At 39.1% G+C, this 72089-nt stretch overlaps 2 protein-coding genes across 4 annotated transcripts; both read left to right on the top strand.

Annotated features, from left to right (window-relative positions):
- Positions 1-12351: 12351 nt before the first annotated feature.
- On the top strand, positions 12352-16902 carry LOC149169249 (uncharacterized). Of its 3 annotated transcripts, XM_089427050.1 has the most exons (8): positions 12352-12628; positions 12759-12925; positions 13411-13632; positions 13764-13960; positions 14063-14273; positions 15774-15881; positions 16016-16269; positions 16376-16902. In XM_089427050.1, exons 2-8 carry the CDS (start codon positions 12791-12793, stop codon positions 16719-16721), a joined length of 1473 nt encoding a protein of 490 aa, XP_089283176.1. In that variant the 5' UTR covers positions 12352-12628; positions 12759-12790; the 3' UTR covers positions 16722-16902. The 3 variants fall into 3 exon arrangements, with proteins under 3 accessions (XP_089283176.1, XP_089283177.1, XP_089283174.1); XM_089427051.1 differs by lacking the exon at positions 12759-12925; XM_089427048.1 differs by lacking the exon at positions 12352-12628 and having other exon boundaries at positions 12635-12925.
- A 19803-nt stretch (positions 16903-36705) lies between these two features.
- Positions 36706-40777, top strand: LOC149169248 (uncharacterized). The gene is made up of 7 exons (XM_089428615.1): positions 36706-36980; positions 37537-37758; positions 37890-38086; positions 38189-38399; positions 39685-39792; positions 39924-40177; positions 40284-40777. The coding sequence occupies exons 1-7, from the start codon at positions 36846-36848 to the stop codon at positions 40627-40629; spliced, it is 1473 nt and encodes a 490-aa protein (XP_089284741.1). The 5' UTR covers positions 36706-36845; the 3' UTR covers positions 40630-40777.
- Positions 40778-72089: the final 31312 nt, after the last annotated feature.

Here is a 72089-nt window from a genome sequence, read left to right as displayed (position 1 = left end):
ATCGATGACCGTGTTATTTATCTGGTCTTGTATGTGGATGATATGTTGCTAGTTGGAAATGACAAAGAAATTATCTAGGATTTGAAGACCCAATTGTCCTCCAATTTCGACATGAAAGATCTTGGTGCTACAAACTGTATTTTGGGCATGGAAATTAAAAGAGATCGAACAAAGAGGAAGCTCTGGTTAAACCAAAGGAAGTATGTCGAGACAATATTGCAGAGGTTTAATATGCAGGATAGTAAACCGGTGAAGGTTCCTATTCCTGTAGGTGTAAATTTATCTGTTGAACAGTGTCCCAAGACACAAGAAGAGGAAGAGGACATGTCCCGTGTTCCATATGCAAGTGCAGTCGGTAGCTTGATGTATGCGATGATTTGTACTAGACCAAACATTGCACATGCAGTGGGAGTATTGAGCAGGTTTATGTCAAAACCAGGGAAGGAGTACTCGATAGCAGTGAAGCGGGTTTTCAGGTATTTGCGTGGCACTAGTGATTATGGTTTGTGCTACCAAGGAAGACCAGGATTGGATAGAGTGTTGGATATTTTTGGCTTTTTTGATGAAAACTGGGTTGGAGATCTAGATCAGAGAAGATATATAAGTGGTTATGTTTTTAACCTATTTGGAGGTGCAATCAGTTGGATGAGTAAGAAACAATATGTAGTGGCACTATCAACTACAGAGGCAAAATACATGGCAGCCACTCATGCAAGCAAGGAAACAGTTTGGTTGCAGAGATTGTGTTCAAGTATGGGGTTAGTATAGGGAGCTATAAGGATAAACTGTGACAGCCAAAGTGCAATTTTCTTGGCAAAGAACCCTGCATATCATTCAAAGACAAAGCACATTGATGTTCAGTATCACTTTGTGAGGAATATGATAGAAGAAAAAAAGGTGTTGCTGGTAAAGGTGGGCACTTTGAAGAATACTACAGATGCATTGACAAAATATGTGAGCTCTGAGAAGTTCTATTGGTGTAGAGAAACAATGGGAATTGCAAGGTTGGATAAATGACTAAGCTCTCTTGTCGCCCTATGTGGAAAGAAAACAACAAGTGGGAGAATGTTGGGTTGTGTTATATTCTTTTCACAACTAACAGATGTAGTTAACTGGGGGTTTAGAAGGGGGGCAGAGCCCCCCCTTTTTTGCACTGATTACGTAGCAGGGGGGATCATAGGGGGTTTTAGGGGTGTAGGTAACCCCATTCTATGGGGTCTGGGGTAACGCCCTGGAAAATTTTTCTTTTGGACCCTATATTAGGTTGGGCAGACCTACCTATGGTTTTGTGCTTTATTTTTCGCACATGATTTTGGATGCGATGGTTTTTGGTCCATGGTTTTGGATGTGATGGTTTTCGATCCATGGTATTGGATGCTTTGGCATGTATAAATATGTATTGTAACTTTGAAAGGAACATAATGAAAAATCAAGCTAGAAGTCCTAGTTTTGGGATCTAGGGGAAAATCTTTGAATGTATGTGTTTTATGTGTTATGATCTCGCATAGTTTATTTTTTGTGTTTTAGAATTTGTATGTAGGTAATTTCTGTACGGGGTTAAATCCTACATCCGATACCATGTAGAAAATCTTGTAAATTTAAAAGCTAATGCAATTTTATAAAGAAAGAGACAAGAATCTACTTCTACTCTTTACAGCGGAAGCCCATAAACATCAAGTAAACAATAATCAATAGAGGAAGAGAATCAAAGGCACATAACACAATAAATATTTGGGGAAATCAACAACTCAAAACCCCACTATCTGTTTTGTATTAATCCGAAAAATCAAGATGAAATTACAATGCTTGTTCTCTCTAGAACAATCGCAACACTCAGTAAATTCAATATCCAACTCATAAGCAAGCCCAAGGCCAAAGCTTAGCCTCTTCAAAAGCTCTCCAAGTCTCTATTCCAATGTGTAATTCCTATGGAGGACAACTTGTATTTAAAGGGAAATAAAGCCTCTAAAAACTGCGCAATCCCTCAAGGATCAGTTCCTGAATGCATGCACTATCAGTGCAACTCAAAAAAATCTAAAACAAATAGTACACTATCCCTGAATTCTAGTCTCAACTGGGTCTTTCTAAGAATTGACATGCATGAGTTTCTGATAAGTAAATATTCAGTTAACTAGAGTAGCACTAGTGGAGTTCATTAGTGACACCATTGACTGTTAACTCACTATTAGTTCTCTCAATCGGTTTGATAACTAATTTAACTGAACTGACACATGAAACTGAGTTTTCTATTTTACAACTCACAATTAACTCACACTAGACTCCTACAAAGTGGGGAGAACACACACATGACAACATAAAGACTCCCAACTCAAATTTCCTAAGTTAAGTAAGTTTAATAAACTTAATTCAACTATTTTAAGTTTCTATGAGAATAGAATTCAAATTTAATTCACAGTTTAATTCAAGGACAAATTAAACTGGAATTTCTTGTTGCCATTTCTCAACAGGAACCTCGTCTACCTATCTATCCGGTACATGCCCCCTCAGATTTTTTTGCCTGCAGGTTTTTTTATGGAGTGACCCAATAGGGACGTTGTGGATGTGGAGTTTGGCTTCGAATGTGTGAAAACTCACACTATAAGTTACACTTGAATGATGGTTTGGGTACAAATTCCAGGACATAAACAATGGCACTGTGGGGACTTCTCTAATTTTCTAGGGAGAAATCTGTGCAACATATCCATGTCTATGGAGAGTCGAAAACTCTTATAGATGGAATTTTGGGTTCAACGACTTTTAATCCACCAGATCTCTGAGGATGGTGGGAGCGCATCAATGCACTTATTCAAGCTTTCTAGAGTTTTTACATACAACATATTTTCAGGGAATCAAATACGATAGTTGATACTCTATCTAAAGTTGGTTTATCTAATGCTGAAGGCTCCATATTTTATAGTTTCTACAATGATGGCAAAGTTCGGGAAGAAGGTCACATTATAATCCCATAAAGACACCTAAGTCTGGAACTTTTTTATTGTTATTTCTACAAACTTTTTGATTGGTGAAATTATATCTTCCTCTCCTAGTATAGAGTAGATAAACGATCTTTGATGTAATTCTGTCTATTGAGAATTTTTGGTTTTTGTGATATTACTATCAACATATGTAGGCTAGTAAAGTGATCATCCAGAAAAGAGATATGATTAATATGATGATGAAAATCTATATCTTTACATGATTGAATAAAAATGTATTGGTATTTTATCCTCTAATATAACAAGGAACTTTTTTTCATTTGAAAAAAAAAAATTAACAACTAAATTACAATAAATCTTTAACCTGAGTTTTCCTTCCCTTCAATAAATACATAGCAAAACTTGACTCTCTAATAGTTATATAGAAATAATTTGCAATCAATATTGATCAATAGTGTCAACTGACTACCTTTGTCTTTTAGCCATCTTTTATCTCAATTGTTGATAGAAATGACCAATCTTAATCTTAACACCATTGAAAAATGATGTCAAGTGACTTTGTACGTGTATCTTTTAGTCATCCTTACCTCAATTTAAGAAATATTTTGAAATGGAATGTCCACAAGTGATGTAAAACAAATTGACCTTACTCTTGTCATATTCAAGAATCTCCTATCCATCTAATAATCAAATTTTCAGATGTACCTGTCAACAAATCTACAATGCATATGTGGCCAATCTTTAACACTTGAGAAAAGGTAGTCGAAGTGATCCTCTCTTTGGACTGAATTCTTATAACGCAACAACGGAGTCATACGAGTTTGTTTGGGGCATGTTGTGTATTAGGAGTCACAAATAGAACAAAATTTAAAACAACATATTTAGAAATTTAGAAAAATAAAATACAAAATTATTAACATTTGATAAAATATATCTTAAACATTAAATATATATTGAAATTTAACTAAATTTTATTGAAACTTAACTCATTATTTTAAATAGATTTAAATAAACTTAACTCATTATTTTAAATAGAATTAAATAGATGAATGGAACGGGAGCGGAGAAGAGTGATGGAGTCCTAGGGTTAGGGTTTGGGAACAGGCATCCCCAGGTGGACCTGCTCCTGGCCCGGTGTAGAGGATCCCGCGGCCACCTGCGAAACCAAGTAATAGAATAATTCTAAGGAAAAAGGGGCAGAAGTCTTGTGATCAGGCCAGACTGTGAGGAAATGACCGAAACAGGCGGGGGGGGAGAGATCCCCTCCTACAAGGAGATAACAGCAGGGGAATCAAGCCGAACAGGAGCAAACGACGGACCGGGAAATCGGGGCAAGAATGCGCCGGTGATGGGAGAAGTATGGCAGGCAAGGACGGGGAACAAATGCTTACCGAGGGCTTCCAAAAAACCCAGGTTTGTAATCCCGAATAATAAATTAGAAGAGTACAGAGGTTATATGAAGGACCACGCACTTATCTGCAAGTTTGTAGGGACATGGTCATCTGAGAAAGATTTGATGAAATGGATACAACAAAAGTGGAAACCCAAAGGTCATATAGACCTGAAATTAGGAGCAAAGGGTTTTTTCACAGTAATATTCACAAATCTGGAGGATAAGGAGAGGATATTCGAAGAAGGCCCATATTTCTTCAACAACGCAGGACTATTCATGAGACAATGGGAAGAGTGTTACAATCCAAAAAAAGAAAAGATGCTAGCGGCACCGATCTGGGTTCGACTTTTCGGGCTTCCGATAGAGTTTTTGGACCCAGAGATTTTAGAAGGAATTGGGAACTCAATTGGGACTTTTGTGAAGGTAGCAAAAACCACCAAGAGATGCAGATATACATCATATGCCAGGATTTGTGTCTACATGAATACTACAGAGCCATTGCTAGAACACATTGAATTAGAATATCATGATGAAGTCTGGCAACAGCCAATCGACTATGAACACATCCCATTCAGGTGTAGAAGGTGCCATGAGTATGGCCATCTGTTCAAACACTGTCCGATAAATGAAGGAAACAGTCCAATAAATTTGGGGGATGAAAAGAAAAGCACAGAGCAAGAGAGGAGGATGAATGAAGGAAATAGAGGAGGGTTTATGGAAGTACAAAGAAGAAAGAGACCCCAAAAAGGAAAGACCAAACTGAACCCCTCACACCCAGAAAGTAATCAGAAAAGTCAAAACCAGTTCGAGATCCTGCGTGAGCTAGAAATGGAAGTGGAGGGAGAAGAAGAGGAGGAAGAAATAAGTGAAGCCCAGAAAGAAAATAGGAAAGACAATAAGGAAATGAATAACATAGCTTTGGAAAAAGAAAGAGAGAAGGAAGATCGGGAACAAGAACAGACCCTAGAACAAATTCAAATGGAAATAGATCCGCAGCAGGAACAAGAAGGAGAGGAAGAACAGATCATGAGAAAACTTTTACAGGAGTGGAAGCATTTGGATGAACGGTTTATTCCAGAAGACCAGAAACAACTCTATAAGGACATGTTCCAAAGATACAAGGAAAAACGAGGACGATGGACAGCAAAGCAACCTGAGCAACTTGGAGCACAAGGAGATCAGAACATAGAAACAGGAACCACTGGGAAAGGCGGAAGGAAAAGGGGAAGGAGACCTATGAGTGAGACCATTCAAATGGTAGGAGAAACGCTGGTGAATTCAGGGAAAGTTGTACCATTGTCAGAGGTCTTCCAACAACCCCCAAAACTATCGAAATGATTATTACAACCTGGAATATTAGAGGGCTGAACAATAAGGGAAAGCAAAGATACTTGAAAGAGAGACTCAAAAGGGATAAGCCGAATATAATGCTAATCCAAGAAACAAAATTAAGGGAAAGCAAACTAAGAGAGGTGATGAAAAATTTCAAGCCGCATTACGAGATCATGGGTCAAGATGCGACAGGTAGTGCAGGAGGAGTAGCAATCCTGTGGAACCCAAAGGAAGTCCAATTTGAAGATTGGACCAGCATACCACGTATCCTCTCAAGGAGATTTAGAATTTTGGGTTCTCAAGAATGGATTCTTTTATCAAATATATATGGGCCCCATATACAAAGTGAACGTAGGGCTTTCCTTCAGAAATTGGCAATTATACGATCCCTCTATCCTGCTTCGCCGTGGATAGTGGGAGGAGATTTCAATATGATAAAATCCCTAAACGAAAAAAAAAGGAGGGCTCAGAAGAACAGAGACAGATATGGAAGCCTTCGGGGATTGGATAGCAGCTCAAAGGCTTGTAGACATACAAACAACAAATGGAATATATACTTGGAATAATAGGAGGGGAGGCAGACACCAGATCGCCTCCAGACTAGATAGATTCCTACTATCGGAACAAATCATGAATTGGGACATTTTCATTGAAGCAGAGATTCTCCCAGGAATGGGATCGGACCATTGGCCGATTAAAGCTGAACTGGACATAAAAGCCAGCCCCAAAAGAAAGCCCTTCAGATTCGAAGCCTTTTGGCTCAGGGATAAAAATTTTATGAAGAAAGTAGAAGAATGGTGGAAACAAAGTAGTCAGAGAGGAAGAAACAAGATGTAGACATTTCAGATGAAACTAAAAGAACTGAAAGGGAACATCAAGAAATGGAATAAGGAAGAATTCAGGCACATTCTCAAAGATCAACAACTGCTAGAATAGAAGATGAAGCAAATCCAACAAGAAATAATAAATACAAGAAGAAGTGATGACCTGGCCAAGGAGGAAGGGATCCTGATAGGGCAACTAGAAGAGAGGAAAAAACAAGAAGAAATCCTGTGGAGGAAAAAATATAGGGTAAACTGGTTAAGAGAGGGAGAACGAAACACAAGGTTCTTCCACCAAGCAATGATCCAGAGAAGGCAAAGAAATAGAATTTTCTCTATTAAAGATGAAGCAGGGACAAGAGTTACGCAGCATGAGGAAATAGAGCAAGTCTTGGTGAAGCATTTCAAGGATCTTCTCACGGAACCTAATGTTGAACGAGGAGAAGCTATTGAAAGAATCTGCAATGAGATTCCGAGAAGGATTACTAGAGAACGAAACCTAGCCTTGATGAGGGCAGTCACTCTAGAAGAAGTAGAAGAGATAGTGAAGGGAATGAAAAAGAATAAAGCCCCAGGCCCCGATGGTTTTACAGCGGAATTCTATCAAGCAGGTTGGAACTTCTTAGGCCAAGACATTCTGGATGTTGTGGAAGAATCAAGAAGGAACCAAAAGGTAAGTACAAGCCTAAACTCAACCCTCTTATCTTTAATTCCTAAAGATAATAAGACAGAAGCCCCTCAAGGCTTTAGGCCTATTGCCCTCTGTAATGTGATATATAAGATTATAGCAACCTTAATGGCTAAAAGACTTAAGCCCCTCTTACCCAACATTATCTCCCCAGAGAAAACTGGCTTCGTTGAAGGCCGTCAAATCTTGGATGGTTTGGTGGTTTCCCAAGAAGTAGTGCACTCTCTAAAAGTTAAAAAGGAAGCTGGTATGATGATCAAACTTGACCTTTCAAAAGCCTACGACCGCCTGAATTGGAAGTACCTGAAAGAAGTTCTAAGAGCTTATGGTTTCTGCAGTAGATGGATTGAGTGGATCTCTGCCATGATCTCGTCAACTAATTTCTCTATATTGGTGAATGGTACCCCCTCCCAGCCTTTTAAAGCGACCAGAGGCCTCCACCAGGGGGATCCTCTGTCACCCTTCCTGTTCATTATAGCTGTAGAAGGCCTAGGAAGATACATCAAAAAAGAAGTGAGAGAAAAGAACCTCAAAGGAATCCAAATTTGGGGTAACAACCTTCCTATTTCCCATCAACAATTTGTTGATGACATCATGCTGTTTTGTAAGGTGTCCCTCAGAGAAGCCCACAGAATCAAAGCAATTCTAGACCTTTTTATGACAGCTTCTGGTACCCAAATTAACAATGACAAATCCTGCACGTATTTTTTCAACACCGCTGGAAATATCAGAAACTTTTTGACTAGAACTTTGGGATTCCACTCAGGAGAGCTCCCAACTAGATATCTTGGAACACCGCTGGCCCTAAACCTCCTGAGGATGTCCAATTAGCAACAAACCCTTGAGAAAATTGCTAATAAATTAGCAAACTGGTCTTTCAGAACTCTGAATTTTGTGGGCAGAACAGTTTTAGTTAAGACTGTACTCCAATCAATACCAATATATCAACTTTCGGCTATGGCAGCCCCAAAAGGAGCTTGCGCAAAGATGACAGAGATCTTCAAAAAAAATTTATGGGGAGGTCAGAAGGATCAAAAGAAATGGTCCTTGGTTTCCTGGAAAGATGTAGTGAAAAGTAAGATGGAAGGAGGATTAGGACTCAGAGATCCCTATGTTTTGAACCAGGCATTTGGTGCTAAGCTCAAGTGGTGCGGGCTGAATGGAGGAAACGAATTATGGAAAAGAATATGGACAAAAAAATACAATATGCCAACAAAACCTGAGGAAATATTAAGGATAAGGGATACACCGAAAGGGTCGACAATATGGAATCTAGCCAGTCTCAACAAAGAAATGATAGCTAGACATGCTTTCTGGGAAATCAGGGATGGTATCTTAGCAAAATTTTGGGAGGAGGCCTGGCAGCAAAGAGAAAGAATGAATGGATTACAAGCCCTAGAGGATATAGGCCAAAAAGCAGCTGAGAAAGGAATGAAGTTAGTCAGGGACTTCTGGAAGAGGGAAAGCCAAGATGATGTATGGAGAATATGGAAGAGCCCGGAGGAATGGTTGGATCAAATAACAGAGGAACAAAAAGAGTTATATCAAAAGGAAATGCAGACAAGAAGAGTCCCCATAAGATCGGGTCTGGACATTCTGAGATGGGGACACATGATCAAAGGTAACTTCTCAATAAAAGAAGCTTATCATCTTCTAAACACCAGAGAACCAGAGGATATGACAGGTACCTGGAAGCAAATATGGAATAGAAATTGGTGGCCAAAAGTGGCCCATTTCATATGGTTGGTGATTAAAGGCCGTATTCTGACCTGGGACCAGCTCCAAAAGAGAGGCATACATGGCCCTCCCAGATGTCCTCTCTGTAAACAAGAAGTGGAAACGCAAGAGCACCTCCTTAATGCATGTAGAGAAGCTCAGCTACAATGGGAAGAGGTCAGGAAGCTTTTCGGAAAAACTCATAGAGATCAACAGAGCATTAAAAACACTATTAAAATTTGGGGAGGAGGGAAATTTACGAGCCCGGTGGTAAGACGAGCTTGGAGCCTGGCAGTTGGGATGAATATGTGGATGATCTGGAAAGAGAGAAATAGAAGAATCTTCCAAAACCAAGAGATGACAAAAGATCAAATATGGGGAAAAACTTTGAGCCATATTAGAGAAACTATACTTGCAGATACATGGAATGGAGAAGACTGGGAAGTGACGCAGGAAGAAGAGCATATTCTAAAGAAACTAAACCTGAATCAAGGGATGGTGGCCCATCAGATGTGGAAAGAGCCCAGGATGGGATATAATGGCACCCTGCAGTTCTCCCATCCACCGGCCGGTTTTATAAAGCTAAACTTTGACGGTGCCTCTAAAGGCAACCCAGGCCCAGCAGGGATCGGAGGTTTGTTTAGGGACAATCAAGGAAGAACGAAATGGATATATGCAGACAATGGCAGCATTATGAGTAACAATGAGGCGGAACTGATGGCAGTACGCCAAGGCTTAAAGATAGCAGTCAAAAATGGATATAATAACCTGGAAGTGGAAGGTGACTCCCTAATGGTTATACAAGCACTCAAAAAATTAAACAATGGAACCTCATGGGACAAAGTAACGCAGAGCTGGAGGACGGCCAGCTTAATCCATGAAATAGAAACTATTCTAAGCAGATTTGAATATATGATTATCAAGCATGTTAGAAGAGAGGCCAACAGAGCAGCCAATTTCCTTGCGAATTGGGGATGCCAGGAACAAGGAAGGAAAATGGATAGTATATGGACGAGGCATTCTCAAGACTCAGGATTTGAACAACTAAGTACGATTCTCAACCAAGATAATCATGAAGACACGACTCAAAGGCAGTAGAGACAGATGGCTCCCAATCGGGATGAGGGACAAGGTAGTTGAGGATGGCAGGAGCGATCATTACAAGGAGAGGACAGATGGAAGTAAACACAGGAAGGAGGACGCCCTCCCATAAAAAACAATGAGTAATCGGCCAACACACGTTTCAAGAAACCAGAGTGGGGAAGGTGGATTGAGAATGATTAGCATTAGTGGCGGCGGTGAAGGCAGAGCGAGAAGGGAGGTGAGGAGGAATTATATGAAGGTGGCGGAGGGCAAAGGAGAGGGTAGTGCAGTCGGGACGAAGGAGGTGCTGAACGAGGAGCAGCTAGGAGCAGCCATCAGGGAGGTCTGCGTTCTCGGGAGAGGGTAGAAGAAAGGATGATGCAATCGGGACATGGAAGAGGTCGCGGCAGCAGAGGCTATCCAAGACAAGGGAACTCGGGAGGCAGACCAAATGAAACCCTAGGAAATCAGCGCAGAGGGAGAAGGACTACCATGTCAGTGGTTCAGGAGGCAACTCGAGCTTACCAGGAAGGAACAGATGAGGATATCCGTCGTATCATACAAAATATGGAATCCAGTGTGCTGGAAGAACAATCAGAACCAGAGTCAGAAGAATGGGCAGAAATGGTTAGCGACCCAGGAAATATGAGGGGAAGGAAGACTCTGTACAGACAGTCTCTACACATTTACTGGGTCCTAAAACGCCTCCTGGAAAAGGCTTTAGAACAGGTAGCGAAGGAAATGGCGGAATTAGCCAACGGGATGCCAAATTTACAGAAGGAAATGAAGAACTTCCAGGTAATCATGATCAAACAAAACAACAAATTGGAGGAGATGTCTCAGCTTCTGTCCAGGATGGTTGGCATGCACCCAAGCCAGGAGGAACAAATGAATATCCCCATGGACATGGACCCCAATGCTGGTACCAGACAGGAATGATCGTCGTGAGACTTTGCTGTGATTTTTTGATACTCTCTTTCTTATAGTTTTTATGCAAATCAGTAGCTTAATAGGTAGTTTCAGCTGTATAGTGCATATAGCCAGTATGGAAAGACTTGTCAAATTTTGTTTTTGGAATGCTTACAGTAAACTCAGGTGGCCAACAGACCTGGTTTCCCTTCGGGGCAGGGTGAGGCCACCAAAACGTTGTATCAGGTCTCCTTGTTTATCATAAATAGAAAAGAATGGTACTACCTCCACTTACAAAAAAATAGAATTAAATAGATTAAAAGAAGAAATAGTTAATAATATTGGAATATCATTTAAAATTATTTCTACTTTCTAAAATATAAAGATTAACCATCATGAAAGTTTATATTTTATAAATAATTATTTTAACTATTTTAAAAATAATTTGTTTTTAATGGCATAATCTAAATAATAGGCGAAATAGTTTTTTGGAAGGACTCAACAATACAATTTCTAGTGAGATTGTGATTTTTTGTTCTTTAAAATACGCTTTTGAATTCATAAATGAATACAACAATCTGAAAAACCTTTAAAATACTTGATCTTCGCAAATTTAACAACTTAAACCTATGATTTTTAAAAATCTCTACAAAATTTATAAAAAAATACTCCAAAAAAGATCATTTCTTAGATTGATTATACCACTGTATAAATTTAAATAATAATAAATCATATTAAATTTAAATAATAATAAATCATATTACATTGTTAAATATAATCCTTGGCTAATTAACAACTAAGTTGCAATAAATCTTGAGCATAAGTTTATGTTAATTAAAAATTACTAGACTCTTAAATAGAAAGAATATGCAATCACTATGGAAACGGTCAGTCTTGACATTGTTGAATTATGGTGTTGGTTGACTACGCTCTGTGTCTTGTAGCCATATTTATCTCAATTGTTCATAGAAATGATCTTGAAAAATGATATAAAATTGAATTTGTCTCCAAATCTTTTAATCATGTTTATCTTAATTAAAAAAAAATTGAAATAGAATGTACAAAAGTGATGTCAAAACAATAAGGAAAATCTCCTATCCATCTAATTAAGTTCAGTAATACTTTTTTTTGATATACTCCTGAATAAATTTATAATCAATATGTAATCAATTTTAAAAATTATTTATAATCAATATGTCATCAATTTTAACAATTTTTAAGGAAAAAAGTGATAAAATAAATCCAATAAATTATATACACTGCACCAAATAAATCCACTAAATAACATATACAATACGTCAATAAAATTATAACTCCAAAAATATTGGTTGCCTTCTCTTTGTATGTGGCCACTACTGCCACACTAACACTCCAACAAAATCGTGGTCGAAGTGACCTCTTCTTGCACTAAATACGTATAACTTAACAATGATGTGGTAAGCGTTTTTTTCGGTCACGTTGCGAATTAGGTGTGACAAATGGGAAATCTCCATAACGTGCGCTTCGCTAAGTTACAGGCTTCCTGTTACACCCTTGTCTACCATTATTTTCCCGTGAGCTTTCATTTAAGAGAACGCGATTCAAGTTATACACGAAATGAGATGCAGAAGGCACTGGAAGTTCTCCTTAGTGGGGGAGCGGGGCAGAAGATACTTGTCATTTAGAGAACCACCTAGAGCTGTGGAGATGCCATTTGGAAGTTTTCTCGACAGGTCTTCATATTTTTCAAAAACTGTGCTGGATAAACAACGTAATCTCTCTCACTACTTATAAGTCACTCATATCTTGCACAAACATCCACTGTCGTGTTTTTCTAACTTTTCTGGATTGCTGTATGCTTTGATAGAGCTTGAACTTGTGAACGTGTGGGTTTTGTTCAGTTTGAAATTCGAGCTTTATTGAGAGACACAAAATGCCCGTGATTTCTTCACACTGTTTTGCCAACCACAGGGGTGGAGTGGGCAAAACTACTCTCGCATATCAAGTCTCTGCTGCTTATGCAGCTGCTCATCCTGAATGTAAAGTCCTCGTTATAGATACCACAGAGGTGGGTATTGCTTTCTGTTATTTTCATATAATTTTTTGATGAGGGATCTCAGGGAGAGGTAGAACTCCTATAGAGGGAATGTGCTTTAGAATCTAAGCTGGGTCAGTTCTTTTAAACTGCCCATTTCAGAGCTTCAATTTGAGCTTAAGCTTTTAGGGGTCTCAGTTAACACAAATTTTGGGTTTATTGACCTAGTAATTAGTTGTTGTGGTGTGTTGCAGTTCTACTAAACTACCCAGTTCAGAGCTTCAATTTGACCTGAGCTTTATGTCTCATCTCAGTTAACACATATTTTGTGTTTATTGGGTGAACTAGTAATTAGTTGTTGTGTTGTGTTGCAGAGTGGAGATCTAACACACATTTTGTGTTTATTGGGTGACCTAGTAATTAGTCGTTGTGTTGTGTTGCAGAGTGGAGATCTAACACATATTTTGTGTTTATTGGGTGACTAGTAATTAGTAATTAGTCGTTGTGTTGTGTTGCAGGGTGGAGATTTATCAGAGATGTTGATGGGGGGACTGTATGAAAAGAGGGGACGAGAGACATTGAAAAACTTGATACCCGTTGCTAATGTGACCCAAATGTTTCTGAGAGCCCTTGTGGCAGCTACTTGCACTGCTCTAACAGATGTCTTGAAGGCTGACGAGGAGAAGGAAGAAGGCTCCCACAATGTTCTCGTCAATGTTGTGGACAGTATGCCTCTTACGGTAAGAAAGCTATGTTTGTAGTTTCCCCGTGGTTTTACATTTTATGTTCGATGTTTCTTCCTTGGTTGTTTCATGGGTAGAGGGTTTCAGGGTTTAGGGTTTATTTGTTGGATGGTTGGTATGAAAAACAGGAGTCTGCTGAGAATAGTCCACTGGAGAAGGTCAAGGCCATGAAGAGCATAGACATTGAAGAATTCGCTATCCCATTGGAGCAAGTTAATCCTAGAGTGCCAACTAACATGTACCTCTGCCCTAGTGGTATCGACCTTGAGCATTCCATTGCGTTTTCTGATACTCAGCGCCAAGATATCATGGCAGTCCTCCTCGAGTGAGTATAGCTTTACAAACTGACTAGTTGTTAGATTTGGTATTCTTGTTTGAGCTTGATGGCATTTGTTTAACCATTTTTGCACTGGTCTTCTTGTTGTAGTTCGTTCCAGAATGCTGCTGAAATTTGGAAAGTGTTTATAGACACTGATACGGGTTTGCGTGGAGAAACTGGGGCTTATGCAGCTATTGGTTTAGGTATTGCTGACTTCTTATGCATTCCCTTACATCCGGATATGTCTGATTGGTATGGAGCGGAGGTTTTGCTCCATGATGTGCAGATGCTTCATGACTTGGACGAGTCTCATGCACAGGTAATTTCTATTACCATGAATTTATCTATTCACTAACATAAGACCCATATAATATGCACCTCTTTGTCTTAATTTCTGATGACTCTTAGTTTTAAATTCTAATTTTCATCACAGGTAATTTCTGTTACCATGAATTTATCCATTCAATAACATAGACCCATTTAATACGCGCCTCTGAGTTTTTAAATTCCAATTTTCATTTTCCTAACTACAAAACATATTTAAAGATCGATTCAAATATGCAGTTAGTTTTAGCCAACTTTCAATTAACACAATCTTGTTTAAACTCATGAGCAGTAAGTATCACTTTTAGAAATTGAAAGTACGAGTATTGATAGTAGAGGAGGATTAAGGATGTTTAGAACCTCATTCGAGTCAGGTAGAGACGAGACGAATGATATAGCTCAATGAGCAGGTACTTGAGACGAATGATATATAGTACAATAGAACAGGTACTTGATATCAATGATATAGTACATATAAAGCAGGTAGAGACAGCCTTGAGTCTATAAAATCTCTCTCCTGAGGAGAGAAGTAAAGGACATACATGAACATACCAGAGAAGTGAAATCCCCCTGATTTATTACCATATCACAAGATGGTAGGCCTAATACCCTTGGTTTAGTTTACATGGGTTCTTGGTATCCAATGCAGTTTTTCCATTCAATGAATTTTCATTCAACACACAATATTGGGGTGGTTTTGAATTTTCATTCAACACACAACAATGGGCGGGATGGGATCGGATGAGATGGGTTTAGATGAGTTTCCACTCACAAGAATGGGGTGGGCTTTTCACAGGGTCGATATTATATCCATGCACTGCAGTCTTTACCTTAATGCACCTTTATCCATTAGATGGGTTTTTGCAAGACTTTCGGTAAGTATTTTGCTGTTGTCCATCTCCGATGCACCTTTACCCTGGGCTTCGCCTAGGTTTAAATGGGTTTTCATTTTACCCACAAGAATTGGGTAGGCTTGGCTCACGTTTATATGGGTCTAGAATTCATACTAAATGCTCTTTTACCCTTGTCTTGGCACAGGTTTACATGGGTTACTCCACATGAATGGAGTGAGCTGTGAGCTTGGCCCAGGGTTAGATGGATTACATCCACAGTAATCGGACAGGTTTAGATGCTTTTGTTGAAGGGCCATATTCAATACACTCAGTTAACTAGTTTGTATCTAAAATGCACCTTTATCCAACAGAGAAGAATGGGTGGTTTTTGGCCATGTGGTTTATTTTCGGTTTTTGGAAGATTTAGCCAGGTGTTTTGGCTACTGTCCAGATCCGATACACTTAATGCAGTCATTCAATGCACTTTTTAACTAACATGACACTCATTATTCCTCTACCCAAGGCAAGTGAAAAGGAATTTTAAAGATCAGTCCCACTAGAATGTATGTATCTAACTGCTTTTATCTATATAAATCTAAAGAAATTTATATGTAATGGTTGGTTATAGGTAAATAACGTTTGGGAAGATTAATTATTTGTAGGTACATTTGGTTCTGTGGAATGGTCTTAATGTACAATTTAAGCAATCATGTGAGATGAATCTTGATGGAAGTAGCAAGTGTAGCTTCACCCCAACAAGGGCAGAGCAAGTAAGTAAACTATATCACCCATGTTTCTGAATTAAATTCAAAGGAATTTTGAATTCAATTCACATAACGATGGAATTATACTTTATACAGGATATCATACTTCAATTTACAAAGTTGATTGCATGCTTGAACAGGATATAATACAGACACTGGGCAATTTAGTATATGAGCAAGCTCAGAGGTTGCCCGATTTGTTTCTTTACTATAATGGAGCCAAGACTACCCCCGAGGAGTTTAGCACCAACACCTCAGCATGTATGAGGGGTTTTGGAGTTATAGGGGTGGCTTCCAAGGATGTAGGTGTTCCAATTGCCTGCCTCAGACCTGGAGTATTTCATGGGGTTCATATGACTTATAACCTCAATAACGACACTATACAACATAGCAGGTAATACTTCGCATACTCTCTGTGCATCTCTGTTATACAACTAGCATAAATCTATTAAATAGTCTTGATCAATAGGGGTATTGATAAAGTCTTAAGCTTTTACCAGGGAAAATCTGGAGGACGTTGTAAAAGCCATAGATGAGGCTGACACAATGAAGAGCCCAAACAAACGTTGCAAGCAGCATTTGGAAATTTTGAAAGCCAGAAGACTGGAACGAAGGCTAGGAGTGAGGCAGCATTTGAAGCAGAAATCATCCACCACCCCCAAGAAAAAGAAGAAAGTAGCTGGGCCTGGGTCATCTTCTTCCAAAGATATTACCTCTGTTATGTATAAAACATATGCTCTGAGGAATAAGTATTCCCTGAGGAGTAGGGCTGAAAAAATGAGAGCGAAATTGTTCTTGGATTTCATGGATACAAGCAGTACATCTACAGTCAATACAGCTTGTTAATATATAAAACTCCCCTGCATACAAAATGAAGAACCGCAGTATTTCGTTTTACTCTTCTGGATGGGAACTTTGTATCAATATTCTCCCAATTTAGTTTGTATGTTTAGATTCTAGACTTTGCCATCTTGTTATATTTCCGGACATGCCATCTTGTTTGTTTTTGGGACAGATTATTGTATAGTTTAATTGTACTTTGCCATTTCTTGTACTTATAAATATACATACAAATTCACTTCCCTTGAAGTTCACTGTATTATATCTTGTGATTCCATCTTTGCAGTATTAATTCACTGTATTCTGCATTTTGTATTATGCCTTGTGATTCGATCTTGGAAATATGAATTCACTGTATCCTGCATTTTGATTGTAGTATATAATACTTTTCCATTGTGCTTGAAGTTACTTCCATGAAAAATTGGATTTGCAGGTTGGCTTTCATATTGGATTACAATTTATCCCAACCAAGAATTAGACTTGGTTGTATTTTCCCAAAGTACAACCTTTGCATGTATCAACTTTTTCAAGCATACCTTTGGGCCGATCGATAGAGATTTCCTTCAATATTTTGAAAACCCCATGATGCAAGTGGCCCAATCGCCTATGCCACAACTCGTCGATGTCTCGGTTCAACATCTTTTTTGCTTTTGAACTCAAAGTAGCACAATCTTCTACCTTTATCTTATAAAGATTTTGAACTCGAATCCCTATCTTCTTTACTTGACCCATGGCTATGTGTCAAAGGAACGCCTTTCCTTTCGAAAAGATCACATCATAGCCTCTATCCTCAAGCATGGAAACGGATACCAAGTTCTTCGTTAGTTCAGGTACATGCATAACATTCAAGGTGAGTGGAGCTGCATGGTCCCTCTGAAAATTAACATTGCCCACACTAGTAACATTATACTTACCGTCATCACCCATTTCGATATGCATCTTGAAATCTTTCTCCTCTAGTTCATTGAATAACTCTTTGTCGCCAGTCATGTGGAAAGAAGCTCCACTGTCTAAGTACTAGACACTTCCCATCATTGAAGACACCATGCATGCAATGAGGGAAAAGTCCAATTCGAATTGGGAGGCCAAAGCCTCACCCACCGCTCCTCTTGAGGACTTCTTCTTGGACTTTTTTAATTGACAATTTGTAGCAAAGTGTCCCCTCTTGTGACAATGAAAGCATTTAACTTTCGTCATGTCCTTATTCTTACCTCCATGATAAGAATCTGATTTGGAATGGGAAATTTTACCTTTCCCCTTCCTCACCTTAATTGCTAAGGCACAATTCTCTTCATCATCAGTTTTTTATGAAGAGTCATCTCAGGTGTTCCTCCTGATCTCATCCTGCATCAAATTTGACCATAGTCGTTCCCAATCTGGTAGCTTCTACCGACCATTGACAGAGCCCTGATAACTATGCCAACTCTTTGGGAGTCTAAGAAGAACAAGGCTCACAATATCCTCCTCGGCAACCGTGATTCCAACACTTCCAAGTTCATCCCGACGTTGAGTGAACTTGGTCAAGTATTTCAGAATCGTCTTGCCTTTCTCCATCTTGATTTTACGAAGTTTATCCTTCAGTGACAAATTCCTTTGATCGCAGCTATTTTAATACAAGTCCGTCAATGTTTTCCACATAGCATGTGGGGATTTCTTTCCATGGAGACTCGAGACAATATGATATCGAACTCCCTCAAGGATTATCCGCCTTGCCTTCACCACACACTTCTTCCATTTGACCAAGTTCTATGCATCAATAGCTGCTGGCTTAGGAATTGCTTGTTCAACAAATTCCTTGAAGCCATTGTCCTCTAGCACAACCTCCATCCTGTCCCTCCAGGCTATGAAATTCGAGCTACCTTCCAAGGCATACTCAAGCCTCAACCCATGGAACACCATCTGCCGAAACTGAAGTATGTATTGCAAATTCGAACTTTCACCTGTAACCCAGAAACTCAAAACTTCGAAATCTCCTCTAGTATATTGTTCTTAGCTCCGATGTTGGATTGTGTTATATTCTTTCCATGACTAGCCGACGTAGTTAACCGAGGGGTTAAAAGGCGGGCGGAGCCCCCCCTTCGTTGCGTCGATTGCGTAGCGGGGGGGGGGGGGGGGTCACAGGGAGTTTGAGTGCTGCAGGTAACCCCACTCTATGGGATTTGGGGTAGCACCTCAGAAAATTTTGTTTTTGGACCCTATATTAGGTTGGGTAGACCCACCTATGGTTTTGTGCATTATTTTTCGCACATGGTTTTGGACGCGATGGTTTTCGATCCATGGTTTTGGACGTGATGGTTTTCAGTCCATGGTATTGGATGCTTCGGCATGTATAAATATGTATTGTAACATTGAAAGGAACATAATGAAAAATCAAGCTGGTAGTCTCAGTTTTGGAATCCAGGGAAAAATCTCTGTGTGTTTGTGTTTTATGTGTTATGCTCTCGCATTGTTTATTTTCTGTGTTTTAGAATTCGTATGCAAGTAATTTCTGTACGGGGTTAAAACCTACATTTTTTTGGCTTCAAGGGGACGCCTTTGTTGCTGAGGGGTTTCGCTCGAGGCTGTGGTAGACCCTTTTAAGTGGGAGATCTGCGAGATCGTTTCTGGTGGTGAAAGAAGATGGCGAGTGGTGGGCTCCAGTATTGTAGCAATAATGCTACAATTCTTGGGGCTTCCTATCTCTAATTTTATCAACCCGGTAGTTCGTACAAACTTGGAAGCGACGATGCTGTATGCACAAGTACTAGCTCTTGTCGCAGCTGTCACTTGGTCAGCTGGCACAAGTCCACTAGGGCTCAAGCCAACTTCTATATGCTCTCAGAAGAAGCTTTCTAAATGATGGACGAAGGCTATCTCAAGGGAAATTGATCTACTTTGCAAAAATGAACTGAAAGCCAAAGCATGGAAACCCTAGTAAACCCTAATCTGACTAGTTTAACCTCTATGGTGCAATAGTGAGAGTGCAAATGTCTAAAAATGATGCCATTACTTCTAATGATGTGAAATGCATGAACTCAAACTACTTCTATGAAAAAGAACATTGTTTTTGTATTTTTGCTTAAGTGGATGGAGTGATTATGAATTTGTTTTTTTATTAGGGTTTGGCTGTGCAGAGGTGGTGCGAAGGGAGAGAAAGCTTGGGAAAGGTCAGGAGGGCTAGGAGAGGTCCCAGAGGGTCCCTAGCATCAGTCCACAGAAGTCCACAACGTTCAGGTGCTCGACAACCGAGGGTGCAAGCTTCTACAGGATGTCTGCAGGGGTTTCTATAGGATGTTCAAAGATTTCTACAGGATGTTTTGGAAATGGGATGTTTGAGGATGGATGGTTGATGGAAGATGCATGGATGGTTATGGAGGTAGTATGGGGGTCTGAAGTGACCCAGGAACTGATGGATGGAGTGGTGAGATGATGTGGAAGGCTGACTTGCATCAACGAAGGTGTAGGCAATGGAAAAGCAAGAAGGTAGGGTTACATGGCAAAAGAGCAGATGGGAGATGAGGAAACAGACTTGGTGATGGAGGAGCTGATCTGGATGAGGCTCAGATGAACGAGGAGGTGATGAAGGTGCCCTGCATAGTGTTTCCAACTGAACCAACAAAGACATGCAAGAAAACAAAGATCTAGTTATGCTACCCTAATATGATCTAGCTAACAGTAGCAAGAATGGACAACAGCTTTATTTGCAAGGAAACCATGTACAACACGTGAGCAAGAACAGTCCAAAAGATCTGAATGCATGACTAAATCCTACCACTCTATTCCAACCATAAAAAGCTACTTTAACCATCAAAAGAAATCTAAATAAAAAAGAAAGATCTAAATCTAGAAAGCAGATTTTATTTCAAGAACGCAACAAAACACATAAAGATAAACAAGGGAGGTACTGGGCGCTTGAGATGGGCCCAACCCCAAGAGCTACAACCTCCCAAGAGAGATTTAGAGCTGGTGCAAAGTTGGATTCATCTTTATTAAACAAGAATGAAGAGTTACATCAAAGCTGTCCACAAGGAGAGCTTGAGAATGAGCTGAAAGCAAAGCTAATCCATGGCCTACAAATCGAATTACAAAATGACTAACTATTGGCTAACTACTAGCTACAAAATGACTACCAACTAGCTAACCAAAATGAGGCCCTAAGCCTTCTTATTTATACAATTTGAGGACCCAACAGTCCTCCTAAAATTTAGGGACTTGGCTGCCCAAGACTTGTAGTTAACGGCAGTCCTACTTGACTTGCTTGGCTGCCCTTGTGCTCATTGATTTGGTGGCCTTTGAACTCTGAGCTGATGATGGAGAATTCGAGGTAAGGGCCCATAAATGAGGGGGACACCTTCCTACAAATCCTCTAGCTTGTTCTCCCACGAATTTGGCTGCCAAGTGCTCATTAAGACCTTCAATTTTGTCTCCAAGTTGACCAAAAAGGCTACACAAAACACCCATTAGACTTGTTGGCATAATGACTAACCAAATTCACTCTATTAACATAAAAATAATAAAAAACATGCAATAAACAAATGAGAATGGTGGACTAAGCCAAATTAGGAGGTTGAATGAGCCCAAATATTTGTCCATTTTTGGGGCTCATCATCACCCCCCTACTGAAAGTGTTGCTCATCCTCTGAGCAACCAAATCTCTCCCCTCGTCTTTGATGGCCCTGGTGGCTTCCTTGGCTGGCATCTCGGCCGATTTCTCCTTTGGCTTCCCTCTTTTCAAACTTTCATGTAGAAACTGTTCGCTGGCTTCCTGTAGAAATAATCCTCTATTTTCCTGTAGAAACAATTCTCTGTCTTCCTGTAGAACAGTCTGCTAACTTCCTGTAGAACCAATTTCACTGATTTTACTTGCTTGGCTGGGGGTGCCTTCTCCTTGAACTGCGCTGCCTGGAAGCTGACGAATCCAACACAAATGGCAAGTCTAATGTATTATAAAAGCACACACGTACAATGAACTGCCCGAGAATAGATACTGCATGCCAAAGCTGGATGGGGAGAAGTATTTCCAGGCCTTTAACTGAATCGAATGGCATTCTTAATCTTGGATTTGAACTCTGCTAAGAATTGATAACAGAAGCAGAACAGAACATAAGATAGATCAAGGGCAGAGAAAATATGATTTGCTCACATATCACTGCTATGAATCAGCATTTCCCTTCAATCTGAAATTGCTTCCAAACAGGCCAAAAATGAGAATTCCCAAGTTTTGTTTCAAGCTGCTGTATAACCAGTAGTGGAGCAAAACTTCATACCGAATCATACTTTTAAGAATTCTTTCACATGGAATAATGTGGCTTTTTCAAAAGACCTTGTGAACCCCTTGGAAAGTATTGAAATACACAAATCTAACCAGAACAACACCAGAACTTTCCCGTTTGTTTCATGGTAGATTCACTTTCTGCTTCATGCAAAATCATTGTTTTTCCATTGGTTAACCTTGATTCACGTTTCTGTTCCTGACATGACAATACTTTCCGACTGCGGCAGCTTTCTTTTCTTCATTTTGAAGATGTTGAAATAAGTTTTGCTAACTATTTCATATATTTTTCTCCAAGATGTTCTGCTAATTTTCTTTTATCTCCATCTTGAGACAAGACAAACAACAGTTCCACAGCATGAGCTCCCATTTCAGAGTATGTAACTTCACAAAAAGGGAAGCAATACCTGAATTTGAATACACTTCGAGTGAATCATGTTGCAAGTGCAAGTTGACCAACAGCTGAGCGCTCAGATTTCTGCGTGATTTTTGGAGTGAGGTGGCACATACGTGTGCTGGCTTATGCGACTGTTTTGCAATCATGAACTGCAGTGGTCACTATTTGTTCTCTGCTTGAAATCTCATCGATTCAGTTGCACTGGAGTTAGACTGCCCATACTGTCTGTTTTTTGACTTTCACGTGCATGGCTGACCCATGCATGCTGCGTGACTTGCTAGAGAACTGGACATCAAGTGAACCTTCCTAAATTCGTGGCTTAATTCCATCACTCCATTCGTTCATGCAGTTCTTGAATTAGATTCATGCAATAGAGGAATAGGTTTTGTCACGTACCTGAAGCCAAACGACTGCTTGTGAAGCTTCTTGCTGCTGCATGCTCTGATTCTGCTGCTGCATGCTTGGATCCTTTGATTGCATGAGGCTTGGCTAATGATTTTTGATTGCTTTTCCTTGTGCAGGTGTCCTCTGGCCGGATGCAATCGTTTCCACGTTCAACTCTGCCCGTTCAAGCTGTTGCTGCTGCATGGTCACAAAACCAGAACTTCTTTTTGCCATTTCTCCCAAACGGTAGATCAGATTGATCTGAAACTCGGTGAGCATGTTCCTATCATCATTATGCATCTCCCATAGCAAAATCGTGATCAATGGATGCACGGATTTCGAGAAAAATGGGAAATGGCTGAAGATTTTAGAGATCGATTTCTCGGAAACCGTGCATCGGAATCGGCTGAAACTGCTGGGGTAGGCTACTATCACCCATGTGCATCTCCCCATGAAACAGGTTTTAAAACGGATGCACGGATATGGAGAAAATGCAAAAATGGTTGATGGTGATGGAGGCTGGTTTCTTGGAAACCGTGCACTGGAATTGCATGAAACTGCTCAGGCATGTTGTCATCAACCTTGTACAATTCCCCATAAAACGGTTTGTCAAATGGATGCATGGTTTTCAAGTTATGGCAAAAACAAATTTTGTTCTAGGTATTTTTGCTTCAAGGCCTTTTTCAAGTGTTTGCATGGAAGGAAAAACTGAGCTTGGGCTGTGATGCAGGTATGGAGATGATGGAGGAGGAGTTTGAAAAGTGCAGGATGCTTCTGAACCCTTGAGGAAGCTACCACGCTCGCCAAACCACTTTTTGAAATCCATGACTAGTTTCCCACAATTTCTACAGGAAGTTCCTGTAGAAGCACAATGAGAAGCACAAGGAGGTGGAAAAAATGATGGATAAAGGCAAGGGATGGACACACAAGTGCTTGTAGGCCTAATCAACAGATTCCCACCATTAGATTCACTTTTGAAATTGGATTTGGCTCGTCCAAAGGTTCTACAGGATGTTTCCTGTAGAAATACAGAGCTTCCTGTAGAAGGCAAGAAAATTCCTTTGACCTTGATTTGAGTGCTCCTCCTGTCATGAAACGTCCTTCTTGCAACCTGCAATGTCACTGCTGCAACATGAAATTATTCAATGGAGATTAGCTTTATTTTTCTTTTTCTTTTTCTCTTTTTTTTGAAAAACAACTAGGGCGCCTCATGGAGGTTTTCACCCTAATTGCCTGCCCTGGGCGCCTCCAAGGGAGGTTTTCACCCAGAGATCTTATTCTCTTTTTTCCTTTTTTCCAACCCATTGACCGCCTCATGGAGGTTTTCAATCAATGAGCCAATCTAAGGCGCCTTCGAGGAGGTTTTCACCTTAGGTTTTTATTTTTCTCTTATTTTCATTTTTTCTCTCTCTTTTTTTTTTTTTTACTTTTTTTTTTTTGTTTCTTTACCCTACCCTACTTGAAAAACAAAATCATTTTCAAGTATAAGAATACTTCCAATGGAGCCATGTGCACATCGAGATTAGAGAAAAAATGATGTGAAGGCTCGAAATGCATGCTCTGACAGGTATCCAGATCTCAGAGACCAAATGATCTAGCGTTGAAGGGATCAAACAAAACTGAGGAAGAAAGTACCACTGCAACTTAGTGACCTTCTGAAACCATATCTCAATATAGCTTTGATATCCTTGGTTCTTTTGCTGATCTGGATCATTCTTCATGTCACCTTCTATCATGACCTTCAGATCTTCCTCTTTTTGTTGATCTTTCTCTTGAGTACATGGAAGATTTGATGGTAACCATGAGGGATCTCTCTCGGTCTCTGATTTAGATCTCTTTTCTTCATCAAGTGCAGCCCATGGTTCGTTGATCTCCTCTTTTGAATCTTCTTTTGCTGGATGTGATCCTTCAATGCTTTCAAGATGATCTCTTTTTTGCAATGCTTTTCTTGAGCTTTGGTGAACATCATTGAGCTCACGAGGAATCATTTGCACATGTTGTGCCTCAGATTTGCAATGGGGTTGAGCTGCTCCATTGTATGGTTTTGGAAATGGTACGGGTAGTTGAGTGGAGGTGTGAAATTGAGATGGAGATGGATGGCATTGTGATTGGGTAGGCATTTGAGGTTGCCTTGGTGGAGGAGGAGGCGATGGTTGTGGATGAGCAGGTGGTGGAGGAAAATGAGCGGGATGAGAGTTGTACTGGGGCCTCCACTCCTGATAAGGTGCATTCCACTGAGGTTGTGGCTGAGCATAAGAGTGAAACGAATGAGCAGCTGGTTGGGCATAATATGGATCTGTGAAGGAGCAAGGAGGAGGTGTGAACCAGTAAGGATGAGCAGGGGGACCCCAAGGAGGCATGAAAGTGGCTTGGTAGGGGTCATAATAGGTCTCGGATGTCCCTTGCAGTTCCTGCTGGTAAGATCTAGGTCCATGTGGCCTCCTTTGGTTCATATAACAGAGTGATTCAGTGGCTCCTTTGGCTCTCTGGTATGCAGCTTTGATTCTGGGCAAGGAAGGGCACTGATCTGTAGGATGGTATTCTTCACAGATGGAACACACTTCTAGAGAGTGCATTGGACATTCGTTCCTAGGATGCTTTCTAGTGCACCTAGGACAAAAAATGGCCAAAGCCCTCTTGGCTTCTTCTTGCTTCTTTTGGATCCGCAAGGTATCCAGTTGCATGGCAAGAAACTGCCTCATATCACTCTTGAAATCTTCGATCTGATTTGCAAATTCATCTTTGGACAAGGTGCTGCTCCCAACATATCTGCTTGTAGCCATTTGCTCCAGAGGAATGTTTTCTTCTTCTTCTCCCCTAGAGGTTCTTTAAATATGCCTTGATGTCCACCCAGGGGTTCTTTCATCACAACCATCGAAGAAGAACGTTGGCTGTGTGAAGTAGTGGGGGTGTTGTGCAATCATTTCTCTAACTTATCTCTACTCCTACAAAGCATGAAATGAAATCTTTTTGGTTGATTTTTGTTTTTTTTTTCTACTTCTACCTGCAAGAATGAAATAGATTGAACTGCAACTAACTATCTTGCTAAAACGAAAATGCGGAATTGAAATGAAAGCAGGAAAGGACTAATCTATTTTGCTCAAATGAAATTGCAGGAATGAAATGCTAGGCTACGCTTGCGAAATTGAAATGCTAATCTACGCTTGCAGAAATGAAATTGCGGAATTGAAATGCTAATCTACGCTTGCAGAAATGAGATTGCGGAATTGAAATGCTAATCTATGAAAACAAGAAATGCTAATCTACTTTTGCATAAATGAAATTGCATAAGGGAAATAAAATAAACTACTGAGCAGAAAGTTGTAGTAGAAAATAGAAGAATAGCAACAATAACCAATACTCTGCCGCTTCCCCGGCAACGGCGCCAAAAAGATGGTGGGCTCCAGTATTGTAGCAATAATGCTACAACTCCTGGGGCTTCCTATCTCTAATTTTATCAACTCGGTAGTTCGTACAAACTTGGAAGCGACGGTGCTGTATGCACAAGTACTAGCTCTTGTCGCAGCTGTCACTTGGTCAGCTGGCACAAGTCCACTAGGGCTCAAGCCAACTTCTATATGCTCTCAGAAGAAGCTTTCTAAATGATGGACGAAGGCTATCTCAAGGGAAATTGATCTACTTTGCAAAAATGAACTGAAAGCCAAAGCATGGAAACCCTAGTAAACCCTAATCTGACTAGTTTAACCTCTATGGTGCAATAATGAGAGTGCAAATGTCTAAAAATGATGCCATTACTTCTAATGATGTGAAATGCATGAACTCAAACTACTTCTATGAAAAAGAACATTGTTTTTGTATTTTTGCATAAGTGGATGGAGTGATTATGAATTTGTTTTTTTATTAGGGTTTGGCTGTGCAGAGGTGGTGCGAAGGGAGAGAAAGCTTGGGAAAGGTCAGGAGGGCTAGGAGAGGTCCTAGAGGGTCCCTAGCATCAGTCCACAACGTTCAGGTGCTCGACAACCGAGGGTGTAGGCTGCTACAGGATGTCTGCAGGGGTTTCTACAGGATGTTCAGAGATTTCTACAGGATGTTCTGGAAATGGGATGTTTGAGGATGGATGGTTGATGGAAGATGCATGGATGGTTATGGAGGTAGTATGGGGGTCTGAAGTGACCCAGGAACTGATGGATGGAGTGGTGAGATGATGTGGAAGGCTGACTTGCATCAACGAAGGTGTAGGCAATGGAAAAGCAAGAAGGTAGGGTTACATGGCAAAAGAGCAGATGGGAGATGAGGAAATAGACTTGGTGATGGAGGAGCTGATCTGGATGAGGCTCAAATGAACGAGGAGGTGATGAAGGTGCCCTGCATAGTGTTTCCAACTGAACCAACAAAGACATGCAAGAAAACAAAGATCTAGTTATGCTACCCTAATATGATCTAGCTAACAGTAGCAAGAATGGACAACAACTTTATTTGCAAGGAAACCATGTACAACACGTGAGCAAGAACAGTCCAAAAGATCTGAATGCATGACTAAATCCTACCACTCTATTTCAACCATAAAAAGCTACTTTAACCATCAAAAGAAATCTAAATAAAAAAGAAAGATCTAAATCTAGATAGCAGATTTTATTTCAAGAACGCAGCAAAACACATAAAGATAAACAAGGGAGGTACTGGGCGCTTGAGATGGGCCCAACCCCAAGAGCTACAGCCTCCCAAGAGAGATTTAGAGCTGGTGCAAAGCTGGATTCATCTTTATTAAACAAGAATGAAGAGTTACATCAAAGCTGTCCACAAGGAGAGCTTGAGAATGAGCTGAAAGCAAAGCTAATCCATGGCCTACAAATCGAATTACAAAATGACTAACTACTGGCTAACTACTAGCTACAAAATGACTACCAACTAGCTAACCAAAATGAGGCCCTAAGCCTTCTTATTTATACAATTTGAGGACCCAACAGTCCTCCTAAAATTTAGGGACTTGGCTACCCAAGACTTGTAGTTAACGACAGTCCTACTTGACTTGCTTGGCTGCCCTTGTGCTCATTGATTTGGTGGCCTTTGAACTCCGAGCTGATGGTGGAGAATTCGAGGTAAGGGCCCATAAATGAGGGGGACACCTTCCTACAAATCCTCTAGCTTGTTCTCCCACGAATTTGGCTGCCAAGTGCTCATTAAGACCTTCAATTTTGTCTCCAAGTTGACCAAAAAGGCTACACAAAGCACCCATTAGACTTGTTGGCATAATGACTAACCAAATTCACTCTATTAACATAAAAATAATCAAAAACATGCAATAAACAAATGAGAATGGTGGACTAAGCCAAATTAGGAGGTTGAATGAACCCAAATATTTGTCCATTTTTGGGGCTCATCAGCGAGCAGTGGAAAGATAGAGATCGAGAAATTTAATGGTCAAATTTTTGAGTTGTGGAAACTCAAGATGGAGGATCTGTTGGTGGATAAAAATCAATGGATCACGGTAGATCCGGGTACTAAACCAACGGGAGTGTCCGATGAAGAATGGAAGAAGTTGGATCAGAAGGCAAAGAGCACAATACGATTGTGTGTCTCAAATTCATTGTTGTTGAATGTATCAAGGGAAGCTACGACGAAGGTTTTGTGTGACAAGTTAGGGAATTTGTATCAATCTAAGTATCTCGTGAATAAACTGTTCCTACGGAAAAAACTGTATAGCCTGACGATGAAAGATAGAGACTCGGTGATAGAGAATCTGAATGCATTTAAGACTGTGGTAAGTCAGTTATTGTCTATTGATATTAAAATTTCAGATGAAGATAAGTGCATCAATTTGTTGTGTTCTCTACCAGATTCATGGGATAGTCTGGTTACTGCGATAGGTAGCAATGCAACTGCCTTGCAGTTTGATGAAATAGTCTCATCCTTGCTGACAAAGGAGATAAGATGAAAAAATATGGAGAGCCAGAATGGTGATGCTTTGTCTGTACGAGGACGGTCTCAGTACAGAAACAAAAGTAAGTCATCGAGTGGGAGATCTAAATCTCTAGGAAAACCTATAAAGGTGGTGTGCTGGAAATGCGGAAAGGAAGGGCACTACAAAAGGGACTATAAATGTAAAGCTCCCAACAAAGGAAAATGATATGATAATGCTCCTTCTGCAGAGGCGAAAACCACCTCAAATGAAGGTGGGAATGTGTACTTGGCTTCTTCAAATACACATGCAGATCATGAGGCATGGTTGATTGACTCAGATGCATCTTTTCACTTCACTCCCCATAGAGAGTGGTTCTGCGAGTATGAGAAATATGATGGTGGTGATGTCTTTTTAGGAGATGATAGGAAAGCTAGAATAGTTGGTCGCAGAAAAGTAAAGTTGAAGTTGCAAGGTGGAAGGGTTAGAACACTTCCAGGTGTTATGCATATTCTTGCATTGGCTAGAAATCTGATTTCTGTAAGCAAACTGGATGATGCAGGTGTAAAAACAGTGTTCGAGAAGGATACCTGCAAGATGGTTTGGGGAGCATTGGTATTGATGCGGGGAGTTCGGATTGGAACTCTGTACAAGCTGCAAGGTAGTATTGTTGTTGATGGGTGCAACAACTCTGTGGTTTTTGAAAGTGGAGCAGAAAATCTAGTGGTCTCTGGAGAGAAGACCATGCTGTGGCATCAAAGGCTTGGACATATTGGAGAGAAGGGCCTTCAAATACTTCATGGTAAAGGTATGGTAGGAGGTATGAGTAATAGCTCTCTGGATTTTGATTTCTGTGAAAATTGTGTATATGGGAAGTAGAATCGGGTGAGTTTCCCCTCTGGTGGTAAGAGGGCGAAACAGATATTAGAACTTGTGCACAATGATGTATTTGGACCTATGAAGGTTCCATCACTGGGTAAGTTTGTGTACTACGTATCATTTATAGATGACTTTTTAAGGAATACATGGATATATTTCCTTAAGAAAAAATCTGAAGTCTTTGACAGGTTTAAAGAATTTAAGGCTCAGTGGAAAACCTGATAGAGAAGAAGATAAAGGTGTTGAGGACATATAACGGTGGAGAGTTTTGCAGTAAGGAATTTGAAGAATTCTGTAAGAAGTGTGGTATAACACTGCAGAATACTACTCCATACACACCTGAGGAAAATGGAGTTGCAGAAAGAATGAACAAGACGTTGATGGAAAGGGCAAGAAGCATGCTCAGTGGTGCCAGGTTAGGATAGGAATTCTGGGGAGAGGTGGTGGAGACAGCATGTTACTTGGTCAACAGATCACCTTCATCAGCGTTGGAAGATAAGACTCCACAAGAGGTATGGACTGGTAAGAAACCCTGTCTTTCACATCTTAGGGTATTTGGATGTGATGCATATGTACATGTTCCAAAGGAGAAAAGAACCAAGTTGGATAGTAAATCTAAAAAGTGCATCTTTATTGGGTATAAGGATGGTTTAAAGGGTTATAAGCTTTGGAACCCAGTAACAAGGAAGGTTGTGTACAACTGAGATGTGGTGTTCAGAGAGGTAAAAGATGTTATTAAACATGAAGTCCAACCAAAGGAACCTGAGAAGATAGAGTTTGAGCTAAAGGAGGAAGAATCAGACTCTACAACAGAGGAGGAATCAGAAGATGAAGAGCCACAAACTCTGGGTGTGAGAATATCAGTTCGAGAAAGAAGGCAGCCAGAAAGGTATAGTCCATCTGCTTTCTGTTCAAATTTTATTTATCTGTTACTGATGATGATTCCAAAACTGTGAAGGAAGCAGTAGATTCAGAGGATGGAGAACTTTGGAAAGAGGCCATGGTTGATGAAATGACATCTTTGCACAAAAATGAGGCTTGGGATCTGGTGGAGTTGCCAGCTGGAAGGAAACCCATTGGCAACAAATGGGTCTTCAAGAAGAAGACAAATGCAGAAGGAAAGGTGAAGAAATACAAAACTCAGTTAGTAGCAAAAGGTTATTCCTAGGTGCCGGGAATTGATTTTGGTGATATTTTTTCTCCTGTTGCCAAGGTAGATTCTATTAGATTACTTCTATCTGTTGCTGCTGCTTTTGATTTTGAGGTAGAACAGATGTATGTGAAGACACCATTTCTTCATGGGGATTTGGAGATCTACATGAAGCAACCTGAAGGTTTTGTGGTGAAGGGTAAGAAAGAACTGGTATGCAAGTTAAAGAAGTCTCTGTATGGGTTAAAATAGTCACCAAGGATGTGGTATCAGAAATTTGATACATTTATATGGGGACTTGGCTTCACTAGAAGAAAAGAAGATCACTGTGTTTATTTTAAATTAATTGGTGACTGTGTTATTTATTTGGTCTTGTATGTGGATGATGTGTTGCTGGTTGGAAATGACAAAGAAATTATCAAGGATTTGAAGATCCAATTGTTCTCCAAATTCGACATGAAAGATCTTGGTGCTGCAAACTATATTTTGGGCATGGAAATTAAAAGAGATCGGACAAAGAGGAAGCTCTGGTTAAACCAAAGGAAGTATGTCAAGACAATATTGCAGAGGTTTAATATGCGGGATAGTAAACCGATGAAGGTTCCTATTCCTGTAGGTGTAAAGTTATCTGCTGAACAGTGTCCCAAGACACAAGAAGAGGAAGAGGACATGTCCTGTGTTCCATATGCAAGTGCAATTGATAGCATGATGTATGTGATGGTCTGTACTAGACCAGATATTGCACATGCAGTGGGAGTATTGAGCAGGTTTATGTCAAAACCAGGGAAGGAGCACTAGACAGCAGTGAAGCGGGTTTTCAGGTATTTGCATGGCACTAGTGATTATGGTTTATGCTACCAAGGAAGACCAAGATTGGATAGAGTGTTGGATATTCATGGCTTTTTTTATGCAAACTGGGTTGGAGATCTAGATCAGAGAAGATCTACAAGTGGGTATGTTTTTAACCTATTTGGAGGTGCAGTCAATTGGATGAGTAAGAAACAATTTGTAGTGGCACTATCAACTACAGAGGCAGAATACATGGCAGCCACTCATGCAAGTAACGAAGCAATTTGGTTGCAGAGATTGTGTTCAAGTATGGGGTTAGTAGAGGGAGCTATAAGGATAGACTATGACAACCAAAGTGCAATTTTCTTGGCAAAGAACCCTGCATATCATTCAAAGACAAATCACATTGATGTTCAGTATCACTTTGTGAGGGATATGATATAAGACAAAAAGGTGTTGCTGGTAAAGGTGGACACTTTGAAGAATACTGCAGATGCATTGACAAAATCTGTGAGCTCTGAAAATTTCTCTTGGTGTAGAGAAACAATGGGCGTTGCATGGCTGGATAAATGACTAAGCTCTCCTGTGGCCCCCTGTGGAAAGAAAACAACAAGTGGGAGAATGTTGGGTTGTGTTATATTCTTTTCACGACTAGCCAACGTAGTTAACCGAGGGGTTTGAAGGGGGGCGGAGCCCCCCCTTCGTTGTGCCAATTGCGTAGTGGGGGGGATCACAGGGGGTTTGAGGGGTGCAGGTAACCCCACTCTATGGGGTCCGGAGAAGTGCCCCGGAAAATTTTGTTTTTGGACCCTATATTAGGTTGGGTGAACCTACCTATGGTTTTGTGCATTATTTTTCACACAGGGTTTTGGACGCGATGGTTTTTGGTCCATGGTTTTGGACGCAATGGTTTTCGGTCCATGGTATTGGATGTCTTGACATGTATAAATATGTATTGTAACATTGGAAGGAACATAATGAAAAATCAAGCTGGTAGTTTTGGTTTTGGGATCCAGGGGAAAATTTCTGTGTGTATGTGTTTTATGTGTTATGCTCTCGCATTGTTTATTTTATGTGTTTTAGAATTCATATGAAGGTAATTTGTGTATAGGGTTAAAACCTACATTCGATACCATGTAGAAAATCCTGTAGATTCAAAAGCTAATGCAATTTTATAAAGAAAGAGACAATAATCTACTTCTACTCTTTATAGCAGAAGCCCCTAAACATCGAGTAAACAATAATCAATAGAGGAAGAGAATCAAAGGCACATAACACAATAAATATTTGGGGAATCCACAACTCAAAACCCCACTATTTGTTTTGTATTAATCTGAAAAATCAAGATGAAATTACAATGCTTGTTCTCTTTAGAACAATCCCAACACTTAATAAATTCAATCTCCAACTCATAAGCAAGCTCAAAGCCAAAGCTTAGCCTCTTCACAAGCTCTCCAAGTCTCTATTCCAATGTGTAATTCCTATGGAGGATAGCTTGTATTTAAAGGGAAATAAAGCCTCTAAAAACTGCGCAATCCATCAAGGATCAGTTCCTAAATGCATGCACTATCAGTGAAACTCAGAAAAATCTAAAACAAATAGTACATTGTCCCTGGACTCTAGTCTCAACTGGTTCTTTCTCAGAATTGACATGCATGAGTTTCTGATGAGTAAATATTCAGTTAATTAGAGTAGCACTCGTGGAGTTCATTAGTGACACCATTGACTGTTAACTCACTATTAGTTTCAATTAGTTTGATAACTAATTTAACTGAACTAACTCATGAAACTGAGTCTTCTATTTTCCAACTCACAATTAACTCACACTGGACTCCTACAAAGTAGGGAGAACACACACATGATGACAGAAAGACTCCCAACTCAAATTTCCTAAGTTAAGTAATTTTAATAAAACTTAATTTAACTATTTTAAGTTGCTATGAGAATAGAATTCAAATTTAATTCACAGTTTAATTCAAAGACAAATTAAACTGGAATTTCTTTTTTCCATTTCTCAACAGGAACCTCGCCTACCTGTCTATCCGGTACATGCCCCCTCAGATTTTTCTACCTGTAGGTTTTTTTATGGAGTGACCAAATAGGGATGTTGTGGATGTGGAGTTTGGTTTCGAATGTGTGAAAACCCGCACTATAATTTACACTTGAATGATGGTTTGGGTACAAATTCCAGGATGGAAACACTGGCATTGTGGGGACTTTTCTAATTTGCCAGGGAGAAATCTGTGTAACATATCCATGTCTACAGAGACTCGAAAACTCTTATAGATGGAATTTTGGGTTCAACGAATTTTGATCCACCAAATCTCTGAGGATGGTGGGAGCACATCAATGCACTTATTCAAGCTTTCTATAGTTTTGACATACAAGATATTTTCAGGGAATCAAATATGATAATTGATACTCTATCTAAAGTTAGTTTATCTAATGCCGAAGGCTCCATATTTTATAGTTTCTACAATGATGGCGAAGTTCGGGAAGGTCACATTATAATCCCATAAAGACACCTAAGTCTGGAACTTTTTTTATTATTATTTCTACAAACTTTTTGATTGGTGAAATTATATCTTCCTCCCCTGTTATAGAGTAGATAAACGATCTTTGATGTAATTCTATCTAAAGAGAATTTTTGGTTTTTGTGATATTGTTGTCAACACATGTAGGTTAGTAAAGTGATCATCCAAAAAAGAGATATGATTAATATGATGATGAAAATCTATATCTTTACATGATTGAATAAAAATGTATTGGTATTTTATCCTCTAATATAACAAGGCAATTTTTTCATTTGAAAAATAAAATTAACAACTAAATTACAATAAATCTTTAACGTGAGTTTTCTTTCCCTTCAATAAATACATAGCAAAACTTGACTCTCTAATAGTTAGATAGAAATACTCTGCAATCAATATTGATCAATTGTGTCAACTAACTACCCATGTCTTTTAGCCATATTTTATCTCAAATGTTGATAGAAATGACCAATCTTAATCTTAACACCATTGAAAAATGGTGTCAAGTGACTTTGTAGGTGTATATTTTAGTCATCCTTACCGCTATTTAAGAAATATTTTAAAATGGAATGTCCACAAGTGATGTGAAACAAATTTTAAACTTACTCTTCTCATATTCGGAGAATCTCCTATCCATCTCATAATCGAATTTTTAGATGTACTCCTCAACAAATCTACAATGCATATGTGGCCAATCTTTAAAACTTGAGAAAATGGTAGTCGAAGTGATCTTCTCTTTTGACTAAATTCTTCTAACGCAACAATGGAGTTTGTTTGGGGGCATGCTGTGAATCAGGAGTGACAAATAGAACAAAATTTAGAACAACTTAGCACTTTCCCAAAATAAAATAAAAATTATTAATATTTGATAAAATATATTTTAAACATTAAATATATTGAAACTTAATTAAATTTTATTGAAACTTAATTCATTATTTTAAATAAAATTAGATAGATTAAAAGAAAAAATAGTTAATAATTTTGGAATATCATTTAAAACTATTTTTACTTTCTAAAATATAAAGATTAACCATAATGAAAGTTTATCTTTTATAAATAATTACGAATATAAAGATTAACTATAATGAAAGTTTATCTTTTTTTTTTCAGACAGAAAATCAGGATATATTATATTAAGGAAATATAATGAGCAGGTACATATAAAGCCAAAAACATTCGGCCAGCTGATACACAGGCCCTGTAAAATCGATGAGCTGTTACCTGTTCCATATGAGGAATCCAGAGAAAACAAAACATAACCTTGATAAACATCCAAAAAGGATAAAAAGATCCGGAGAAAGAAGTTCCGCATGATGCGCATAAAACTTATATGAGAAGAGAAGATAGACCCTGATAAATAATTACTCGGACTATTTTAAAAATAATTTGTTTTTAATGGCGTAGTCTAAACAATAGGCGCAATAGTTTTTTGGAAAGAGTCAACAATACAATTTCTAGGGAGATTGCGATTTTTTGTTCTTTAAAATACGCTTTTGAATTCATAAATGAATACAACAACCTGAAAAACCCTTAAAATACTTGATCTTCGCAAATTAAACAACTTAAACTTATGATTTTTAAAAATCTCTACAAGATTTTGAATAAAATTTACAAAAAAATACTCCAAAAAAGATCATTTCTTAGATTGACTGGACTACTGTATAGATTTAAATAATAATAAATCATATTACATTTTTAAATATAATCCTCGGCTAATTAACAACTAAGTTGCAATAAATCTTGAGCATAAGTTTATGTTAATTAAAAATTACTTGACTCTTCGATAGAAAAAATCTGCAATCACTATGGAAATGGTCAGTCTTGACATTGTTGAATTATGGTGTTGGTTGACTACCTCTATGTCTTGTAGCCATATTTATCTCAGTTGTTCATAAAAATGATCTTGAAAAATGGTATAAAATTGAGTTTGTCTCCAAATGTTTTAGTCATCTTTATTTCAATTTAAACAAAAGTGATGTCAAAACAATCAGGAGAATCTCCTATCCATCTCAATCAGGGGAATCTCCTATCCATCTAATTAAGTTCAGTAATATTTTTTATTTAGATATACTCATGAATAAATTTATAATCAATATGTGATCAATTTTAACAATTCATGGGAGAAAATGAATGATAAAGTAAATCCAATAAATTATATATACTACTCCAAATAAATCCACTAAATAACATATACAATGTATTAATAAAATTATAACTCCAAACATATTGGTTGCCTTCTCTCTGTATGTGGCCAATACTGCCATACTACCACTCCAACAAAATCGACAAAATCGAAAATATTGGTTGCCTTCTCTCTGTATGTGGCCAATACTGCCACACTAACACTCCAACAAAATCGTGGTCGAAGTGACCTTTTCTTGCACTAAATACGTATAACTTAACAATGAAGTGGTAAGCGTTTGTTTCGGTCACGTTGCGAATTACGTGTGACAAATGGGAAATCTCCATAACGTGCGCTTCGCTAAGTTACAGGCTTCCTGTTACACTCTTGTCTACCATTATTTTCCCGTGAGCTTTCATTTAAGAGAACGCGATTCAAGTTATACACGGAATGAGATGCAGAAGGCACTCGAAGTTCTCCTTAGTGGGGGGAGCGGGGCAGAAGATACTTGTCATTTAGAGAACCACCTAGAGCTGTGGAGATGCCATTTGGAAGTTTTCTTGACAGGTGTTCATATTTTTCAAAAACTGTGCTGGATAAACAACGTAATCTCTCTCACTACTTATAAGTCACTCATATCCTGCACAAACATCCACTGTCGTGTTTTTCTAACTTTTCTGGATTGCTGTATGCTTTGATAGAGCTTGAACTTGTGAACGTGTGGGTTTTGTTCGGTTTGGAATTCGAGCTTTATTCAGAGACACAAAATGCCCGTGATTTCTTCACACTGCTTTGCCAACCACAGGGGTGGGGTGGGCAAAACTACTCTCGCATATCAAGTCTCTGCTGCTTATGCAGCTGCTCATCCTGAATGTAAAGTCCTCGTTATAGATACCACAGAGGTGGGTATTGCTTTCTGTTATTTTCATATAATTTTTTGATGAGGGATCTCAGGGAGAGGTAGAACTCCTATAGAGGGAATGTGCTTTATAATATAAGCCCGGTCAGTTCTGCTAAACTACCCATTTCAGAGCTTCAATTGGAGCTGAAGCTTTTAGGGGTCTCAGTTAACTCAAATTTTGGGTTTATTGACCGAGCAATTAGTTGTATTTCAGAGCTTCAATTTGAGCTGAAGCTTTTAGGGGTCTCAGTTAACACAAAATTTGGGTTTATTGACCTAGTAATTAGTTGTTGTGTTGTGGTGCAGTTCTACTAAACTACCCAGTTCAGAGCTTCAATTTGAGCTTGAGCTTTTATGTCTCAGTTAACACATATTTTGTGTTTATTAAGTGACCTAGTGATTAGTTGTTGTGTTGTGTTGTAGAGTGGAGATCTAACACATATTTTGTGTTTATTGGGTGACCTAGTAATTAGTCGTTGTGTTGTGTTGCAGAGTGGAGATCTAACTATATGTGTTTATTGGGTGACCTAGTAATTAGTCATTGTGTTGTGTTGCAGAGTGGAGATTTATCAGAGATGTTGATGGGGGGACTGTATGAAAAGAGGGGACGAGAGACATTGAGAAACTTGATACCCGTTGCTAATGTGACCCAAATGTTTTTGAGAGCCCTTGTGGCAGCTACTTGCACTGCTCTAACAGATGTCTTGAAGGCTGACGAGGAGAAGGAAGAAGGCTCCCACAATGTTCTCGTCAATGTTGTGGACAATATGCCTCTTACGGTAAGAAAGCTATGTTTGTAGTTTCCCCGTGATTTTACATTTTATGTTCGATGTTTCTTCCTTGGTTGTTTCATGGGTAGAGGGTTTCAGGGTTTAGGGTTTATTTGTTGGATGGTTGGTATGAAAAACAGGAGTCTGCTGAGAATAGTCCACTGGAGAAGGTCAAGGCCATGAAGAGCATAGACATTGAAGAATTCGCTATCCCATTGGAGCAAGTTAATGCTAGAGTGCCAACTAACATGTACCTCTGCCCTAGTGGTATCGACCTTGAGCATTCCATTGCGTTTTCTGATACTCAGCGCCAAGATATCATGGCAGTCCTCCTCGAGTGAGTTCAGCTTTACAAACTGACCTGTTGTTAGATTTGGTATTCTTGTTTGAGCTTGATGGCATTTGTTTAACCATTTTTGCACTGGTCTTCTTGTTGCAGTTCGTTCCAGAATGCTGCTGAAATTTGGAAAGTGTTTATAGACACTGATACGGGTTTGCATGGAGAAACTGGGGCTTATGCAGCTATTGGTTTAGGTATTGCTGACTTCTTATGCATTCCCTTACATCCGGATATGTCTGATTGGTATGGAGCGGAGGTTTTGCTCCATGATGTGCAGATGCTTCATGACTTGGACGAGTCTCATGCACAGGTAATTTCTATTACCATGAATTTATCTATTCACTAACATAGACCCATATAATATGCACCTCTTTATCTTAATTTTCATCACAGTTAATTTCTGTTACCATGAATTTATTCATTCAATAACATAAACCCATTTAATATGGGCCTCTGAGTTTATAAATTCCAATTTTCATTTTCCTAACTGCAAAATATATTTAAAGATCGATTCAAATATGCAGCTAGTTTTAGCCAACTTTCAATTAACACAATCTTGAGTTTAAACCAAGGTTTAAACTCATGAGCAGTAAGTATCACTTTTAGAAATTCAAAGTACGAGTATTGATAGTAGAGGAGGATTAAGGATGTTTAGAACCTCATTCGAGTCAGGTAGAGACGAGACGAATGATATAGTACAATGAGCAGGTACTTGAGACGAATGATATATAGTACAATAGAACAGGTACTTGAGATCAATGATATAGTACATATAAAGCAGGTAGAGACAGCCTTCAGTCAAATCTGTCTCCTGAGGAGAGAAGTAAAGGACATACATGAACATACCAGAGAAGTGAAATCCCCCTGATTTATTACTATATCACAAGATGGTAGGCCTAATACCCTTGGTTTAGTTTACATGGGTTTTTGCTATCCAATGCAGTCTTATCCATTAGATGGGTTTTTGCAAGACTTTAGGTAAGTATTTTGCTGTTGTCCATCTCTGATGCACATTTACCCTGGGCTTGGCCTAGGTTTAAATAGGTTTTCATTTTACACAAGAATTGGGTAGGCTTGGCTCACGTTTATATGGGTCTAGGGTTCATACTAAATGCACCTTTACCCTTGTCTTGGCACAGGTTTACATGGGTTACTCCACATGAATGGAGTGAGCTGTGAGCTTGGCCCAGGGTTAGATGGGTTACACCCACAGTAATCGGACAGGTTTAGATGCTTCTGTTTAAGGGCCATATTCAATAAACTCAGTTAACTAGTTTGTATCTAAAATGCACCTTTATCCAACAGAGAAGAATGGGTGGTTTTTGGCCATGTGGTTTATTTTCGGTTTTTGGAAGATTTAGACAGGTTTTTTGGCTACTGTCCAGATCCGATACACTTAGTGCAGTCATTCAATGCACTTTTAACTAACATGACACTCATTATTCCTCTACCCAAGGCAAGTGAAGAGGGATTTTAAAGATCAGTCCCACTAGAATGTATGTATCTAACTGCTTTTATCTATATAAATCTAAAGAAATTTATATGTAATGGTTGGTTATAGGTAAATAACGTTTGGGAAGATTAATTATTTGTAGGTACATTTGGTTCTGTGGAATGGTCTTAATGTACAGTTTAAGCAATCATGTGAGAAGAATATTGATGGAAGGAGCAAGTGTAGCTTCACCCCAACAAGGGCAGAGCAAGTAAGTAAACTATATCACCCATGTTTCTGAATTAAATTCAAAGTTTTGAATTCAATTCACATAACGATGGAATTATACTTTATACAGGATATCATACTTCAATTTACAAAGTTGATTGCATGCTTGAACAGGATATAATACAGACATTGGGCAATTTAGTATATGAGCAAGCTCAGAGGTTGCCCGATTTGTTTCTTTACTATAATGGAGCCAAGACTACCCCCGAGGAGTTTAGCACCAACACCTCAGCATGTATGAGGGGTTTTGGAGTTATAGGGGTGGCTTCCAAGGATGTAGGTGTTCCAATTGCCTGCCTCAAACCTGGAGTATTTCATGGGGTTCATATGACTTATAACCTCAATAACGACACTATACAACATAGCAGGTAATACTTCGCATACTCTCTGTGCATCTCTGTTATACAACTAGCATAAATCTATTAAATAGTCTTAATCGATAGGGGTATTGATAAAGTCTTAAGCTTTTACCAGGGAAAATCTGGAGGAAGTTGTAAAAGCCATAGATGAGGCTGACACAATGAAGAGCCCAAACAAACGTTGCAAGCAGCATTTGGAAATTTTGAAAGCCAGAAGACTGGAACGAAGGCTAGGAGTGAGGCAGCATTTGAAGCAGAAATCATCCAACACCCCCAAGAAAAAGAAGAAAGTAGCTGGGCCTGGGTCATCTTCTTCCAAAGATATTACCTCTGTTATGTATAAAACATATGCTCTGAGGAATAAGTATTCTCTGAGGAGTAGGGCTGAAAAAATGAGAGCGAAATTGTTCTTGGATTTCATGGATACAAGCAGTACATCTACAGTCAATACAGCTTGTTAATATATAAAACCCCCCTGCATACAAAATGAAGAACCGCAGTATTTCGTTTTACTCTTCTGGATGGGAACTTTGTATCAATATTCTCCCAATTTAGTTTGTATGTTTAGATTCTAGACTTTGCCATCTTGTTAAATTTCCAGACATGCCATCTTGTTATATTTCCAGGCAATGTCATCTTGTTTATTCTTGGGACAGATTATTGTATAGTTTAAATGTACTTTGCCATTTCTTGTACATATAAATACACATACAAATTCACTTCCCTTGAAGTTCACTGTATTATATCTTGTGATTTGATCTTGGCAGTATTAATTCACTGTATTCGGCATTTTGTATTATGCCTTGCGATTCGATCTTGGAAATATGAATTCACTGTATCCTGCATTTTGATTGTAGTACATAATACTTTTCGATTGTGCTTGAAGTTACTTCCATGAAAAATTGCATTTGCAGGTTGGCTTTCATATTGGATTACCATTTATCCCAACTGAGAAAGTTAAGTTAGAGAATATAATTGAATGTTGAATTAAATATCGTACGAGATATTTACATGCGTCTGCGCATTTAATTTTTAGTTAACGCACTTCTACGTTTGTCCATGTATTAGTTTGTTTCTTAATATCAAATTCTCACTAACAAATTTTTAACAACACTTCATCTCTTAATATCAAATTCTGCCTAACAATTTTTTAACTACTCTTCTTCCCCTCCACGCATGTGTTAATTCTGCCTAACAATTTTTTAACTACTCTTCTTCCCCTCTACGCATGTGTTATTTATGCATAGTCCATTTAAATAACTTTTATCCCTTTCTCGTTCACCAGTCTCTGAATCCGACACCCAAATATTTATCCCTTTCTCGTTCATCTGTCTCTGAATCGGTCACCCAAATGAAAAATGAGAATATGGTTTGATGATATTTCTAACATCACCATCCTTCGCTCATGCATGGGTTACTCGAAAAAAGATTAGAAATTACATATGCAAATACTATTACATGTGATAAACTGCATGCAATCAAAATGAGAAATTACATTTTCTTTTTTTCCCATTAATCATTCCCATTAATCAAAATGAGAAATATTTTCATTCTTAAATTACATTTTCATTCTTAAATTACATTTTCATTATTTTCATTATTTTCAAAATGTGAAATATTTTCATTCTTCATTAATCAAAATGAGAAATATGAGTTACATATACTTAGAAATATGAGTTACATATACTTTATACTTTCTTTCATAAAGTATAAATCAAAATGAGAAATGAAGTCTTATTTTCATTTTTCATTAATCAAAATGAGAAATATGAGTTACATTGAGAAATATGAGTTACCTAAGAGTTACATAAAGTAAGTTACATATACTTTCATAAAGTATAAACATAAAGTAAGTTACATATACTTTCATAAAGTATAAATCAAAATGAGAAATGAAGTCTTATTTTCATTCTTCATTAATCAAAATCAAAATCAAAATGAGAAATGAAGTCTTATTTTCATTCTTCATTAATGAAAAGTATAAATCAAAATGAGAAATATGAGTTACATTGAGAAATATGAGTTACCTAAGAGTTACATATACTTTCATAAAGTATAAATCAAAATGAGAAATGAAGTCTTATTTTCATTCTTCATTAATCAAAATGAGAAATGAAGTCTTATTTTCATTCTTCATTAATCAAAAAAATGAAGTCTTATTTTCATTCTTCATTAATCAAAAAAGTATAAATCAAAATGAGAAATGAAGTCTTATTTTCATTCTTCATTAATCAAAATGAGAAATATGAGTTACATATACTTTCGTAAAGTATAAATTAATCAAAATGAGAAATGAAGTCTTATTTTCATTATTTTCAAAATATGAAATATTTTCATTCTTCATTTATCAAAATGAGTCAAATATTTTCATTATTCATTAATCAAAATGAGAAATATGAGTTACATATACTTTCATAAAGTATAAATCAAAATGAGAAATGAAGTCAAAATGAGAAATGAGGAAGTCTAAGTATTTTCATTCTTGATTAATGAGAAATATAAGTTACATATACTTTCATAATTTTCATTTCATTTTTCATTAATCAAAATGAGAAATTCATTGATTAGTGAGAAATATAAGTTACATATACTTTCATAATTTTCATTTTTCATTTTTCATTCTTCATTAATCAAAATGAGAAATTCATTGATTAGTGAGAAATATAAGTTACATATACTTTCATAATTTTCATTTTTCATTAATCAAAATGATAAATTCATTAATCAAAATTTTCATTTTTCATTTTTCATTAATCAAAATGAGAAATTCATTAATCAAAATGAGAAATATGAGTTACATATACTTTCATAAATCAAAATGAGAAATATGAGTTACATATACATTCATAAGAATTACATATACATTCATAAATCAAAATGAGAAATATGAGTTACATATACTTCATAAATCACAAAATGAGTCAAATATTTTCATTCTTCATTAATCAAAATGAAAAAATAAATCACAAAATGAGTCAAGCATAAATAAAAAAATATGAGTTACATATACTTCATAAATCACAAAATGAGTCAAATATTTTCATTCTTCATTAATCAAAATGAAAAAATAAATCACAAAATGAGTCAAGCATAAATCAAAATGAGAAATATGAGTTACATATACCTCATAAATCACAAAATGAGTCAAATATTTTCATTCTTCATTAATCAAAATGAAAAAATAAATCACAAAATGAGTCAAATATTTTCATTCTTCATTAATCAAAATGAAAAAATAAATCACAAAATGAGAAATGAGTCAAATATTTTCATTCTTCATTTCTCATTTTGAGAAATGAGTCAAATATTTTCATTCTTCATTAATCAAAATGAGAAATATGTAATCAAAATAAAAAATTACATATACTTGAAATTATGTTTTCATTATTTTCATTCTTCAAAATGAGAAATTATATCTTCATTACTTTTATTCTTCGTTTTGTTCTTGAAATCACATTTTCATTATTTTCATTCTTCATTAATCAAAATGAGAAATTACATCTTCATTACTTTTATTCTTCATTTTGTTTTACTTTCATTTTGAGAAATATGTGTTCTATTTTTATTTTGAGAAATATGTATTCTTCATTAATCAAAATGAGAAATTACAGATAATCAAAATGAGAAATTACATATAATTTCATTTTGAGAAATATGTGTTCTTCATTAATCAAAATAGAAATTACATATACTTTCATTTTAATTAACAATTACATATATACTTTCATTTTTCAGTAATCAAAATGAGAAATTACATATATACTCTCATTTTCCCGTAATTAAAATGAGAAATTAATCTTCATTATTTTTATTCTTCATTAATCAAAATAAGAAATTACATATATTCTCTCATTTTTCAGTAATCAAAATTACTTTTATTCTTTATTAATCAATTTTCATTAATCAAAATGAGAAATTATATAATCAGAGTGAGAAATTATATATAATCAAAATTCAAAATTACATATAATCAAAATGAGAAACTAATCTTCATTACTTTTATTCTTCATTAATCAAAATGAGAAATTACATATAATCAAAATAAATTACATATAATCAAAATGATAAATTACATATAATCAAAATTAGAGAAACTATTCTTCATTAATCAAATTTCATTAATCAAAATGAGAAACTAATCTTCATTACTTTTATTTTTCATTAATCATTTTTCATTAATAAAAATGAGAAATTACTTTTATTCATTAATCAATTTTCATTAATCAAAATGAGAAATTCATTAACCAATTTTCATTAATCAAAATGAAAAATTACTTTCATTTTTCATTAATTAATTTTTATTAATCAAAATGATAAGTTCATTAATCAAAATGAGAAATTGCATATAATCAAAATGAGAAACTAATCTTCATTACTTTCATTCTTCATTAATCAACATAAGAAATTACTTTCCTTCATTAATCAATTTTCATACTCAAAATAAGAAATTTATTAATCAATTTTCATTAATCAAATTATTTTCATTCTTCATTAATCAAAATGAGAAATTACATCTTCATTACTTTCGTTTTTCATTTTTATTAATCTTCATTAATTACATCTTCATTACTTTCATTCTTCATTAATCAAAATGAGAAATTACATTTTCATTACTTTCATTCTTCATTAATCAAAATCTTCATTACTTTAGTTGAAATTACTTTTATTCATTAATCAATTTTCATTAATCAAAATGAGAAATTCATTAACCAATTTTCATTAATCAAAATAAGAAATTCATTAATCAAAATGAGAAATTACTTTCATTTTTCATTAATTAATTTTTATTAATCAAAATGATAAGTTCATTAATCAAAATGAGAAATTGCATATAATCAAAATGAGAAACTAATCTTCATTACTTTCATTCTTCATTAATCAACATAAGAAAATAATTTCCTTCATTAATCAATTTTCATACTCAAAATAAGAAATTTATTAATCAATTTTCATTAATCAAATTATTTTCATTCTTCATTAATCAATTTTCATTAATCAAAATGAGAAATTACATCTTCATTACTTTCGTTTTTCATTTTTATTAATTTTCATTAATTACATCTTCATTACTTTCATTCTTCATTAATCAAAATGAGAAATTACATTTTCATTACTTTCATTCTTCATTAATCAAAATCTTCATTACTTTAGTTCTTCATTAATCAAAATGAGAAATATTTATTCTCATTTTTTCATTTTGATTAATCTTCATTACTTTCTTTCTTCATTAATCAAAATGAGAAATTACATAAGATCAATTTCATTCTTCATTATTTCATAGAGAAATTACATATGATCAATTTCATTCTTCATAGAAATTACTTTTGTTTTGAAATTACATAGGATCAATTTCATTCTTCATTAATCAAAATGAGAAATTGAGAAATTACATATTACATATAATTAAAATGAGGTCCCAGAAACCCAAGAGAAAAAGACAAAAAACTGAATCCGACCAGCAGAAGACCAAAGAGGTAAAGGGAAGATCACTAAGAAATAACATTGACAACACCTAAACTGGGGAGAAAGACCAGACTAAGTAATAGAGGTCACAGAAACTCAAGAGAAAAAGACAAAAACATTGGATCCTAACAACAGAAAACCAAAGAGGTAGAGGGAAGATCACTGAAAAATAACAATGACAACACCTAAAAAAAAAGACGAGGCCTAAACAAAGGATAAATACCACACAAAGTAACAGAGGCAAGCCCCAAAAGAAGGGAAACATGTGATTAGAAGCCAAAGGAGCAAGATTCATGTAAAATGTCACCAATCTGGAGTTCAAAAAACATAATACCGCGGCATAGAGTGTTAAATTTGGCAAAGAGGGCCAAACTCCATGTGAGTCACCTTATTTATGGCAGTTGATATTTTTTCTAGATTTTCCTCTTGTCGAGAGGTGTAGGATTGATCTAAAGATCATCTGATTACAACAAGTAATTATGGAGAAATTAATTTATTTGTATTTACTTGACAAATTGTCAAGATGGGCCAGCAACTAAATGTGTGGCACACATGCCCAACAAATCATATAAGTACAAGTGAGGTTGAGTCATTAGGAACTCATCTCATCACTCATCTTCTCTCTCTCTCTCTCCTATGCATTAGATGAGCCTCTCTCTACACGTGTGGCTGAAGAAGGAAGACACTAATTTTTGGTTAGGGCAGCGTTGATTTGGGTTGACCTAGCTGCAGGTGGGCTGATTGGATAGCGTTGACCACTGCGGAGGCCTTCTTGTCTTCAAATTGGGTTGGGCAACCTCTCCTAGGCTAGCCGCAGTTCTGTTCAACACTTTTGACCAGGTTTGACCACTCTTTTGACCAACGCTAACTATCAAGGAGCCGTCGCATGTTTGACCAGACTTTGACTAGATGTTGACTGCTGTTTGACTGAGGTTTGTGCACTATTTTGTGTAGAAATTTTGAATAATTTAACACTTATTCAATAGAGATTATCCTGATCATGTACTATTGCGGAATACATACACAATACATAAGCTCCTCTACGTTGATCATCAATATAGCAGCATCAATAACAATAAAACATCAAGAGCATTCACACATTAACACAATATGTAACCCGGGGAAAGCATCTCGTTAAAAACCCCACACTATCTGTATATTAATGATTGATACCATGTAACATTACAAAGTACAATGCTTATCACAAGCAATCTAGTACCAGCTCCACCTGTTACACACAATACAGCTAAGATCTGATCTCCAAATCTATTCCACTGCTTGCCTGCCTCCACTGCTCAATACCTGCTCAAGAATGAATGAGAATGATCTACCAAACTCGTATTTCACCTCCAAAGAATCACTCACAATGTGTAAGACGTGAGCAAAAGCTACAAACTGGGCAAATACATGAGCAAACTCATTGGCATACTCAATCCCTTGATTGTGCAAGTTCTGATGCACAACTATAGTCACAACCGATAGCAATCTGATTCTCTAACACCTGTCCCTGCTGAACTGAACATGCACTATGCAACTGAGTTAACTGATGTATTCTATAGTTGTATTATGAGTTAATAATTAGTTTAACAACTCATCATTAGTCTATTTGCAGTTAGACTAACTATAACTAGTTTAACCAAGTCAAACTGAACACAACTCCAACTCCACAATCAACTCCACCAAACTCAACTGATTGAGTTCTAACTGAAGTCATGCATGCAACAACTCAACTGACTCATAAGAAAAGCGTACTTCCTTCTGACAGCTGCATGGGCCACATCTGTAGCTCAAACTGAAGTGCTCCAAGAGAATAAGATCAAGTTTATAGTCCAAATATTATTATGAGACAATGATATTTGACTTTTCTATTTTTGACATCCAGTCTAAAAATAGACTTTGATCACCCACACTGTGGTCACCCACACTTTGGTCACCCACATTGTGATCACTCACACTGTGATAAAAAATAGAACTTGCACCATAATTTGCCTGCGGGCCCACTTAGTGAAGGCGACTCTTTTCACTAAGCTCCATCATCTTGGTGCAATCTCAACACTCCCTCTTGACAAGATATGGATTATCAGCAACCCCTATCTTGCCTCGGTGGTACTCGAATTTGCTCCTAGTGAGAGCCTTCGTCAGAATATCAGCATCCTAATCCTCCGTTGGAATGTATGAAAGCAACATGCTCCTCCGCTGCACACAATCTCTGATATGATGGTACCTGATGTCAATATGCTTAGATCTATCATGAAATACAGGATTAGCCGAGAGTTTAATGCAACTCTGGTTATCACAGTAAATCACAGTAGGATCCAAATGAGAACCAAACAAACCAACCAGGATCTTCCTCATCCATATAGCCTCGCATGCAACCAAACTTGCTGCCATATACTCGGCCTCCGCTGAACTGAGTGCCACTGATCTCTGCTTCCTGCTGTACCAAGAAAATGTTGTCGATCCAATATTGAAGACCCCTCCTGATGTGCTCTTTCTGTCCGTTGGGCTCCCTGCCCAATCTGCATCTGTGAAGCCACATAGCTTCACCTCATCCTCCTGTCTGTACCACAAACCATATCCCGATGTGCCTCTCAAGCAACGCAATACATGCTTGCCCGCCTTCCAGAAGAGCTTGTTAGGCTTAACCATAGCTTGTGAAAGTTGGTTAACTGCATAGAATATATCAGGTCGTGTATTGACCAAATACATCAGTGACCCCACCAACTGTCGATAAACAGTGGCATCCACTTCTTCTCCCGAAGTGGCATCCTCCTTCCTCCAACCTCCAGGAAGAGGAGTATCAATAGGCTTGCAGTCATGCATGTTGAACTTCTCCAGTATCTCCCGAGCATACTTGCATTGAGAAACAAACAGTCCACCACTGCGCTGCCATATTTCCAATCCTAGGAAATAGTGAAGGAGGCCCAAGTCCTTCATCTCAAACTCTGTAGCAAGATCCTTCTTGCGTGACAGTATCAACAGCTCATCACCCATTAGAATCAAATCATCAACATACAGTACAATGATAAGCAACTTACCCTCCACCACAATCTGGTATAGGTTAGGATCCACCTCGCTCTTGGAGAATCCAAGTCCTGTGAAATATCTGTCTATCCGTGTGTACCAAGCACGTGGTGCTTGCTTCAACCCATACAATGCTCTCTTGAGCCTGCACACATGCGACTCGCTGCTGAAGACCTCAAAGCCTTCAGGCTACTCAATGTACACCTCCTCCTCAATGACTCCATTGAGGAATGCAGTCTTCACATCCATCTGATGAATGTGCCATCCCATCTGCACTGAGAGAGCAAGAATCGTCCGTATGGAAGAATACCTTGCGACAGGTGCAAAGGTCTCCTCATAATCGATCCCCTCTATCTGTGAAAAGCCTAGGGCAACAAATCTTGCCTTGTACTTCTCCACACTCCCGTCAGCTGCCTGCTTGACCTTGTAGATCCATCTCGAACCCACCACTGATTTCCCTTCCGGTCTAGGAACAATCTCCCATGGACTGTTTCTTACAATAGAATCATACTCTTCCACCATGGCGTCTACCCATGCGGGATCCTCCACAGCTTCCTCGAAAGAGGATGGCTCAGTCACAACACACTTTCTCATCAGAGCCATGTATCCAGTGTACCGATTAGGTGACTGTCTCTGCCTGCGTTGGGCTATAGGTGGTCCTACAACTTTCTCTGCATCTTGAGCCAGTCGCTCAGCTTTTGTCAAGTGCTTTCGCCCTCTGATGGTTGGCGTTGCATGAGTGGTCTCTTCCACTCCATGAACCTCGTTCTGTGGCTGATCGACTTCCTGAAGCTCATCCTTAGGAACTAATAGCTCCTTATATGCATGCAAGTGTAGCTCCCTCTCAAGCGAACACTTCATGGCTTTCTCCTCCTGAAATTTTATATCCCGTCGCACAACAGTTTTACCACTGTCTGGCAAATACACACGATAGTTGTGGGGCGTATCAGTGTACCCCACAAATATCCCAACCTCTGCGGTCGGCTCCAACTTCTTCCTGACATCCTTCGTCACATGCATGTAAATGTTAGCACCAAAAATCCTCAAATGAGAAAGATCAGGCTTCTTACCAGAATAAGTCTCCTCAAGTGTACTCATGCCAAGTATCCTATGAGGACAACAGTTCTGCACATAAACTGTTGTATTGCATGCTTCCGCCCACAAGTGAAGGGGTAGGCCCTGATCATGAAACATTGCCCGTGCAGCACCCACAATCATTCTGTTCTTCCGCTCAGCTACCCCGTTCTGCTGTGGGTTATGGGGAGCTATGAGCTCTCTACGAATCCCTTCTGCCTTGCAGAAATCCTTGAACTCGCCCGAGATGTATTCACCACCATTATCGCTCCTAAGAGCCTTCACCTTCTTCCCCGACTCCTTCTCGACCAGTGCTTTGAATTCACAGAACTTTGATTATGTCTCGCTCTTCTTCTGCATGAAGAAGATCCAACACTTACAAGAGAAATCATCAACAAAAATCACATAATACCTGTGTTTTGCTGTCGAAGCAACTGAGAAAGGTCCACACACGTTTGTGTGAATTCTCTCAAGAACCGTTGCGGCGCGACTATCCTTCTCGTGAAAGGTGGCTTTCACAAACTTTCCCAAAGTACACCCCTTGCACTGATCTGACTGCGCAAGTGTGCCTTTAGGAAGCCCTGTAGTGATCTGCTGCAGTATCTTCAAGGCTCCATGGTGAAGGTGACCCAATCTCCTGTGCCACAACTCGCCATCATCCCGGCTCACCAATCCTTCTGCCTTGCCCGCCATTGCTGCGCATCCATATACATGCAACTGATACAGGTTCCTCACTCGAACCCCTATCTTCCGGGTCTCACTAGTTGTCTTGCTGCGCAGGAAAGCCTTTCCCTCGTTGAAAACAACATCATACCCCTTGTCTTCTAACATCACCACTGAGATGAGATTCTTCATCAATCCTAGAACATGCATGACTTCCTTCAATACGAAGGGTTTACCAGACTCCCTCTCAAAGGAAATGGTACCGATACCGGTCGCACTGTATCTACCATCATCGCCCATCTCGATGTGCACTCCAAGATCTTTGTCCTCCAGATCAGAGAACAAATCTCTATCTCCCGTCATGTGAAAAGACACACCACTGTCCAAGAACCACACTAATCCCATCACACTTGAAACCAAGCATGCGATCAATGAAAAATCAAGCTCAAACTGTGATGCTAGAGCCTCTCCTGCTGAAGATCTAGCAGCCTGCTTGTTCTTCTTCTTCTGCCGAAAATTAGTGGCATAGTGTCCGTGCTGGTGACAGTGAAAACACTTCACCTTGGACATGTCCTGCTTCTTGCTTTTCGCACTGGAATGAGAAGATTTCTTGCTCTTCCCTTTCTTTGCTTTGGCAGCCAAAGCACAATTCTCTTCATTAGCTCCCTTTGACGAAGATCCGTCCCTGGTACTCCGCCTGATATCCTCCTGCACAAGATCTGACCATAGTCTTTTCCATCCTGGCAATTTCTCCCGACCACTGACAGAGTCCTGATAGGAATGCCAACTCTTCGGAAGACCAAGGAGAGCTAAGCTCACCAAGTCCTCATCATCAACAGTAACCCCCACACTTCCCAGCTCATCTCGACACTGAGTGAACTTCGTGAGATACTTGGGAATACTGTCACCCTTCTCGCATTTGATGTTTATGAGTTTATCTGTGAGTGCCAGCTTCCTCTGATCGCTCTTGCTTTGGAATAATTCTGTTAGTGATTTCCACATCAAATATGGAGTAGCCTTTCCATGGAGGCTGGACACAATGTGATCCTTCACGCCCTCCAACGGAATCCTTCGACATTTTGCGGTCTTCTTTTGCCAAACTTCTGCCTCAGCAACATCAGTAGGCTTTGGGATATCCGTATCTATGAACTCCTTCAGCCCGTTATCATCCAATACTGCCTCCATCCTATCCTTCCATGCAATATAGTTTGAGCTGCCCTCAAGAGCATACTCCAATCGCAATCCGTTGAAAGACATTGCTGCGTTGTCACCAAGAAAACACTGCTGCAAATTCGAATTCCACTAGCAACCAACTCAACCGCCTCGGATCTAAGATTCGTGAGAACACAATATTTCTCGTACAGAGATTGACTGTATGGGCATTCATCGGATATCTCACCTTCCAAAGGAAGGATGAATCCAGAGGCTATCTGGCCCGATTACATACTCTGCCTGAAGAAATAGAATGTAAACACTTCATGAATAGTAGATCTGATGATCAACAGCTCTGATACCATGTAGAAAATTTTTCTACAATTATCTAGCTCGCTCTGATACCATGTAGAAATTTTGAATAATTTAACACATATTCAACAGAGATTATCCTGATCATGTACTATTGTGGAATACATACACAATACATAAGCTCCTCTACGTTGATCATCAATATCGCAGCATCAATAACAATAAAACATCAAGAGTATTCACACATTAACATAGTATGTAACCCGGGGAAAGCATCTCGCTAAAAACCCCACACTATCTGTATATTAATGATTGAGACCATGTAACATTACAAAGTAAAATGCTTATCACAAGCAATCCAGTACCAGCTCCACCTGTTACACACAATACAGCTAAGATCTTATCTCCAAATCTATTCCACTGCTTGCTTGCCTCCACTGCTCAATACCTGCTCAAGAATGAATGAGAATGGTCTACCAAACTCGTATTTCACCTCCAAAGAATCACTCACAATGTGTAAGACGTGAGAAGAAGCTACAAACTAGGCAAATACATGAGCAAACTCATTGGCATACTCAATCCCTTGATTGTGCAAGATCTGATGCACAACTATAGTCACAACTGATAGCAATCTGATTCTCTAACACCTGTCCCTGCTGAACTGAACATGCACTGACATGCAACTGAGTTAACTGATTTATTCTGTAGTTGTATTATGAGTTAATAATTAGTTTAACAACCCATCATTAGTCTATTTGCAGTTAGACTAACTACAACTAGTTTAACCAAGTCAAACTGAACACAACTCCATCAACTCCACAATCAACTCCACCAAACTCAACTGATTGAGTTCTAACTGAAGTCATGCATGCAACAACTCAACTGACTCATAAGAAAAGCGTACTTCCTTCTGACAGCTGCATGAGCCACATCTGTAGCTCAAACTGAAGTGCTCCAAGAGAATAAGATCAAGTTTATAGTCCAAATATTATTATGAGACAATAATATTTGAATTTTCTATTTTTGACAGCCATTCTAAAAATAGACTTTGATCACCCACACTGTGGTCACCCACACTTTGGTCACCCACATTGTGATCACTCACACTGTGATAAAAAATAGAACTTGTGCCATAATTTGCCTGCGGGCCCACTTAGTGAAGGCGACTCTTTTCACTAAGCTCCATCATCTTGGTGCAATCTCAACATTTTGGGCTACTGAAGATAGTTGTTGAAGAACGAGTTTTTCAAGTTGACTAGAAGTCAATCCGGGGTTGTTTTGACCAAGTTTGACTTTGCTGATTTAGGGTTTGTTGTTGCTATTATAAACTTATAGAATTCTGAATTGTATTATTTCTCTCTGCTAAACTATTGAAGATTAAAGCAGAATTGATCAAAGGGTTTCCCTGCATTGGGGTTTGTCCCTTGCTAGCCGCCACATCTTGTGTCTCTTGTCTTGGCTTGTTTTCTGTAGATCATTTAATGTTATATCTGCACTTATTTTATGTTTATGTGATTGCTAAACGGTGGCTAACAAAAATATTTGAAGTAAACTTCTCTAAGCATAAAACATACCATAATTTAACATGGTATCAGAGGTGAGGTGAAGACAAATCCCAAGAAAGAGCAAGAGCTAGAGTAATCATCGAAGGCTATTGAAGCAATCTTAAAGAATTCATGGGGTCCTCAGCACACTTCCCTGCTGAAGACAAACTTTGTGAGAATTCTGACTATCATGGATGGAATATGTCTCTCGATCTTACATTAGAAGAGCAGGAAGTGTTGGACCATGTGAGAGGCAGAATTGTCGAGCCCCCATCAAATGCATCCGCTACTGCTAGGAACAAGTGGACCAGGGTTGAATTCAAAGCAAAGAAGATCATCTGGGATTCTATCGACAAGCTCTTGGTGACCTATGTTTCCGAGTTGACCACCTCTAAGGAAATCTACGATAGACTAGTGAGTTTATTTAAAGTTAATGATGCAAATCAAGTTTTGTTCCATAGAAATAAGCTGAAGGAAATTAAGAAGGGAAAAGATGAGAGTATGCAAGCATATTTCTTAAGGATCACCAAGATCAAGAATGATCTCCTATCTATTGGGGAAGTAGTTCCTGACGGGGAAATGACTATCACAACTCTCAGAGGGCTACCACCTGAATGGTATATATTCATGACTACTCTTCTCAATAATAATGTAATTCGTGGATTTGAGGAATTGATGGCAAGATTCATTCAAGAAGAAACAAGGATGGGAGGGTAAGAAATGCCCACACTTAAAGGAAATCCCTCTGCCTTTTCTTCTCATGCTAAAAGAAGAAACTATTCTGGGGCTAAATCCAAAGGAAAGACCAGATAGAAAGGTGGAAGAAAAGGACGATGTTACAATTGCAACAAAATGGGCCACTATGCGAGGGAATGCCCTGATAAAACAAACTCACACCATGAAGATGATTAAAATCACTTTCGTGGCAATCAAAGGAATGGAAGGTTCAATGAAAAAGGAATGTCAGATATCAAGGAAGAGGTCAACTCTCCAAGAAGGCAAGAAACTCTAGGTATGAATCTAATGTTGTTAACAATAAGCAAGATGAATATTATCTACCAGCGGCCCTCTCTAGTACTGCTCCCTTGGACTCGTTTGATAGTGGTGCCTCAAGGTACTTCACTGGTTACAAAGAAGCTTTCTCTAATCTGATAGAGAAAGAGACCAACTTGGAAATTGTTCTTGGGGACAACTCAAAATATCCCGTGAAGGGCGTAGGGAATGTCACTCTTCATTTGAATCAGGGAAATACAATTCATTTACAATAATTCCTATATGTACCTGATCTCAAAAGGAACCTGGTGTCCATTTTGGAAATGGAAGACAAAGGCTACAAGATGGCATTCATTGATGGAAAGGTATGTGTATGAAAAAATAACTTTAAAGATGCTTTCACTCTTGGGTTTCGAGTTGATTCATTATATCATGTCGGACGAAGTCCGCTGGGTGTCATGTCTTGTAACACATATCTTCAGTCCGAACTATGGCATCGAAGGTTTTGTCACCTTCATTATAAAGGTCTACCCGATGTGAGGAAAATGGTGATCAAGTTGCCCGAGTTCAAATTAGAGCAAGAAGGTGTATGTATGGGATGTGCCGAAGGAAAGCTCAAAAGGGGACCATTCCCCTCAAGCCAAAGCAAGATCTTTGATATATTGCAGTTGGTTCACTCAAACATATCTCGTATGATGCCTGTGAACTCCTTGGGAGGATATTTATATTGCCTCACTTTTACAGATGATTATTCTCGCAAGACTTGGATTTACTTCTTGAAAAAGAAGGATGAAGTGTTCTCTTGGTTTCGTCACTTCAAAGCCTTGATCGAGAATCAAACTGAAAAGAAGATCAAGACCTTAAGGACTGATAATGGGACTGAGTATGAATCCAATGAGTTCCATGACTTTTACAAAGAGGCTGGCATTAAGAGGGAGACTACAACACCATATACTCCTGAGCAAAATGTTGTGGCAGAAAGGAAGAATCGTATGATTGTGGAGGTCGTCCGTGCTAAGCTCCATGATAAAATACTTCTAAAGTTTGTATGGGCCAAAGCTGCGAATACCGTCGTATATGTACAAAACCGATGACCTCATCAAGCATTAGGTTCCAAGACTCCCGAAGATATGTTCACTAGTAAGAAACCTTATGTATCTCATTTTAGAATTTTTGGAAGTCCTATATATTTTCATGTGCTGAAAGAGAAAAGGAATAAATTGGGTGCATTTGGAAAGAAAGGAATCTTCATGGGCTATAGTGAAAATACTAAGGGCTATAGAATCTATGTGGCTGGTCAAAGGGAAGTCGAGATTAGCCATGATGTCACCTTTGATGAAGATATGGCTCTTAGAAAACTTGACAATCTTCCTACTCTAAGGGAATCTAAAGAAGTCGACACTAGGAAATCAGAGGACAAGGAAGATGAGATGATGCCCGATGTGGAAGAACCTATGGATCCTATTGATCCCCCTCCACAAGAGCCTTCCTCTTCTAGGAAGAGGCCTTCATGGCTCAGGGGGACACTTGATGATGTTGAAGGACACATTGAAGAGGGACTTTCCGGGGAAGTAAGAAGTCGGCCACGTATCAGGGATACTTGACCATCATGAGCATGATCATCCAAAATGAGCCTTCATCATTTGCAGAAGTTGTCAAGAATCAATTCTGGAAGGATGATATGACTGAGAAATATGACTCATGAAAAACAATGTCTGGGATGTGGTCCCCAGACCCTAGGACAAAGTCATTGTCACTTCAAAATGGCTTTACAAGATAAAGCATGGAGTTGATGGAAGTGTTGAAAAGTATAAGGCTCGTTTTGTTGCTCGTGTCTTCTCTCAGAATGAAGGTATAGACTATGACGAGATATTTGCACTTGTTGCCCGATATACCACCATTCGCTTGATCGTAGCCCTTGCTGCTTCGCAAGGATGGAACCTACATCAGATGGATGTTAAGACCACATTCTTGCATTGTTCGATAAAAGGGGAAGCCTATGTGGAGAACCTGAAGGATTTGAGATTCATGATTGGGAATATCATGTGTGCAGGTTGAAGAAAATCCTCTATGGGCTGAAGCAAGCACCCCGAGCATGGTATGAGAGGATCGATAGCTACTTGATGAAGTTGGGATTCACTAGGAGTGAAGCCGACCCTAACCTTTAATTTAAGGTTGAAGATGACAAACCTATCATACTGGTGTTGTACATTGACAACCTCTTTTTGATAGGTGTGGACCCTCTCATTCTCAAATATAAGGGGGAGTTGGCTTCCGAGTTCGAGATGAAGGACCTAGGACTAGAAGTTTGGTAGAAACTAGGGGAGATTTTCCTATCTCAAGGAAAATATGTGGTGAAGATATTGGAGAGATTCAGTATGGTAGACTGCAAGCCCATGACTACCCCAATGGAGCTTGACTTCAAGAAGTTAAGCAGTAGTGTTGCTGAACCTGTTTTACAAAATGCTACCAAGTATCGTCAACTCATCGGAGCATTGATTTTCTTGGTGAACTCTCATCCAGATAAATGTTTTTCAGTCAACACATTGAGTCAACATATGGTTGAGCCTCACCACACACATTGGATTGGTGCCAAAAATCTATTAAGATATCTTCATGGCGCAATCACTCATGGGTTGAGATACACTGCGAGAAATGTGAGACTACATGGATATACCGATGTTGATTGGGCAGACAGTGTGGTGGACTGAAAGAGCACTTCTGGGTGTTATTTCTCTTTGGGATCTGCCTCAATATCTTGGATGATCAATAAGCAGAAGTCGATGGCTTTGAGCATCGTCGAGGCAGAGTACCTTGCTACTAGTATGGCCTCTTGTGAGGCAGTCTGGTTACAAAAGATCTTCAGTGAGCTGTTTGGATTTACATTGGATACTATCATGATCCTGTGTGACAACCAGAGCGAGATTTGTTTATCAAAGAATCCTGTATTTCATGGTCTCTCCAAGCATATCGATATCAGGTACCACTATATCCGGGATATGGTGCAACAGGGAGCAATAAGGCTCCAACATATCAGTACAGATGAGTAGGTCACCGACATTTTGACGAAGCCCCTAGGAAAGGTCAAATTCTTGACTTTCCGAGAACGACTTGGTGTCATTGAGAGACCCTGTTATCAGAGTCATGTATGATGCATACATTGAGCTCTGGGAAATCCAGGGGGTGTGAAGTACTTCATGGAGTGACATGCAACCACAGGGCGACTCACCCTCCCCTCGTGGTGCACTATTTACAGGGTGAAAGGTTTAACCTTCCCTTGTGACACCTCGTGGCAACTGTGGGACAGGATGATTAGTTCTCATGTGGGACAGGATGATTAGTTCTCCCGTGGAAACTGTTGGACATGATGATTCATTCTCCTATGGATAGGATGATTAGTTCTCCTGTTGAGGCATCCTACCCATGCAGTCTTGGACTCATGGGAAGTACCCCTCATCTGATCAATGAGTAGGGAAATGGGGTTAGGGACCATTAGTAGTACTATCGATGAACGCATCGTTGTATCTACCATACTCCCTATGCTAGGATGACCTTCATTGATCTAGGATCAATGATACTGATCTAGGATCAGTGAGAGTAGTATGACACACTTTGAGACTAACTTTAGGTCAGTGGAGGATGGTATCATACATCATCAATCATTTCTTCTTCTTCATAGCTCAGTAGAGTAGAGGAGAGCCAAGTAGTGCAAGGCAGTGCATTTGATGGCAGGGATAGGACTGACGGCCAGACAGATTAGCAGATGGAGTTCTCCCTAGTTGAGAGGGATTGTTAAATTTGGCAACTAGGGACAAACTCCATGTGGGTCACCTTATTTATGGCAGCTGATATTTTTCCTAGATTCCTTTTGTCAAGAGGTGTAGGATTGATCTAAAGCTCATCCGATTCCGAAAAGTAATTATGGAGAAATTAATTTGTATTTACTTGACAAATTGTCAAGGTGGATCAACAACTAAATGTGTGGCACACATGCCCAACAAATCATATAAGTACAAGTGAGGTTGAGTCATTATGAGCTCATCTCATCACTCATCTTCTCTCTCTCCTATGCATTAGATGAGCCTCTCTCTCTCACACGAGTGGCTAAAGAAGGAAGACGCTGATTTTTGGTTAGGGCAGCGTTGACTTGGGTTGACGTAGCTGCAGGTGGGCTGATTGGATAGCGTTGATCAGAACGGAGGCCCTCTTGACTGTGGATTGGGTTGGGAAGCCTCTCCTAGGCCAGTTGTAGTTCTGTTCAAGACTTTTGACCAGTTTTGACCACTCCTTTGACCAACGTTGACTATCAAGGAGCTGTCGCAGGTTTGACCAGACTTTGACCAGATGTTTACTGTTGTTTGAGTGATGTTTGTGCATTTTTTTGGGCTGCTGAAGATAGTTGTTGAAGACTGAGTTATTCAAGTTGAATAGAAGTCAATCCAGGGTTGTTTTGACCAAGTTTGACTTTACTGATTTAGGGTTTGTTGTTGCTATTATAAAATTATAGAATTCTGAATTGTACTATTTCTCTCTGCTGGACTATTGAAGATTAAAGAAGAATTGATCAAAGGGTTTCCCCACATTGGGGTTTGTCCTTGTCTAGTCGCCACATCTTGTGTCCCTTGTCTTGGCTTGTTTTCTATCAATCATTTAATGTTCTATCTACACTTTACTTTATGCTTATGTGATTTCTAAACAATGGCTAATAAAAAGATTTGAAGTAAACTTCTCTAAGCATAGAAAATACCATAATTTAACATAAAGGGATCCCTCTCTTGGAAATAACATTGGTGACCAATTTTTGCTCTCGGTACATATGTAAGAATGAGATATCATTGAAGGTGGAGCGCAGAGCCTTGATGTTAACCATCCAATGGTGAAGCAAAGGAACCTCCAGAGAGTTCCGCCCCTGCAACCAATCAATTACCACCTTAGAGTCACCACCGACCAAGGAATCAATGGAAAGCCAAAAAACATCTTGAATAATTCCCTCTACGCCACAATCTAAACCCCACTGTTAGAACCTCTGTAACCATTCCAGAAGAAATGAAATTCCTTATTATGGTAGATTCGGATAAAAGCATGGCATCCCACATGAACCATCCGCAAAGGCCCCATCAAAGAAGCACAAAGGAAATTGATCACCCAAATCCTTGAAAGAATAGAGCTCGAGGAGACGAGGGGAACCACAAACCAATTTCTAGGAAATGGCGAATACATTGGTAATTATAGGCATTTCTAGAATGCCAGATACTCAGATCCGAATTGTATTACTATATTGTTTTTCATCCATCTCGATGCATTCAAAGTGGAAGAAGTGGAGAAATCAACGCATGGGACCATTTTTACCAGTGAGACCTAGTTTTGCCAAATGGGGTCTGAAACCTTCCGGGAACTTTCTGAGGCATCAAAAAACATTTTATGGGGTAAACCTTTACCACCTTAGCATAGCACATTTTCACATTATTCTACACACAAAGATCTTTCCAACGATGCAAGGAACGCATCAATCAGAGTTCGTATGCAAAATTTATGTCACTTAGAAGTTGACTTTCCTGTTTTCACCACCACGGTTCAAGAGGATGTTGTGTCAGGCTCCATTCTTCATGGAAAAGGACTTAAACACATGTTTGCAATGTAAAATACTCTAAAAGAGTCTATATTGTAACTTTAGTTAAGAGTTGACGTAGTCAAACTTAACCACTAGTAGGCTATCAGGCCGTGTTATAATTGAGCCACAAGGAGGAAGAGGCATTCCATTCTTTCGAGAGAATATTGTTCCATAGCTAAGAAAATATAGTTAGGAGAGATGGGAGATAAAACAAACAGAGAGGACTTGTGCACTATAGCAACCCATGGGCCATAGACATTACTTCTTTATACCTGCAACCTTATTTTCCAAACAGATAAATAGAGCGGAGCGACCTCACCTTTTAGCTAAGTTTTCTCCCAAAAGGGTTTCCCAGAGTATGTATTGTGTATTATGTGTGTGTGCGAGCTCTATTTTATCATTCTCAATTTTCTACATAATTTCCATTTGCATGCATGCACTAATTACAGTAAAATCTAAAGATCTAGACATTTAATAAAATTGTAATAGTGTAGAATTTCAGATTTTTAATATAATATTGTCAGATTTGTTGTGACGCACTGTCCAGTGGAATATTCATGACAATTTATGGATCATTTGGTATCATAGTATATTTCTTTGGGTATTTTGTGGAGGTTGCAGGGATCTAGATGGGCAAGGCCGAAAATCCTAAAACCCTAATCATGGTAGAGAATCTGTAAACGACCCTCGTGATCCTACAAAAGTGAGGTTTATGCAACTAGAACGACAAGTCGCATATATCAACTGCAATGTAAACCTCCTCATGGATACTTTAATAACAAGCTTGAGATATTTGGAGAATATGGGGGTTCAAATGCAGAAGACGAATCAGAACGGGGATTAAAAGATGCCAGAGAAATAGAGAACTATTGGCTTGATGGGGCCTGACCCCGGTTCAACGTTATCTCTGCCAACCAAGAAAACCCTAACTGCTGGCCCTTTCGACAACAATCTACGTAGCGCAAGCTACAGTCTCACTTGAAGCAGTATTGGGGGATGACAGAACCATGTTTCTACATCCAAAGGTCAACGTGATAGGTTTCTGTGATTCCTAGGCTTAGATCTACCTTCGCAAACCCTTAACCCTTCTGATACAGATGATTACAGTAAATGCACTTAAAAACTTCTAGATCTTCGCAAAGGCTCTTAATCATTCATAACATGCATAATTATTATTGATCTACTATTTTCGAAAACTAGATAAGCATTAATTAATATAAATTGTAACACAGTGAAAATATAGAAACTTGCAGGAGTAAGAAAGAAGACACATATGCATTAGAATTGGCTCAAAATTGTCTTTATTAGGTATAATCAAATCAGTACAGACTTCTTTTCCCTGCACACTCAACTGCAGGGGCTAACGCACTCATCTTGCAGACTTACCAAGGTCTCTATGCACTCAGCTGCAGGAGCCTTCCCCTTTCGCCTAAGTACATGAAAAAGACCTTTCTTGCCTTAGCTTCTTACCCAAAACAATGATCTTCTATCTTAGTTATCTCTCTAGACTCACTATGACTCATCTATATATAGAAATTTGCTTAAAATACCATGGTCCGCGGACCATGGGCGGGTCTCAAAACCTTCCTATCACTTACCCACCTAAGGGACTAAAGCCCCTTTGTGTCATACTATCTTCATGCTCTGCTTCCACATTTCATGGAGACTTTACATTTTATACAAAAATTAACCCAAAATTTGACCAAAACTTAACCCTAGGGACCCCATCCCAACAGGCCCCCAACACAAATTGGGTGACTTGCCCTCGAGTCACTCGAATGGTGTTGCAATATTATTCTGGATTTCATGGAACTCCATCTTTAGAACCTGCAAATTAGTAGTACCATACACCGTGACCTACTATACTTCTTCGACCAGCTTCTCTGTAGTTGGGCCTTCCATTGCGAGGCCCATTGTTCTTTATGTCTGTTGGATGGTCTTCAATTTGTCCTAAATTAATAGAGTCAGTTGGATTGCTTCCTCTATCTATGGTTGTGTTCTGGCCCTCAAGATGGCCTCCTTACGACACAACTCTTCAATCTCCGTTTGTAGTTGTTTTCCTTCCTGTAGTCGAGAAAAGCATTGGACTGGGGCCAAAGTGCGTGCAATCGACCTCATTTCATCAAACTGTTGTTGCTTATCCCTAATATCAGTATCGATCTTATGCGAAGTGGGGTACTCCTACAAAGATGCCTAAATTTCCATGACCTGCTCGAATAAGTTAGTGGAGTCCTTGACTGTTGTGTCTAATGTTGCCATCCCCCTCTTAATCGTTACTCTGTGCTACTCCTGGATTTCTGGCGAAGTGGTCGGCTGCAATCTCAACTGCAACTCTAATATCTGCAACTGAAGTTCAAATCAGACTCAACTGATTTCATCATTAGATTCCCTAACCGCTGTAGCCAACTTTCAAATCTTTGTTGTTGACTCTACACCTTCGGGAGTGTTGAGTTCTGACAACGTATTACATGCCTGTGTAATTTCTTCTTCCAAGGTCTGGCTGTGCGTGGCTATTTATTCCTTCTCCTTTAGTGCCTGTGCCTTTTCTGCAAATATATTCCCGTTGTTGGTCTTGACCTCGCTGATCACCAGCAGAGCGCACAGCTCTCGAACCCTTAGCTTGTCAGATACTCCTTGGTGTAGTTCATGGAGGGTTTGGATAAGGAGTAGTGGGATTGACACCCAGATCCTTAAGCTGTGACAATTGGGTGTTTGCTTCCTTGGACTGGGCGTGCAAGGCCCCATCCGAAAACTGAATGACTCTGAGGTCCAAAGTTTGATATGTATCCAGGACAGTCGCGTTCACTTGTTGTAGGCTTGCTTCAATCCCAGTTTCTTGGCCCACGCTCACTTGCAGTCGTCCCATTTGAATCTACAGATCATGTACATCCTTATGCATATTTCCCATCATCTACTGGTACTGTTACTCGATCTACGTCCATAATTATGTTGTGGTGTCATGGACCTTATCTCTAATTTTGTCCAAGTCTCCCTCTGTGACGACTAGTGGATCGACATGCGTGTGCTTGTCAGACTTTTTCTTCTTCCTAGGTCTTGAGGTTGGCTCCTTAGATCACTTTTGTACTCGAAAGGGGGTGCCCTGCTCCGCGCCCCCACCTCCTTCAACATCGGACTCCTCCTAGTCCTCGATGTGCTGAGAAACAGAATCCTCAACATTAATAGTAGTCTCCTTAGCCACATGGTATTTCTCAGTAGTTGCCTTAGCAGCAGTTGCCTTGGCAACAAATTCCTTCTTCTGTTACACAACTTTGTCTTGAGCTATGGCCTGCTCAAACTCCTTTTGCTTCTGTGCTGCTAGGGTTCGCACGAAGGAAATTTCCCCACCATTTCTTGTACCCGCACTTAGATCTGAGGGTTGCATCCACTCCCTTGGCCATTTCCCAACGACCTCATGTGCATCTATCTCACTCACCAGATGGGATAGCTTGTACCATGTTTTCTTTGGATCCCGTCGCGTGTGGATAAACATGTTGTGAAAGTTCACCTTGAACTTTGGATAAGCCTCCAATTTGTTCATATAGGGTTAGTGATAGCATCGGCCTCTGGCTGATCCCCATGCGGAGCTCCATCTCGACCAGCACCCAAAACATTTTAGTCCCCATGACCCGCACAGGGACCTTGTCGCCCATAGCGAAGTGAACTTCACAGATTCTGGTAAATCAGGTTCTTGTGGAGGAAATTCACTATCTTCTGGAAACCTCCATGTGACTAGGGAAATCAAAAGCAAGAGCCAAGAATAGTGAAATGAGTTGCCCTCGTCTTGCTTCACGATAGTTGGCCAAAAATTCCTTGCAGAGGTGCTGTCCCCAGTTGTACTGCACACCTTTAGCGCATTATGCAGCTAATGAAATTACCAGCACCAGAATCTCGTCTGCGTGAGATTTCTACATGATCTTGTAGGCCAAGATCTGCACAGAAAACTGTACCATCTTGTTTGTGATGGAACGGATGGAACATCCACGCGACTTCTTCACCAAGCCAAAATCGCTCTTCATTTGGTCTACGAGTTGTTTTTCTTTGGTGTTTCCTCCAAACGCCTCTGCTAGATCCACCCCTTGATGAGGTAACATAGTGATTCGATGGATTAGCATATCATAAATGGGGATGGGTTCTCCCAACCATAGACACCCATCATGCACCAGGGTGAGCAATTTTTGAACATAGACTGTATTGATGCTTGATCTGCTGAAATGTGGCATGCAGAGCATGTTCAGCAGGCCTGCTTTCTCAACCCCCACGACCCACTTCATTGGCTCTAGTCACGTTACTCCGGTCTATTCATAATAAATATTTGGCAAATACTTGTTCGATGCAAGTTGTGGGAACTTCTCATGGTTTTTCAAGTCCCAATCGTCCAACTTGAGCGAGGGAATGCGCCCTAATAGTGCGCCTTCAAACACCACCTTCTTTGGTAGCAGTGTTGTAGAAACCATAAATTTGGCAGTATCTAGGTCTTTCGGTACCTTCGCTTTTCCATTTCACAGTGGAATATACTTCAGGAGCCGAGTTATAGGCTCACCCTCTTTGGCTTCCATCTCCTCAATGCCTTTCTGAAGCTCTTCTTCGTCAAGGTCAAGGGGCTCATGCGGTCGTTGTGACTTGTCCATTTTCCCCTTTTGGTGAACTTTGGTGGGGTTTTTTCGAGGTGACTGTGTCACTGGAACCTTGTTGCGGCTTCTTTTGTTTCTTCTTAGCAGCAGCCTACTTAGGTCTAGGAGACCTTGGCACTGTTGGAATAGGGGGTGAGACTTTAGCGGCTACAGCTTTAGACATTACGACTTCAGATGGAACGACTTTAGTTGTGGCTTCTGTTAAGGGGAAAGCTTTAGCCATTATGTCCAAGAAGACCTTACAGAAAGTTTTAGACATGTTAGCTAACCTTGGGTGTGAGAAAAGTGCTTCCCAATCAGGCTAGTTCATAGACTTTAGCTCGTAGCACAACCCAAGGCGAGAAAACTCACCATCGATTTTTAGAGAGAAAAGTGTTCCAATACAGGTTTTCATGCTAGATTTATAGGTGATTTAAAATTCAAATACAAACCATTCTCTCTAATTCTCGATCATTAATGCATCTTTAACGATAAATTTCCAAATATTTGTACCATAAATGCGGCCTCCTCGCTCCTCCTAATGGAAATTTAGCCATCTAATCATCTACAATGCACCCAACGGCTACATTTTGAACCGGATGTGCAACACCAATATCCATGGCACAACTCCTCGTGACGCCCTTCTTGCTTCCATCACACAACCCCCTTACTTTGTCTGTCCAATTGACATACATTGTAGTTTATAGTCCTGTACCTCCTTGCATTTTCCTAGAGTACTAAGACTATCTCATCGTCATATATTCATTGCGCATGGGCAGGATCACCCTTGTACAACTTCAATTGACTGCCATTGAATATTCTCGGAAATAATTACCCATTTAGCTTCACAAGATGAACTATGCCACCATCCATAATTTCCTTGATGACATATGGCCTCAACCAATGCATTTGAAAATTTCCAAGAAACTTCGTGAATTTTCTATCATAAAGTAACACTAAATAATTTACCCAGAAGGTGCCCTGCTTAATGTGTCGATCGTGCCATGCCTTCTCGCGCTCCTTCTGCACCTATTGGTGAAATCCTGCCAAAAACCTATCTTCCTCAAATTCCATCAACTACCCAAGTCACTCCTCCATAGTCTCGCGATCCTCCATATTAGTCAGTGCTGCAATCCTCAAACTTGGCACAATATACTCCATGGGAATCACAACCTCTATCCCATAGACCAACCTGAAAAGAGTTTGGCCTGTCAATGTTTTACACATTGTCCTTATAGAAAATCTATGTAGGTTAACCCAATAATGCAATATAAATCAAAGCAGAATACTATAACCTACTTCTACTATCAATTTGCAGAAGCTTAAAGATCGAGTTGAACAATATAACTAGAAGAAGAGGAATCAATGGCACAATACACATGAAAATAATTTGGGGAAAGCCTTAGCTAAAAACCCCACACTATTGTATTATCATACATGGTGGAAATACATAGGAATTATACAAAGCCTTAGCTCTCACAGCTAGCCAACTCTCATTACAATCCTCACAGATGCTCACAGGCAATCTTGGCTTCTCTCCAACCTTCCCCTCTTCCCTCCAAGCTCCTATTTCCTATGTTGTTCCTTATGGATGATTTTTCCTCTTACCAAGTGGAAAACCCCTCCTTCAAAATTGCACAATCCTCAAGGATGAATCTTTGACTGCGTGCATGAGTTTTCTCCATGAGAAAACACATGCAACTGATAGTACACTTTCCTTGAACTTTAATCTCAACTGGGTATTTCTCAGAATAAACATGCATGAGTTTCTGATGAGGGAATCTTCAGTTGACTGGAGTAGCACTAGTTGAGTGCATTAATGCATCAACTGACTGTTAACTCACTATTAGTTCCTCAAACAACGTGGAATTAATTTAACTGGACTTAACTCAGTAAACTGAGTTAACTAATTACAACTCAAATATAACTTAATATTATCTCCTTAATTTAAGGGAGAACACTTGCATGACTTCAAAAAGACTTCTAACTTGAATTTCTCCAACTAATTAATTTAAAATAAATAAATTAATTATTTACAAGTAGCTGTTAAGACTAAATTCGATTTTAATTCACAATTTAATTCAAGGACAAATTAAATTGGAATATTCTTGTTGCCATGTTTCAACACTCCCTCTCAACAAGAAAGGGATTATCTGCCACCCTGGTCCTGTCTCTATGGAACTTGAATTTACACTTTGACAATGCCTTTGTCAAAATGTTAGCATCTTGCTCCTCTGTCGAAATATACTGCAGCAACATGATCCTCTCGACCTGTGAAAAGCCACGGGCAACAAATCTTGTCTTATGCTTCTCCACACTACCATCAATAGCTTAATTTACCTAGTGAAGCCAACGGGAACTCACAACTTACTTGTTCTCCAGTCTCGAAACCATGTCCCAAACACTGTTACGAACTATCGAGTCATACTCCTCCACCATAGCATCAACCCAAATCGGCTGCTGCACTGCTTCCTCAAAGGAAGATGGCTCGGTCTCAACACATTCCCTAGCAAGGGCCATGTATCTAGTGTACCTCTCAGGTGACCTCCTTTGTCTACGCTGAGAAGATGGTGCTCCCACATTCTCTCTCGCATCCTTCAACAATCTGTCAGCTTCTCTTGTGCACTTCCGTCCATCTCTGGAAGACTCTGCTTGAGTGGATGTCTCCACTCCTGGAACCTTTGCATGCGACTGTTTCCCATCAGTCTGATGCTCCTCTGCTTAGGAACCAATAGTTCCTCCACAGCCAATAGTTGGAGCTCCCTCTCAAGGGAAACTTGCATGGCTTTCTACTCATCAAACTTGAGATCTCCGCGAACCATTATCCTCCGACTAGTAGGAAAGTACACCCGATAGTTGTGAGGTGTGTCAGTGTACCCCACAAATATCCACAACTCTGTTTTCGGCTCAAGATTCTTCCGTGCATCCTTTGTCACATGGAAATATACCGATGAGCCAAAGATCTTGAAGTGACCCACATCTGGTCTCTTACCGAATAAAGCTTCCTCTAGTGTCTTCATCCCAAGTATGCGATGTGGGCTTCTATTATACAAATAGACCATTGTGTTGCATGCCTCAACCCACAAGTGAAGTGGCAGACCTTGGTCATGCAACATTTCCCGTGCTTCCCCTACAATAGTTCTGTTATTCCTCTTGGCCACCCCATTCTACTATGGATTATGAGGTGCTGTCAACTCTCATTTAATTCCTTCCGCTGCATAGAAGTCCTTAAACCCTTGAGAGACATATTCTCCACTATTGTCACTTCTCAAGGCCTTGATCTTCTTCTCTGACTCTTTCTCGACCAAAGCTTTGAACTCACAAAACTTTGTGAAAGTTTGTTCCTTCTTCATGAAATAAATCCAGCATTTACGAGAATAGTTGTCAATGAAAATCACATAATACCTTCGCTTCACTGTGGATGCCGTCAAGAATGGTCCACACAAATTAGTATGAACTTGCTCTAAGATAGCCTCTGCTCGATTGTCTCTATCATGAAAGGAAGATTTGGTGTACTTTCCCGAGGTACAACCTTCACATGTGTCATCTTTCTCAAGTTTACCTTTGGAAAGTCCTGTAGATATTTGTTGCATTATCTTCAAAGCCCCATGATGCAAATTGCCCAACTGCCTATGCCACAACTTGCCAATGTCTTGGCTTTGCACCAATTCTACTTTCATACTCAATGCTTCACAATAATTACCTCTAGTTTATAGAGATTCTTCACCCGAATCCCTATCCTCTTGGTCTGAACCGTGGCTATGTGTCTTAGGAACACCTTTCCTTTACTGAAGACAACATCGTAGCCTTTGTCCTCCAACATGGTGATCAATACCAAGTTCTTATTCAGTCCAAGAACATACATCACATCTGTCAAGGTGAGAGGAGCTCAATGCTCCCTCTGAAAACCAACTGTGTCCACTCCTGAAACACTATACCTTCCGTTGTCACCCATCTCTATGTGCATATTGAGGTCTTTCTCCTCCAAGGCACTGAATAATTTTTTATCACCGGTCATGTGGAATGAGGCTCCACTGTCAAGATACAGACACAACCCATCATCGATGACACCATGCATGCGATGAGGGTAAAGTCCATTTCGAATTGAGAGGCTAATGCCTCACCTTCCGATCCTTCCAAGGATTCCTTCTTGGACTTCTTCGATGGGAAATTAGTCGCATAATGTCCCATCTTGTGACAATTAAATCATCTTACTTTAGACATGTCACCCTTCTTCCTTCCATGAGAAGAATTCGATTTGAAATGGGAAGCCTTCCACTTCCCTTTCCTTGCCTTACTTGCTAAGGCAAGATTTTCTTCATCATTATTCTTGGATGAAGAACCATCTCAAGTGCTCCTCCTGATCTCCTCCTACATAAGATCTGACCACATTCGTTCCCAATCTGGCAGTTTCTCCCTTCCATTCACAGAGTCCTGGTAGCTATTCCAACTCTTTCGAAGGCCAAGGAGAGCAAGGCTCACCATATCATCACCAGCAGTTGTTATTCCCACACTACCAAGCTCATCTTTGCAGGTGGTGAGCTTGTTCATATATGTGGAACTAATATCGCCCTTCTCCAACTTGATTCTTTGAAGCTTATCCTTCAGTGCCAATTTCCTCTGGTCGCTACTGTTCTGGTAGAGGTCCTTCAATGTCTTCCACATTGAAAATGGAGTATCCTTCCCATGGAGACTCAAGAAAATATGGTCTCGAACTCCCTCAAGGATGAGCCTTCTCGTCTTCACCACACACTTCTTCCACTCAGCCAACTCTTGTGTATTAGTTGAAGCCGGCTTTGGGATTTCTTGATCAATGAATTCCTTCAAGCCATTGTCTTCTAATACATCCTCCATTATATCTTTCCATGCTATGTAATTTGAGCTACCTTCCAAGGCATACTCGAGTCTCAAGCAATAGAACACGATTGGCCAACCTTGAAGTATGATATGAATTCGAATTGCACCTTGTTATCATGAAATCTAGTGTCTATTCAGAGCTTCTAGTCCCACTAAGACGGGTAGATATCTTAGAAACAAACAGATTAAAGTCACTTGTTTTTCCTTTATGAGAGAGAGATGAGAAAGAAGTAGAGAGTACCAACCTCAGTCATCCGCTTGGATCCTTGCTTATTTCCTTTCTCCTTTGACAGAATCTCGCCACTGCTTCCTTACTTGTCCCGCTTCAAAGAGCACCTATAGATTCACAACAACATAATACCATCAAAGCATAGAGATCTTTCACTGTAAACAATATAGGATCAGATATATATTGACCATACAAATGCATATATCAACACAATATTCAGAGATACACAAGAATATGGAGGAAAACTCAAATAGCTTTATTAGTAAAAGTCGTAGAAGAGAGGATTACAACCACTTAGTCTGACCCAGCGCCATCCTCCCAGCTTGAAAGCCCTCTTCACTTCACACAAAGCAAGATCACCCAATAATGTCTTCAAAGAGAAACCGACAACACCTCTTTGCAAATTACCAAATTCCAACCTTTGGATATCTTGGATGAGGGATCCATTTATAGATATTTGTAGGGGGGTGAGTCAGCTTCTGGGATTTTGATTAGTGTCATCTCTTTGATAGTTCTTAGTTCCACATGGAGATTTTAGATCTCTTACTCATTCCTGGGCGAACTCAGAGAGGCAAGTGTCAAATGAGAAGTTTCTAGAAGATTCTCTGGGTTTCCACCTAGCAAATTGCTTGTGCCATTTGTCTACTCTCGCTCATCGCACCCTACAGAAGGGCTTTTCAGTATGCATCACACTTTTTGCATGTGGCAGGTGAGATGCATCGCACCCTTTGCACTGGGCAGCCTGTATGGTCTTGCTTTGACCAGTTCTGAGTGGTTTTTCATGGAAAACTTCTGGGAGATGATGTAATTAGCTGACCTTGCTCCTTTAGGGTATGAAACAACACTTTTAGGGACTTAGAAGCCCTTGGTTTATGGAAATATGTGATTATGGTTGCAGTGCCCAAATATGTCTATAACAGTTTCCCCCTAAAGCATGAGGTCATAAATCTTTTGATGTCAGGTGAAATGCTTTATAATGAGGATCCGAGGTTTTTCGCACTAGAAGGTGACCTGTAATAAGATACAATACAATAAAATACATTATCTTCATAATATTTTCATGATCTAGTTGAGGTGGGAATTCCCATGCTGAGCTTGATAAATTCATTTTCATGTACATAGGACAGACAATCGTCTGTGTGCAGACTGATGATTCTCGTAGAGCCATCATCCCTTAGTTTGGATGATTATTTGTGCAGCAATGATGTACATTTGATGTCTTTATTCTCCTGAATATATCACAGCCCGGATGGATGAAACTAGATCCGAGGTCTTCAAAACTCGTTCAATGTTCGCCCGAAGTACAAGTTGATCCATGTGAAAAGATGTTTTGATGTCAAACATGGAAATACATCACCTAATTACCAGCCAATGATGTAAACTGTTAACAGATGCGAGAGGAATCACCGATGATGATGATGACCCTCAAGGTACTGTAGTACAATTCACGTGGTGTGAATACATGAGTTTATGTCGAACACCACACAAAGTCTTTCAGTCGAAGGCCATTAATGCAAACTTGTCGCCGGAAGTGAGAAACATGCCATTGAGGCATGAAAGCTTCAAAGTACTAAAAGGGTTGTCCCTAGGTTGGCTTCTTGGATAATGAGCTGATGTCGACAAGAAGTAACCCGTCATAGGAGGGCATTAATGGATCCTACATCTGTGACACAGAACGGAGCAAATGATTTTGTAGAGGTGAAAACGATCTGATGATACAAGGTTCAGGGTGGTGGTCATGAAAAAATGAAGCATGAAGGGATTGTAGTGGATGAGACACAAGCTGGGTAGGTGAATTCTCTGAGCGACTTCTCTTGAACATATCGGCAACACTGAAATGGATTGGTAGCATTAACCCCAAAAGTGGATGGTATGGTGGACCAATGGTGATATGACCAGTGAACGGAATAACCCAACCCGACTCAATCATGGTGATGGAGTGAAAGTGTCATGTTCAAGAGCGACCTGCTACCAATAAAGTTTCTTCAAGTTTTCTTCCCAATTTTCCCCAGTCATTTCTAACCAGTACCTCTTTATTTTTGTCAAGCTTGAGGAGGATAACATATGCTTGTTCTATAATTTTCCCTTCGGGCAAACCCGTTGCTATGTTTTAACGAGCCTAGCAACAGTGAAACTCGCTCTTGTCTGAATGGACAAGTTTGTCGCTATTGTTTTAACGAGTTTAACGACAAGGATAACTCGGTTCTTTTCAATTTTAGAGTCTGAAAAGAGACGTAAAGAATACTCCAATATTCCTTTTTCGTAATATAATCCCTTAAGTCCGAAAAGTATAAAACAATGTGAAAGGGATGACTTTTCGATAGTTTTAACGAGCCGAACAAGACAAACGCTCAATCTTTTTGTGTAATAATCCCTCAGGTCCAAAAAG

The sequence above is a fragment of the Pinus tabuliformis genome, chromosome 4_2 (assembly GCF_031772625.1).
Source record: "Pinus tabuliformis cultivar Carrire ecotype Pingquan chromosome 4_2, CPIR1, whole genome shotgun sequence".
NCBI lineage: Eukaryota > Viridiplantae > Streptophyta > Pinopsida > Pinales > Pinaceae > Pinus > Pinus tabuliformis.
This window is presented reverse-complemented; position numbering and strand designations above follow the sequence as displayed.

What these genes read in the sequence shown, in the direction of transcription:
- LOC149169249 (XM_089427050.1), top strand. Translation starts at nt 12,791, where the DNA reads ATGCCCGTGATTTCTTCACACTGTTTTGCCAACCACAGGGGTGGAGTG. An exon ending in TGGACAGTATGCCTCTTACG is followed by an intron (nt 13,633 to 13,763) that starts GTAAGAAAGCTA and finishes TATGAAAAACAG; the next exon opens with GAGTCTGCTGAGAATAGTCC. An exon ending in ATCATGGCAGTCCTCCTCGA is followed by an intron (nt 13,961 to 14,062) that starts GTGAGTATAGCT and finishes TTCTTGTTGTAG; the next exon opens with TTCGTTCCAGAATGCTGCTG.
- LOC149169248 (XM_089428615.1), top strand. Translation starts at nt 36,846, where the DNA reads ATGCCCGTGATTTCTTCACACTGCTTTGCCAACCACAGGGGTGGGGTG. An exon ending in CCCCAACAAGGGCAGAGCAA is followed by an intron (nt 39,793 to 39,923) that starts GTAAGTAAACTA and finishes ATGCTTGAACAG; the next exon opens with GATATAATACAGACATTGGG. An exon ending in GACACTATACAACATAGCAG is followed by an intron (nt 40,178 to 40,283) that starts GTAATACTTCGC and finishes AGCTTTTACCAG; the next exon opens with GGAAAATCTGGAGGAAGTTG.